Source organism: Xenopus laevis, chromosome 5S (genome assembly GCF_017654675.1).
Source record: "Xenopus laevis strain J_2021 chromosome 5S, Xenopus_laevis_v10.1, whole genome shotgun sequence".
Taxonomy (NCBI): Eukaryota; Metazoa; Chordata; class Amphibia; order Anura; family Pipidae; genus Xenopus; species Xenopus laevis.
Genome location: NC_054380.1, coordinates 133,618,474 through 133,672,818, shown reverse-complemented (window position 1 = coordinate 133,672,818; position 54,345 = coordinate 133,618,474). Strand labels below are relative to the sequence as shown.

General features: G+C 39.6%; 1 protein-coding gene across 2 annotated transcripts; it reads right to left on the bottom strand.

The window, feature by feature from the left end:
• Nucleotides 1-5,099: 5,099 nt before the first annotated feature.
• spats1.S (spermatogenesis associated, serine-rich 1 S homeolog) lies at nucleotides 5,100-31,551 on the bottom strand. Of its 2 annotated transcripts, XM_041565079.1 has the most exons (7): nucleotides 31,435-31,544; nucleotides 26,749-26,887; nucleotides 26,338-26,462; nucleotides 22,760-22,921; nucleotides 20,319-20,436; nucleotides 13,897-13,959; nucleotides 5,100-5,382 (listed from the first exon to the last, which is right to left on the bottom strand). In XM_041565079.1, exons 1-7 carry the CDS (start codon nucleotides 31,454-31,456, stop codon nucleotides 5,241-5,243), a joined length of 771 nt encoding a protein of 256 aa, XP_041421013.1. In that variant the 5' UTR covers nucleotides 31,457-31,544; the 3' UTR covers nucleotides 5,100-5,240. The 2 variants fall into 2 exon arrangements, with proteins under 2 accessions (XP_041421013.1, XP_041421014.1); XM_041565080.1 differs by lacking the exon at nucleotides 13,897-13,959 and having other exon boundaries at nucleotides 31,435-31,551.
• Nucleotides 31,552-54,345: the final 22,794 nt, after the last annotated feature.

Here is a 54,345-nt window from a genome sequence, read left to right as displayed (position 1 = left end):
TGATGAAACTATAAAAAATAAATAACCTTCACAAATATATAACCAGTATATGCTGTGTGTATACGCGTCGAAAGAGCAAGACCTTCCGCAAGGGGAGCAAAAGAGGCTGGCACAAGCCTTGAACCCACAAAGTAGTAAAGCCGGAGTCAGATAGTAAAAGGTTAAAAAAGCTTACATTTTATTTTTCCAAAAATTAAGAACCAAGGCCTGACGCGTTTTGTGTCTACCAAGGACAATTTGCTCAGAATTAGCCATTCTATAACATACTAAAGTTTAACTTAAAGGTGAACCACCATAAGGGGGTATGGAACAGAATAGCTGTGGGCAGGATTATATTTCAATGACTATGTTATACAAAGACTAGAATCCTAGGATAGGCTGGTGCCTTTAAAATGGCTTGAAGGGACCTAGATGACTTGTTGTCCTACAATAACCAATCCATATACAGGTATGGGATCCGTTATCCTAAAACCTGCTATCCAGAAAGCTCCAAATTGCGGAAAGGCTGTCTCCAATGGCCTTTATTTTATCCAAATAATCCATATTTTTAAAAATGATTTCCTTTTTCTCTGTAATAATAAAACAGTCACTTGTACTTGATCCCAACTGAGATGTAATTAATCCTTATTGGAAGCAAAACCAGCCTATTTGGTTTATGTAATGTTTATATAGTTTTCTAGTAGAACTAAGGTATGAAGATCCAAATTCAGGAAAGATCTGTTATCCAGAATACCCCAGGTCTCGAACATTCTGGATAACAGGTCCCATGCCTGTATTGAATTCAAAATAGTAACTGCTCTTGATCCAGAAAACACAAACTACTGTATGGTTGCTATGGGTTCCCGTGTTCCTGACTTTTTTTATTTTCTTAACAATAATCTTTTCTATATTTCTCGTAAAACAGTTATAAAATGATGTATTTGTGCTAAGAAGGAAAAATATGTTATTTCTGCAGGGTCAGATGAAGGGCTCTGGCAAGCATGAAGCTGATATTTACAATGGGTCTATTCCCTGGAACGATTTAAAAGATACAGTAAAATATATAATATAAACAGAGACTCCATAAAGTATTTATGTCTGGAACATTTATAGGCCATACACCATGAATTCTAACAATAAAATTACTAAATGTACACTGTCACCTGCCCTGCTTAAAAGATTTATATTGCATTTTATAAATATATTGCCACATTTATTTTTCTGTCTGCTTAAGGCAAGTTATTTCCTTTCACTTCCCTGTAGTTATAGGATTCTAGCTGTCTCTCTAGTAAAACAGATTTGATGTGGTTTCAGGGTTCTTTACCCATCTAAATAATTACAAAAACTTTCTTTTACATCATTTGTTTTACGTTTTCCTAGTTTTAGCAGTTTTATACTGCCAGTATCAAAGTTTTCTAAAAGTAGGCCACTTTGCTGTTCTGTAAGTCCAGCGTACTGATGCAGGAGGCAACTTCTGATATTTCTCTGCTCATTAGTGATGGGTTGCAAATTTTCCAACCCGTGAATGCCCAAACCAACTCCAGCTCAACTCAGGCCCAACAAGGCAGCCTAAGTGGGCCAAGCCGAAGCCTGAGAATGGACTTTTAATCCTGCAGTGACCTGCTATCTATGCTAATGTTAGAGATGACTTCAGATGTCGGGGGAAGACTGGGCACCACACTATCCCACTAATGAACAGGGATTGGGTAATCAATGTGCATCCCTGGTAATAAAAAAAATGAACCTAATTAGAATTACAGAGCTGCACCCAAAACCTGCCTGACCCTTGAGTCATTACTACTCACTATCTCTCTTTTAATCATGCGTACGCAATAGCACAGGGCTCTTTTAAAAAAAGAATAATTGATATTAGTAGTGCTAAACTGCAAATCTCATGAAAATAATACATTGCAAAGATGCTTTGTTCAAAATATCCAGTGGATTCCGGATTTTCTCTTCCACCTTTTTATGTGGAAAGAATTTACAAGACTGCGGTGATGTCATCATATTGGTTTCAGAATTCAGGGCAGGCTTTCCCAATGCCAGTAATAGAAGCACAGGCAAGATATCTAGTGAATTTATACTCCCCTGGCCGAGGGAAAGAGAGAATGAGCAGCACCAGCCCCAGGGAAGCAGCTTCCACTTTGCTGAAGAATAAATGTAACGGGCTGAATTAAAATCATTAATCTCCTGTATAGAAATGTATGTTATGTGACTGCATTTGCAGCAATTATTTATTGGCCTGGAACATGTGCCGAGGCTTTCCCTCATTGGATAGGACATGACAGCTCTGATTAAATGGAAGATGTATTTCCCTGCTGGTACCCAGTAGTAATGAAGTAGTAATGTCACAGTAATCAGGAGTATCAGTCGGGTCCAGAAGTACATGGACTTACACATAGCGACAAATGATCCACAGGGGGAAAACTGTTAATAATGGTAAAACAATATCTCCCCAAAAGTTCTTCATCTCTCCCTTATATCATAGGGATTGAGTGGTAATATGGGAAATATAGGGTTTAATCCAGTAACGGCCATGATTAGCACTGGCTATTTACTTTCATGATACCGGGTCTGCAATGGATTGTACGATCAGGAAAACACCAGGCTTGATTCTCTATTTATCAAAGGTCGAATTTTAGGGTAATGTGAATTTTTTCGAACTCTAATAAATTCAATTCGAATGGTATGTTATTTATGAAAACATTTTCCGAAAAAAAAGACTTGACTGCTGCACGAATCGAATCGAGTTTGAAAAACTCTAATCAAATATGATTCGAATTTGATTCGAGTTTGCGGGACGATCCTATTCACCCGACTTTGAAAAATTTTATTTTTTTCGAGTTCATGGGAGTTTAAAAAAACTCCCATGAACTCGAAATGTGACCCTTGATAAATCTGCCCCTTTAAGTCTATACATTGAAACATACATCGAAATTAATTTTTTTTAAAACGGGTGAATAGGATCGAGCTGCAAACTCAAATCAAATTAGATTCGAGTTTTTTCACCAAAAAAAAATTCTTTTTTTATTTTTTATTTCAAAAGTCCACCAAATTGATTGTAGGAGGCCCCCCATAGGCTTAAACACCAATTCGGCAGGTTTATATGGCGAATAGTCGAATTTGAATTCTTACAGGGATAGTACATGATAAATTTAGAAATTCGAATTTTGATTTGTTTTTTTATTCAAATTGAATTTGGACTATTCCCTGGTCAAATTACACTGAAAAACTCAAATATAAAAATTCTAATTTTCAATTCGACCCTTGATAAATCTGCCCCTAAATATGGCTGAAATGTGCCCCCCCACGGCACCACATAACTTACTTTCTCCTTGCAGACCTGATTGTGGCCCACCAGATTTTTTCCTGATTTCCCGCAACCCCAGTCCAACCCTGATGGCAGAAGGCCTATATTAAAGCCCTGTTACTTATGGAATAGGTTGATAGTTGTAGCAATAAAGGTTGAGTTTAGATAAAGTCACTGGTGCTATAAAATGAGTCCATAGTGATGATCGAATCTGACCCATTTCGCTTCGCCAAAAATATGTGAAAAGGTGAAAAATTTGCCAAATGCATTGACGTCTATTGCCATCTTTTTCGTGGCAAAACATGGTGAAAAATTACACTCATCACTAACCCTCCATAAATAGAATGTCCATAAGTAGGTTTCTATTCTCTTCCTTATGCATCATGATCAGATGTGGAAAAGAAGGAATTTCATCTGACCAACCATTTTCTACTCATTATACAGATGAAGCCATTAGGATTTCATATTTTGTCACACTGGGGGTCATTTATCAACATTGTGCAAATTTGCCCATGGGCAGTTACCCATGGCAACCAATCAAATTGCTGCTTTCATTGTTCTACTTGCAGCTGGCATTAAAAAGCTAATCACTGATTGGTTGCTACAGGTAACTGCCCATGGGCAAATTTGCCCAGTGTTGATAAATGAGCACCACTGTATACGGAACGCATTTTAGGACATCGTCAGGGGAAACTATTGTCCTGCATGCACTGTCCTAAGCAAAAGAAATGCGACATGGCATGCTTTTTTACTCACCCATCCTCTGCGGCTGATGTCACACCTCGCTCCTCACTCCTCAGCCGTTAGCTCTTGCTCCTCACTCCTCCCTCGTCAGCCATCCATCCTGGGTCCTCCCTTCTCTCTCCTCCATCATCAGCCATGCATCCTGGGTCCTTGTTCCTCACTCCTCCCTCCTCAGCGATCCATCCTGGGTCCTAGCTTCTCCCTCCTCAATCGTCAGCTCTTGCTCCTCCTCCTCAGGGTGAGCATATTCAGCCCTGCTCCCTGATTATAGTTACTTGTTCTTGCCATTTGTTTTAGCCAATAGGCGTTTTAGGTTTTTTAATTGTAGCAGTCAAATTCGAGCTACAGCTAACGGCTGAGGAGGGAGAAGCTAGGACCCAGGACAGATGGCTGAGGTGTCAGGAGCAAGGACCCAGGTCGGATCGCTGAGCAGGGAGGAGTGAGGAGCGAGGACCCAGGTCGGATGGCTGAGGAGCGAGGAGTGAGGAGCAAGGACCCAGGTCGGATGGCTGAGGAGGGAGGAGTGAGGAGCAGGACCTGAGAAGGGAGGAGCGAGGTGTGACGTCTGCTTTGAGGAGGGTTGAGTGGAAAAGCAGGAGACTTTGCATTCCTCTAGTATAGGAGATCACATACAGGAGATGGATTTCCCCTGACGATGTCCTAATATGAGTTCCGGAACTGTGTCCAGACACTATTTTTTAGTGCTAAGTCCTGCCTCTAGATTGTGCTAGAGGGCAATGACCGTAGTCCATCAGAAGCAATATACTGAAAGAATTGCACTCTAGCACCATCTAGAGGCAGGACTAAAAATCGTGTCTGGACATCGCGTGGCAAAATTGTGAAATCCCGATGGCTTCATCTGTAAGTAAAGTGAAACGTTTTGAAATTTTACATCAGTTTTCCCTCAATTTATACTGGTGTTTTGAGCTCCCTGTAATATATATAATGCATACCGCATTTCCCTGATTTTACATCTTCCTAGATATTACACCATTTTTTTTCTGGTCCCCTGAAAAAAGTAAAAAAGGTTCTAAAGTAAAAAAAAAAAAGGCAGGTCTAGTCAATGTGAAAAGCAAAATCCCAACAGTACTTTATTCTCAATGTAACCAAGCTGCAGAAAAAAACACATACAAAAGGACATCGCTTGCCTGCCCTGAAATGTGAAGCATTTCCCCCAAATGTAACCCCCCTCCAATCCTCGCCATTGTTATTCTCCATTTTTTTGCTGCCCATTGACAGGTAATTCAAGTGTGAAGCTCCGCTGGGAAGGTTTCCATGTGTTCAGCTCCTTCACTTCTTGCTTTGATTCCTCCCAGTTCTGCTTGGCCTCCTTCTCTCTGTATGGGACCCTAGTGATAAAAGGACAGCAAAAAGCACTTGTCATCACGAGGCTCAAACGTCTTCTCTAATGATTCTTTATAAATCTTGCCATTTAGGAAGGCAGGTTGAACAATGTTATGTTAGAGACTTTAGAAGTGGACTGCATATAGGAGGATTGGAAAAGCTCAAAGTGAGTGAAAAGACCCACAGTTAATAAATGCAGTAGCAAAATAATGGTACAATTTAAAAAGTATTTATTAGGACATGTATACCTAAAGGGTTTTGTGCCCATTTAGCATGAAACAAGGTTACTCTAGTTACCCCACTGGGGCTGTCCCTGCTTAATACAGATCTATACCTAAACTAGTATAGCTTGCATAATATTTCTTTGAACTAGGGATGCACCGAATCCAGGATTCGGTTCGGGATTCGGCCAGGATTCAGCCTTTTTCAGCAGGATTTTTTCATGCAAATTAGGGTTCGGATTCGTTTCGGTATTCGGCCGAATCTCTCGCAAAGGATTCGGGGGTTCGGCCGAATCCAAAATAGTGGATTCGGTGCATCCCCACTTTGAACAGGTTATAAAGACAGCTAAGGGGCTGTTCCTGCTGAATAATGGCTGTTACCTGGAGGAATAACGTGCTGGCATAGTATTTTCATATCTCTATAGCTCAGAACATTTCAGCCCCAGTTATATTAGTTCATAGACCCTTGGTGGGCAGCCCATACCCCATTATCTTCTTGTAAAAGGGAATTATAACACAAAAGGAAGGCTATTGGAGGTGATACCAAAGTCTGTACTCAACAAGCCTAAAACAATGGAAAGCAAGTTTAAAGTAGTTCACCTTTAACTTTCAGTATATTATAAATTTGCAACTTTTCAGTTGATCTTCATTTTTATTTCTTATAGTTTTTTTAAAAAACTTTTTGTCTTCTTCCTCTGACTCTTTCCAGTTTTCAAAATGGGGTCACTGACCCCAGCAGCCAAAAACGATTGCTCCGTGAGGCTAAAATTTTATTTATTTATTTATTAATTATTTTATTACTTCTCTTTATATTTGGACCCTTCCCTATTAATATCCCATCTCTCATTTGAACCACTGCCTGGTTTCTAGTTTAATTTAGACCCTAGCAACAAGATATCTACTGAAATTCCAAACTGGAGAACTTCTGAAAAAAAAAAAGAGACCAATTGCAAATATCTTAGAATATCAATCTCTCTACATCATACTAAAAATTAATTTGAAGGTGGACAACCCCATTAAACAACATGCTGAACATGCATGACATGGAAACTGGGGGAAACAAACAAACAAAAAATAATATATATTTATCACTATTGATGAGCTAATCTGTCCAAAAAAACATGAACATTTGCAAAACGCATTGAAGTCAATAGGTGTCGATTTTTTTACACGCAAAATTGTTTACATGCGCAACAATTTTTTTCTCACTTCAAATGCATTAAATTCGATGCACAAAAGGATTCAGTGGGTCTCCTGTTTGTGAAACAGGCTTTGTTGCTGTGCCTGCCATTTGGTATTTGGGCAGGTAGTGCTACCTGGGGAAAGTAATGCTCTTTGGGGAAAAGGGACTGAGACTCTTTATCAGCCAGGAGTGGAGTGTGGGACTTTGTCTGGCAGGGAGGTGCCAGGATGGGACTGCAACAGGTTCCCCAGAGTAGTGGGTCATTATTATGCAAATTCATATTTACTTCTGCACTGTCTGTTTATTATAAAGTTGATGTTTGTTATACAGCACTGTGGGTGTTTGAATGTTTTCCTAATGGAGCCATCCGCAGGTCTATTCCAGGATCCCATTAGGTGGAGGCACTGCCATGAGAGTTAATTCCCTTTTACTTAGCAAAGGGGACTCAGGTCCTGGTATATGGTAAGAATGTACAACCTTGGTCCAAGGGGGAGTCCAAGAGGGTGTTACAGAACTGTAGCACCTATTTGGCTGTACTTAGACAAATACCCACTAGTATGATAGAGCATTGGCTACATGCGACTTACAAAAAAGGGTCAGGGGCTTCGTCAAGTGGAAGCTATCTCTTTAAAGGACAAGGAAAGTCTAAAATAGAATAAGGCTAGAAATGCTGTATTTTGTATACTAAACATAAGCATGAACTTACTGCACCACAAAGCCTAATCAAACAAATGATTTATGCTTTCAAAGTTGGCCACTGGGGGCCACCATCTTGTAACTTTGTTATACATCTTGGCCTGACCCTGACCCTGCACATGCTCAGTGTGGTCTGGGCTGCTTAGGGATCGTCATAAACAAAGCTGCTTGAATTCTGCATGGCTGGTAAGTAAGGCGGAAGCTCCCCCTGCTGTTCATAAGTATGATTGTTTCCCTGCTCAGCAGTTAGGGACCGTCTGACAATTCCTATCCACAGCAGTAAATGAAGGGAGAATTTCACTGCATACAGTCAGGTTTCTTATAAAAACTGTACACATTTTTTAATTAAAGTATATTGTAGAAAGGTTTATTTTTCATTGAAGAATGTAAAAATGGGATTTTATTGTTTTGCCTTTCCTTGTCCTTTAAGATGTAGTATAACTACAACACACAGGCTACTGCATATAAAAATGGATTGATTGGACGCCAGGAGGTTCTTTGGTGCAACTAAAGTAGATGGTTTATTATAACAAATGCAAATGCAAGTGACCACAGGTTTACTCACGCAGGAGATGATGCAGGTATAGCATATCACAGAGGAGGGAGGATAGCAGAAGATGATACAGCATAATGAAGACTGTCACTCCCATAAGGCATAGTAGTCAAGTGTAAACTCAATAATTTCTCCAAGGCATGGTAGTAGGTAAAAAAATATATTTTATTCACATTAATAGTTAAAAGACATGGATGCCTATGACTAGGCAGATTCTGCCTATGACTAAGTGCTGGGTAAGCATGAAACGCGTTAGGCGTTAGAGGGGATACTATCCATGTCTTTTAACTATTGATGTGAATAAAATATATTTTTTTACCTACTAGCATGCCTTGGAGAAATTATTGAGTTTATGGTTTTACCTCTGTTTGGTCACTAGAGGTCTCCGGCATGCTTACCAGTAATATTTATTGATTCTGCTTCCAATTTGATTCTAATAATAGTAGTCAAGTGTAAATCAATTCCCAGAAGACAGATATACCTCTGTGGGGATCAGGATCACCAGTGGAGTAGTTAGGGAGACGAAGTCTAAAGCCTAACACCCTATTCCCTGCACTAAAGGCAAACAAGAAGCCTTTAGGAAGCTACTCCCTGCTACTATCCTTGATGGAGCACACAGCTGCTCATGCTATATAAAGCTGACTATCTCACTCTCCTAGAGAGTCAGTAAAAAATCTTCCCTATGATAGCTAACCTCGTTCACAGGGTTTCCTGGTCCCTGATTTATTCTCCAACGGTACAGGTCCCTTTGGGGCAAATGGCTTTACTGGGGCCTTGGTGATACCAGGCTCAATGGGAAACACATAGCAGCACAGACACCAGGAGCCAAAGAGGAAGAGGCCACTCCCTACACAACACTATATAGCAGTGTGGCAGGAAATGGTATTACACCCTTTGACCAATAACTAATGGTGTACTAAATGACAAGTTACAAAGGCTTATGCCCAATAACAATAGATATAAGAAAAAGGGTAGGGATTTAACTCTATAGGGCATAGCAGATCCTATAGGTCCCTACAGAACCTTACTCAGAAATGATTAACAACAATTAATGCTTGGAGCAAAGAAATGAACCAAATGCAAAGAGTCGGTCATTGAGCAGAGAAAAGTTTCTGACATTGATTCCATGGAGCCATAAAATTAATCATGGGAAGCCAATGGAAACAAGGATCTCATTACCTTTTATAAAGCTGGCGATACGTGAAGTCAATTAGCAGGTATGAACAGTGCTACCCAAGCAGAATGTAAATGGCCTCACAAAGTAATGAATAGGCAGGCTGTTTTGTTTATTCTCTCATTTAAAGGAAGATACATTCTCATTATCAAGAAGGAATTTTGTCTGCAGTTTCATTTCCATGGCATTATCAAGCTATGAAGACGGACTTTATTGTTCTTTCATACTTGTTCCTTTCCCACTAGATCATAAGACGGTTACATATAAAAGACATTATTCATTAATTCTGTTACAGTTCCAGAAGGCACCAGGACATCGCATAGATTTGTCTATAACAACTCACATAACCAAATATTCCATGGTTATGTAGGAAAGCTAATCAGCATTAACAATATCATTCCAACTCTTTGTTTTTTTTTAACCTTTTCTGTTAATAGGGTTGCCACCTTTCCGGGAGCTCCGGGCAGGCCAATGACATCACAGGGCAGGACGATGACATTATGAGTGGGACGGTGACGTCGCACGGCCGGGTCGGTGGGCGGAGCTATAATGTGGCGGTTGCTGATTGGCCAATCACCGCTTCAACTTAAGGGAATCCTGTCAGTTTTCCAAATTAGGAAAACCTGGCACGCAGTTTTGATCTAGACAGCCCTCCCAAAAACCGGGCTGTCCGGGTCAAATCTGGACAGGTCACAACCATAGTTGGAAAGCCGCTTTGAGGTTCTACATCTGGTCAAGACCCCCATTGGATAATAATTGTTGGGAAGTACAACATCCTTGCACTTATCCCTCTGCAGCAGTTCCATGTAATGGAGCTGGCACAAAGCCTGTGTCTGTCTGCTGTAAGCCGTTACCTAGCAACCAGTTACACAGTGATCTCAGTGCTGCAGGAAGTGACACAGCAGCTAGTGAGTGGCTGGCAGGAAGAGGAAGTAGCAGAGCCTGGCAGAGAGCAGCCTGGCAGAGAGAACCACATGGTGGACAGAGAGAGAGTAAGAGGAACTGATGGTGGGCCCAGAGAGCTGGAAGGCACCACCAAAAGCAGACCTTCAGATTAGGCTGGCACAGAGACACCAGATACTGTCCCTAGAGGGACAGAGAGTATGAAAGGAATCCAGACTGGAAGAGAAACCAGCATCAGCAGGGGATTTCCATCTGAATATCCAAAGGGGCTGGTAGTCGCACTGCAGAGCTGCAAGTGTTGGACATGCCTGAAGGATCTGTGTGAATCATCCAAAGAGACTTTTAGAGTGAGTATCCTGTTTAAAGGGACAGTACCCTAGAAGCTCTTGAAGATACAGAGACAGTTTTTGGAAAGACATTAAAGGACTTCTTTTTATTTGGCAGATAGTTAGAGCAAGCGAGTTAGATACTGAGGCCCTATTGCTACTTGGTAGGAGTGCTGTTTGTACTAGCTGCCCTTTACATTTATTTTAGATAAACAATTATTCAGTTTAACAAATATTGTGTCTGTTTTATTGCTATGTGCCTAGTGGGGCTACCCGTAGGTACATTCCTGGATCCCACTAGGTGGATGCACTGCGCTATTAAGTACCAGGTACCCAGTCTCTCCCAATGCCACTGTGGAGTGGCTCAGGTTTGTCCCGTGTCATCAGGTAAGTGCCACACCGACAAAGGGGTGTCAAAAGGGTTACACAATCTTACAGATATGTGAAAAAAATGCTGGATCAGTCATAGTTCCAAGAATATCCAGGACAGCAAATAAGTGTAAACTTCAAATCTCGCTCTAACAGACCTTCAAGCTTGATTTCCAGAGGTTTCTAGGAGAGACTAGACTCCCTTCACCAAATTTCACCCTAACTGGCCTTCATACTTGGACCCCCAGCCATGCTCCAGAGACCGTAGCATTGGTGAAACTCTACTTATCGGTTGCCACTATCTATACATAAAAGGTAAGGCTTACACAAACATTGTCTGGGTGTAATTGGGCATTGTAAGTGCAGCTTGTGGTGGGTAAGGAATGTTGTTACTCATACTTCAAAGCCTCTATACAAAAAAGCTATATGGACACCTCTATCTCATTCTGTAAGGAAAGATATTAATATGAAGTTGGTCCTTTGCTGCTATGACTGTGAGCTACTTCTCTTCTGGGAAGGATTTCCACTTATTTTTGGGAAATTGTTAGTGGGATCTGCTTTTCAGCCACAGAACCATTAGTGAGGTTTGGTGCTGACCCGGTTCACAGTCATAGAGGGGTTTGTTGGGTTGAGATCAGGACTCTGTGTGGAACAGTCAAGTTTCTACACCTCAAACTCAACTAACTAATTCTATATGTACCTTATTTTGTCCATGGGAAGAATATCAGGCTGAAACAGGAAAGGGCCTTCCTAACCCCATTGAGTTATAGTAGGATGCATAGATTTTTCTAGAATGTTATTGTACACTGTACTACAGGTTTTCTGTAAATTGAACCAGGGAACTCAGCCCTAACCAGGAAAAACATCATAATTTCCCCTCCACAAATTATAACCATTGACATTACCCATCAGGTAGTGCTCTCCTGGCATCTAATAAACATAGAATTTAAGATCAATCTGCCAGATGAGGAAATGCCATTTATCGTTCTGGAGGACACTTTCCACTGTTCCACAGTCCAATGGTGGTGACCTTTTCTTCACTCCAGACAAAGTTTTACATTGCTCATGGTGATGTTAAGTTTCTTCATGATCATCATGTACATTACAAAATCATGCTCCCTAAAAATAGATCTTTTATTGGTTCTACGTCATTGGTTCCATTCACAACTTGGAACTCAGTGAGGGTGCCCCTGAGCACATGTTATTTTAGATACTTGAATACTTTCTCAAAAAATGCATCTGGACACTTTTAGCCATATAGTACAATATCAGTGGCGATATAATGCAATACTTGGATCCAAATAAAAGTTTCACGGCCTTATCGTCATGGAACTCCTTGACACCTAGGTGCAGATTTATTAAGGGTCAAATAGTAAATTCGAATTTTCATTTACAAGTCAATGGCAGAGGTCCATTGAACAATTTGAATATGTTAATTGCCTTTCTGACATTCAAGTTTTTTCCAAAGGGAAAACTCGATTTGAACTCAATTCAAATGTGATTTGAGTTAGGACTATATGATCAAATATTAGACGTTCTATTTTTTTCCTAAATAACCTCATATTCGATTTGTGAGTCTGAATTTATTAGAGTAAAAAAAGTTCACAGAAATTCGAAATTCGACCTTTGATAAATCTGGCCACTAATGTCTCCACATATTGAAGAGGCTACATTCCCTATATTTATCTATTCTCAGGGCTGTCATTTGATATAAGAAGGGCCACCACCATGTGACTAACCCACATTGACCCTGCAATCTAACCCTTTAAATATATAATTGGGTATGGGTCTGGGGGAAGAAACCCATTTTGAGTCTTTCCTGGACCCCCATCTATGTAATTTGCTTAAACCATAGTATTTTGTCTTACCAGTGGGGATCAGCACCCAATGCTTCTACCTTCAGACATGCCATTAGGGTTCTAGGTCATAGGATATAGTTCTCAGCTTCTATAGCAGATAATTACCAACTATAGAACGGGTTATCTTCTACAGAAGCTGGTATGTTGGTTTCGGGCTGGCTCACCCATCACTACTACCAACAGTTTCTCACTATGTAGAACTGGTTATGGGTGACAAAGTCTAAAGTTAGGACAGGCCAAATCGTGGCAGTATAAAGAGGAATAAGGACATAAATCCTTGAAATCTACAAATGTGCACTAGGCAACCCAGCTGGGAACCTCGCTCGGGCCTGAGTGGGGAGGGGAGGCGGCAGAGGGGTGGGCCGGAGTGGGGAAGGGAAGCAGCAGACAGAAGAGGAAAGCGATTACGTAGGAAGAACAGGTACCTGCATAGCCCCCCCTATAGTTGTGCCCTAGGACAGTGTAGGGTGGCCAGGTTGGTGATTTTCCAGCCAAATTGGGGTACTAATTTAAAGCCCATGCGGCTTTTGATAGTACAAACTAGCCACGGTACGGATTTGGGCTACTTTTTGGGCCTTTGGTTGGTTTTTACTTTGGAAACCAGCCAATGTTTTTTTTTCTTGCCAAGCCTGTGTTTCTCAATGTATGTTGGGTAACGTAGGTGTTGTTTAACAACAAGTTTGCATTAAACAAGTTTAATGTAAGACTACAATACCCAGCATGCAATGGGAATGAGGTGTAGAAGTCGGGAGTTACCAGATTTTGGGTTCCCGTCTCTCATCTCCCATCTCTCCTAAGCATTTTCCGTTGACTTTCCTCAATTTCAGATAATTTCGGGGCAAAGATCTTCTGGCCACCAATATGTCTATAGGTTGACCTGTTTTACCAATATTTATTGAAATCGTATATGTATTAGGGCCTTGTGTGGCCCCTATACCTCCTATACCCTATACCCCTGCTGATGGATAAATCTGTCCCAATTTGCGAAACCGTGAGAATTTTCACCACGCATATTGTGCTATTTTTTGGTTTTGTAGCTGACTTGGCTGTTTTTCAAAATTAGACCTGGCAACCCTGGGCCGGTGCCTCTTCTGCCTACCCCTAGTTCCGGCCCTGCGTAGGGGGGGCAGCAACATTTTTCTTGATTTTTCTTTTGGCAATTGGATAATTTCTCCCTTTAATAGATCCCACTGTAGTCAAAATTAAGGTGGCGATATTGCATATTGAGTACATACCGAGGTTTGGGGGGCGGTTTCTGCAGCGGAATGAATGTATCTGCCCTCACTCTATACGAGTCCCTGAAAGACAAGAGAAATAGACTGTAATTTACTGTTAGGGATTGATTGCTCATCTATAGTGAGAAGCATTCATCTGAGCAATTAGGCTTTAGAGAGAGAAGCCTGTGCAACCAAAGAGCCGCTCATTAGTAAAGTAACCAGATTGTTTTGCGCATAAAACTTCTGCACCGTCGGCACTTCCATAATCTACCGATCCGTGCGGCACCCGATAAAACCTCCAATGCTGCAAAAATGTGACTTTAATGCTGATACAGATAAATAACTGTCTGCAAACTTTATGAATATTAATTCACATCCACTGGGTCAGCCTTGTGCTAACAAGGGGGAGGTTGTTTTAGTTCCACTGGAGCTGCCAAATTCTCCTTTAAATATAATTTAGTATTTTATAGATGGACCTATTCTAAACAACGTTTCAGCTTTATTATATATTTAGTATGTGTTTTGAATGATTCCTATTTTACCTGTAATGCTATCTGGCTATTGGGGGTCACTGACCTTGGCTTCCAAAAAGCAGATCAACTGTGAAGGTTAATCCTTATTGTCATCCTCACAATTTTTATTTTATTTTCATACCCTCTACTATTCCATTGTGACTTCTAAACTGTCGTTTTGTGACCAGGGTAATTAAGCCCTAGCAACCAGATTGCAGTTGAAACCTTTAAAGGGGTTGTTCACCTTTAAATGAAATGTTAGTTTAATGTAGAGATTGACATTCTGAGACAATTTGCAATTGGTTTTCATTTTTTATTATTTGTGGTCTGTGAATTATTTAGATTTTTATTCAGCAGCTCTCCAGTTTGTAATTTCAACAATGTGGTTGCTAGGATCCAAATTGCCATAGCAACCATGTACTGATATGAATAAGAGACTGGAATATGACTAGTAGAGGGACTGAATAGAAAGAGAAGTAATACAAAGTCACAATACCTATACATTTATAGCCTTACAGGGCATTTGTTTTAGATGGGGTCAGTGACCCTTATTTGAATGCTGGAAAGAGTCAGAAGAAGAAGCCAAATAGTTCAAGAACTATTGAATATAAATAACGAAGACAAAGTTGCTTAAAATACTAAAAGTTAACTTAAAGGTGAACCAGCCCTTTAAAGTAAGTATTGTCTGAGGAAGGACATTGCAATGAAATGGTACGTGAATGGTTTCAACTGAAGGTCTGGTGTTGTACTGTCTGGTAAAATAAGGAGTCTAAACGGATTATTTACCAAAATCTGAAAATTTCGGAATAATTTTCTGTAAAATAGTCTGACAAAATCCACACTGATTTTCCCCTTATTTATTAATACATTTTTCTGTGTGGGTAAAACGTCGTAAAATTGTGAAAAAATTCGAATAGTACGAATTTTTCAGATCTGACGTCTGAAAACTCTGAAATCTTTGGATGATCGCACGAAACCCAGCGCAGATCAGGATATCTTCAGGACTTCTCCCATTTACTTCAACATGAACGCTGCAGGTCTGAGTTGGACAGGGCCAGAACTAGGGGTAGGCAGAAGAGGCAGCTGCCTAGGGCTCAACGAAAGGGGGGCAGTGGGAAGGTACCTGTCTTCTGCCTACCCCTAGTCCATGTTCGCTGTTTTACCCTGCTTCCCTCCCCTCCAATATCCTGTTATCTCTCCCCTCCTGCTCTCCCTCCCCTCCCCTTTGGTGCTCTCTCGCTCCCCTCCCGAGCTCCCTCCCCTCCAGTGCTCTCTCCTTCCCCTCCCGCCGCTCCCTCCTCTCCTGCTATCCCTCCCCTCCAGTGCTCTCTCCCCTTCCTTCTGACGCTCTCTCCCCTCCCCTCCTGCTCTCTTTCCCCTCCAGAACTATCTGCCTCCCCTCCGACGCTCACTCCCCTTCTGCTCTCTCTCCCTTCCAGTGCTCCCTCCCCTGCCGCATTCTGCGAATGCGTGTGCAGTCAGTCGAGGGGGGGCACGGTGGGCGGCCGAGTCGCTCTTCAAAGGCATTCATTTTTTTCTCTTTTTCTTGTTTTTAAATTATTTGCTTTCTTTTTCTGTTGCTTTCCAGCTTTCAAATGAGGGTCACTGACCATCCAAATAACAAATGCTCTTTAAGGCTACAAATGTATTGTTATTGCTACTTTTTATTACTCATCTTTCTATTCAGGCCTCTCCTATTTATACTTCAGTCTCTTATTCAAATCAGTGCATAGTTGCTAGGGTAATTTTGACCCTAGCAACCGGATTGCTGACATTGCAAACTGGAGAGCTACTGAATAAAAAGCTAAATAACTCAAAAACCAAAAGTAATAAAAAATAAAGCCAATTGCAAATTGTCTCAGAATATCCCTCCCTACATCAAACTAACAGTTAATTTAAAGTTGACAACCCCTTTCAGGGTATTGGCACTAGGGTTGCCACCTTTCCACCCGACGAACTCCGGGGGGAGGACCATGACACAGCGGGGGTGGGACATGGTGTAGCGGGCGGGCTGTGATGTGGGGGAGGCGGGACTGTGAAGTCAGGGGCGGGGCTATGACGCGGTGATTGGCGATTTGACAATCGCCGCATCAATCTCAGGAAACCCCGTCTGGTTTTCCTAATTTGGAAAACCAGGCGTCCAGTTTTGACCTGGGCAGGTGATCCAGACAGGTGGCAACCCTAATTGACAAATGATTCTGACGTTTTGCGACCCAATGGCCAGGGAAACTATTGCAATCGACCCCAACTCATCACCGGGTCTCATGAGTATAAAAACCATGGTTACTGACCGTTTATTGAGTGATCATCACTTAACCTGTTAGTCCACTGGGAGTCTAGCAGATTGCCATTGACTGGCTAATAATGCCAAGTATTTGGTCACTGACCTGATAATCAAACATCACTCCGTGATCTCATTCTTCTTGCCTTGCATTTGGCTTACTCAGGGTCACAAGACTCAATGTTTTATTCAGTGAAACCTGGGCGGCCAAGGCAGTTGTACTATAATTACACTCAAGTTTTGCTGAATTATTGATATTTGTTTGTAAAATAAGCGACTGTAAATGCCACTGACTTGTAACGCAGAGTCGCAGTGCCGGGAATCCCAAACAGATATTGTGTTTTATTCCAGAAACGCCGGCGTCCATTTTTTTTTGACGCCACCGAATTTTCGCAGCTGTTTCGCAAATGTATTCGCCAGCGGCGAATCACGCAAATTCGCTGTGAATTTGCGCCTGCCAAATAATTTTGCCCATCACTACTAGGGATACATATATGGGATATATCCGGCTATATCTCTCAGCTACATGTACTGCTGACAACAACAAAACTAGGCTATAGAATGGGCAAAGAAACACTGAATAAATATTCACCTGTATAGATGAATATTACACATCAGCATACAGGTATGGGACCTGTTATCCAGAATGCTCGGGACCTGGGAGTTTCCAGATAAGGGATCTTTCTGTAATTTGGATCTCCATTAGAAAATCATGTAAACATTAAATAAACCCAATAGGCTGGTTTTGCTTCAAATAAAGATTGATTATATCTTAGTTGGGATCAAGTACAAACTACTGTTTTATTTTTACAGGGAAAAAGGAAATAATCTTTAAAAATTTGTATTATTTGATTATAACGGAGTCTATGGGAGACAGGCTTGCCATAATTCGGAGCTTTATTGATAACGAGTTTCCCGGCAACGGATCCCATACCTGTATACAATGCTGATTCCTAACAGATTTCTCTCTGGTGTTTTTTTTTGCAAGCGCTCATTCTGGCAAAGCAGTTAATCGCGTTATACAGGTCTGGGATCTGTTATCGGGAAACCCGTTATCCAGAAAGATAGACTTCATTATAATCAAATAATTCACATCTCTAAATGTATTTCCTTTTTTCTGTGTAATAATAAAACAGTAGCTTGTACTTGATCCCAACTAAGATATAATTAATCCTTATTGGAAGCAAAACCAGCCTATTGGGTTTATTTAATGTTTATATGATTTTCTAGTAGACCTAAAGTATGAAGATCCAAATTACAGAAAAGATCCATTATCCAGAAAACCCCAGGTCTTGAGCATTGTGTAGTAGGAATATTAACAGGTGGTGCCCATAAGCACTGCTCAGGCACAATGCCCATCTCTGATTTCGAATAAAAGGGCAGCATATGTTCCGGCATACACATGTAACCCCTTCTCTTTGTATCCATTGTCTTTTACTGTATATTGGAAGCAATTGAAAATCTGGCAACAAACCTATAATATGGCAGATACAGGCTGTGAGTTTGCCGTACTTATGATCCTCTCACAGTTTGGAGAGTAGCACAGCTAATTCCGTTGGCCTTCTCCTGCTTCTGTGTTTGACTTGTTGGGGGTCAATCAGCAACACTGCATACCTCCCAACATTCTGCAAAAACAATTGGCCACGGCCCTTTTTGTGGCCACATCCCCTAATTACCATACTCATTTTACTAAATTTGCCAGATTATGAAAGTTTGAACACATTTCTGTAGTTTTTTTTTTTTTGTTTTATTACAGTTTTACTAATGAATTGCCCTTTAAGCTGTGAGTCTCAGTTCTCCTAAGGGACAAAACTGTTACACATGTATCTATTCTGGGCTCTTTGCCAAGAGCCAATTAAGTTAGAAACATTGTATCTTTTTTGACTGTTCAGTGCAGAGAAATCGGGACTTTTCAGTCCAAACGCAGGACTGCGAGTTGAGCTGTCAAAAGAGGGACTGTCCTGCTCAAAACTGGAAAGTTGGTAGGTATGACACTGGGGAAATCTGCCCTTGGCAGTAGCCCATGGCAACCAAACAAATTATTAAATTCATTGTTCTAGCTGCAGCTTGCTGAAAAAAAAAGCCAATCATGGATTGGTTGCTATGGGTAACTGCCCACAGGGCAAATTTGCCCACTGTCGGTCTTGGCTTCCCATTGCTTGGCTGTATATTTAAGTCCATTGTTGTGTCTACATGAATGTTCTCCTACAGCGATTAGGGGATTTATTAACTTTAACTGAAATATATTGGTGCAATAAGGCAGGTTTCTACCCACAATGCATCACAGCATTCCAGCATTATTGCCTCTGCTGTAAGTCACTGCTAAATTCTACCACTGTGTGCTATGCTATGGGCACAAACTGCGCCCAAACGTGTGAATCTCACCCAAGTTCCACTTGCAACATATTGAGCATCACATAAGTGTTTATAGTTACGGGTGCAATGCATAAAGAGGGCCCTATATTTAATGCCAGGGCTCAGTTACTGTCCCCTTTGTAACATTATTAAAGGTTTGGTTCACCTTTTAACTTTAAAGGGATACTGTCATGGGAAAAAATTTTTTTTTCAAAATGAATCAGTTAATAGTGCTACTCCAGCAGAATTGTGCACTGAAATCAATGTCTCAAAAGAGCAAACAGATTTTTTTATATTCAATTTTAAAATCTGACATGGGGCTAGACATTTTGTCAATTTCCCAGCTGCCCCAAGTCATGTGACTTGTGCCTGCACTTTTGGAGAGAAATGCTTTCTGGCAGGCTGCTGTTTTTCCTTCTCAATGTAACTGAATGTGTCTCAGTGGGACCTGGATTTTACTATTGAGTGCTGTTCTTAGATCTACCAGACAGCTGTTATCTTGTGTTAGGGAGCTGTTATCTGGTTACCTTCCCATTGTTCTGTTGTTTGGCTGCTGGGGGGAAAAAGGGAGGGGTGATATCACTCCAACTTGCAGTACAGCAGTAAAGAGTGATTGAAGTTTATCACTGGGAAAGTGACAATATGTCTAGCCCCATGTCAGATTTCAAAATGGATTTCAGTGCAGAATTCTGCTGGAGCAGCACTATTAACTGGTTCATTTTGAAAAAAAATTTTTTTCCCCATGACAGTGTCCCTTTAAGTATGTTATAGAATGGTTAATTTTAAGCGACTGGCCTTCATTATTTTTTTTTTTTTTATAGTTTTTTAATCATTTGCCTTCTTCTTCCGACTCTTTCCAACTTTCAAATGATGGTAATTTTCCCCATCCAAAAAAAAAACAAATGCTTTGCAAGTCTGTGCAGTTATTATTATTGCTGCTTTTTATTACTCATCTTTCTATTTAGACCCTCTCCTATTCATATTCCAGTCTTTTATTCAAATCAATGCCTGGTTGCTAGGGGAATTTGGATTGCTGAAATTGCAAACTGGAGAGCTGCTGAATAAAAAGCTAAATGACTCAAGAACCACAAATGAAAAAAAAAAACAAAACCAATTGCAAATTATCTCAGAATATCCCTCTCTACGTCATACTAAAAGTTATCTCAAATGTGAAAAACCCCTTTACCGTTGGCCAGATAACAGTAAAGGAGGCCGATAACTTTTGGGGGGATTTTAGGTCCCTTCTTTCCCTCCCTGCTATGACACAATACAGACCAAAAAAAAATACGCACCTTAAATTGACAAGTGGCCTTGTAGATCCGAATTTGTGGAAGCTGGGGCTGTACTCGGGGCTAATGAAAGGCTTGTCTCCGGGGTTGGATAAAGGGATTCCATTCCTGGGGTCACAGACTGTAAGGTAAGCACAAAGCTGCTGTCGATGGCACCAATCCTATTCTACACATGGAATGAGTTATGGGACCCAGAGGGAACGTATCGCCGCACCGAGACTCAAACCATCGAGTTAATTCATTGCCGGGCCCAGCAGTGAAGTTGGCTACATTAATAATTGATTGTGACACACATACCCAGCTCTTCTTTATGGGAAACATTAAACTCTCCTTTATGTTTCCTGGTGGGCAATAAAGGCCCAAGGACGCCGACGTCCACTGAATAATTATCAGATCATTAATCCAGGCGGCAAACAGAAATGGCACTTAGTGGTCTGCAGGTTTTCTCTCTCGCAGCAGGGTCATAAAAACTCGCAGTGTGTTAGTGGCTTAGAGGAGAGTGTTTCAGGCAGAAGGGGCCCCTGGGGCCAATGTAGGGTTTTAATATACTGCCGCGCATAAAGGGAATGTATAATATATTGTATATACAGAACAAACACACATAAATGCAACTTGCAAAGCAAAGGCTTAAAGGAGAAGGAAAGCTACCAAGCAGTTTATTACCAATAGATTAGCCACAATAGTGCAAGCTATAACACTATTTATTCTGTAGAATGCTTTACCATACCTGAGTAACCAGCTCTAGAAACTCTCTCTGTTTGTTTAGGATAGAAGCTGCCATATTAGCTTGGTGTGACATCACTTCCTGTCTGAGTCTCTCCCTGCTCACTCATAGCTCTGGGCTCAGATTACAGCAGAGAAGGGAGGGAGAGAGGAGCAAACTGAGCATGCTCAAGCCCTAGCCCTGGAGGTTTAAGCTGAAAACAGGAAGTCTGATACAGAAGCCCATGAGTACACAATAGAAGGAAAGAAATGTGCTGTTTCTTTTGACAGAGGACTCAGAGCAGCATTACTTTGAGGGTTTACTGGTGTATTTATATAGACCTTTCTGATAAAGCTTACTTAGTTTTAACCTTTCCTGCTCCTTTAAGGACATACAAGCTCTTATTCATGGAGCAGTAGTGTTAACCCTTACAACATTTCCCCTATATATTAGGTACCTATCTAATGCTGTCAGTCTCTGTTTCTGTATAGGAACTGAATTCAGAGCAGGCAGTAACCCTTCCAACCCTTCCTCTTGTCTCTGTCCCTATATACAGAATATTAGGCACATCTATGGACAGATTTATTAAAGGTCAATTTTGATTGTATGTGAATTTTTTTTAAAATTTGAATTAGGGATGCACCAAATCCACTATTTTGGATTCTGCCGAACCCCCAAATCCTTCACGAAAGATTCGGCCGAATACCGAATCGTAATCCTAATTGGCATATGCAAATTAGGGATGGGAAGGGGAAAACATTTTTTATTTCCCTCCCGACCCTAATTTGCATATGCAAATTAGGATTTGGATTCAGTTCAGCCAGGCAGAAGGATTCTGCTCAAAAAGGCCGAATCCCGAACAGAATCCTGGATTCGGTGCATCCCTAGTTTGAATGTACTCACAATTTGACTGGGAGGTTATGAAAAAATGTGATTGTCTAAAATTCGATTGAGTGGGAACGACCCGAAAATCGAATATGAATGAAATTCAAATCCAATTTTCCTCCAAAAAAAACTTGAATGTCAGGAAGCCTATTAACATCTTCAAATGGGTCAACGGACCTCTGCAATTTTTAGGTGGCGAATATTCGATATAGAACTGTTTCCATGGTCGAGGTGTAATAAATCTCACATTTGAATTTACATTCGAATTGGGGGATTAAAATTTGAGTGTGTGAATTTTGACGCCAAAAAAAAATCAGAAATTCCAATTCCAAATTGTTACCAACCCCTATTGGTATATAGGAAATGAGATCAGAGCAGGCAGTAACCCTTCCAACAATTTCCCTTGTCTCTGCCCATATATATTAGACGCCTATCTATAATATAATCCCTTTTTCTGATAGGGCAGCAGGAATTTTAAATTCCATTCCCCAAGTCTGAGCAGGTTTCCTCCCAAGCCATATGAGCAGGTTAATTGGCTTCTGATGATGCCCGTGTGGATGATGTAAAACTCAACATAACACATATATATGGATGACAATGCCAATAGAATGGCAATAGCTAGAATGTTAGCTCAGGGTGCCCTCTGCTGTCTATTCCATTACTATGCGATACGGTGGGAGAATGAGAGATTTTAATATTTAATATTGCTGAAAGATATTTGAAGAGCTGAGCAACTGAGAGTGATGGGTAATATTCTACATAATCTTGGGAGGGGCACAAGATGACTATAATTGCTATTGGCACCCTCCTATGCAATAATGGAAGCTGATGAGCAGTATTGCCTACCTTTACTTACCCTTTTTCTTTGTCCCAATGTTCGCCTCCAGCTTCTCTACATCCAACGACGTGCGGTTTCCCAAGTGCGTCCCTTCGAAGCTGCAGCGCTTCCCAGTGTGGTATGTGAAGGGTAACCCAGAATTGGGATAAAAGCTCCACTCTGCCCCCATATGTATGTGCCCTGGTACAGAACAAATATCCACAGTTACTATGATTATTAGGGTGCAGTTGTAAACCCCAGCGTATTGACGTACAACAGAAGGGTGTGTCCACGAAATGTGCAGATACAGGAGAATATCTCCCCTAAATCCATTACTGACCCCCTAAATAAATCCCTCCCCCTGGGATGCTAATTCTTTCATGTGTATATGGGACTATAGGGTCATTTGGTTCAGCAGTTAAAGGGTGTGTTCACCTTTAAACTAACTTTTAGTGTGTTATAAAATGGTCCAACTTTTCAATTGGTCTTCATTATTTATTTTTTATTGTTTTTTTACTTATTTGCCTTCTTCTTCTAAACTTTCAAGCTCTCAAATGGGGGTCACTGACCGCATCTAAAAAGCATAATGCTTTGTAAGGCTTGTGACACATGGGCAGATTCGGGGAGATTTAGTCGCCTGGCGACTAATTAATCGGCTCTTCGCCTGGGCGACAATGAACTGCCTTCGCGTGTCTTCTCGTCCGCTATAATGAAAAGTCGCCTGCGCTAAAGCACACGCGGCACTTCGTTATCCGAAGTCACCCGAAGTTGCCTCACGAGGAAACTTCGGAAAACTAAGTGCTGCGAGTGCTTTAGCGCAGGCGACTTTTGACAAAGAGGCGATTAGTCGCCAGGCGACTAAATCTCCCCGAATCTGCCCGTGTGTCTTAACCCTAAGGCTACACATTTATTGTTATTACTACTTTTTATTACTCATCTTTCTTTTCAGGCCTCTTTTATTCACATTCCAGTCTCTTATTCAAATAAATGCATCGTTGCTAGGGTCATTTGGATCCTAGCAACCTTTGCTGAAATTGCAAACTGGAGAGCTGCTGAATAAAAAGCGAAATAAGCCCAGAAAGGTGTGCATACTTATTAGTAATAGAGCACTAGGGAGAGCACATGCACACCCCTAAGTGCTTATTTGAAAATACTTGTTTTTGGGGTCCGGCTGCACTCTGTACCTAACATCAGACTCAAATCTGGCACAAAGTGCCTGGCGGGTTCAATGCATTGCCCCCTGAGCATCTCAATGACACGCGGGTAAGGGAATGGGTAGGTGGTGGGAAGCAGGGCCGGCCAAGCTCATCTCAGCTGGCCACTTGCCCCGGCACACGTGTACACACACATATGAAACCGATATACAAGAAGAGTGGGCAGCGAACGTGAGACGACAAGGGTCAGGACTAGGGGTAAGAGAAGTTAGAGGTATGTGCCTAGTAGTGATGTGTGGGTAGGGTTGCCACCTGGCCGGTATTTTGCTGGCCTGGCCAGTAAAAATTATGGTTGATCTGGCCCAATACCTGCGGGCAGGGCCGGACTGGAAGAAAAAAACAGCCCTGGCAAAAAAAATCAAAGCAGCCCACTTCAGGTATAGGATTGGTTATCTGGAAAACCAGTATACAGAAAGCTCCAAATTACGGAAAGGCCATCTCCCATAGACTCCATTATAATCAAACATAAATGTTTAAAAATGATTTCCTTTTTCTGTGTAATAATAAAACAGTAACTTGTACTTGATCACAACTAAGATATAATTAATCCTTATTGGAAGCAAAACCAGCCTATTGGGTTTATTTAATGTTTACATGATTTTCTTGTAGACTTAAGGTATGAAGATCCAAATTTTGGAGAGATCCATTATAAGGAAAACCCCAGGTCCGAGCATTCTGGATAACAGGTCCCATACCTGTACACATGTGTGACATTGGCGACCAAGCTCCTCTACCCATACAAGCTAAAAAGAAAACATTGGTGTTCAGCCCCCCCCCCAATAAAATGAGGGGGGAAAAGTGGTCAGGGCCTCCGATAAAAAGTAAAAAAAAAATTGGTGACCAGCTCCCCCATTTAAAAAACAATTGGTGTCTCCCTCCAAGTTCAAACAATATTGGTGGCCAGGGTTCCCCATTAAAATTAAAAAAAATAAATATTGGTGGTCAGGGCTTTCAGTGGAAACTTTTAAAATTTGTCAGTTACAGGTTCCAGAAGTGCTGACACCTGTTGGTTACTTTGAAGAACCACAGAGGATCTGCAGTCATTTGAGAAATAGTGGTGACATCTAGTGGTGATTGTCAGCAACAGCAGCCTAATCAACACTATCGGGACAGAAAGGCGGTGCAGAGAGGATCGTGCGGAGACAGGTCCAACGGGCATTTGCCCGACATTACAGATGGCCAGTCCAGGCCTGCGGGAACCCGACCTCGGCACACCTTTTGCGGATCATAGTAGGTTGCCCCTTATGTCACATTGTTAGCAGGGTGGGGCAGTGCAAGTCTATAAATAGAGGGTAAAACCCGGGTGCATTTCGTGCGGGTTCGGTTAGGATACGGGTCAAGGTTTTCTCATCACACCTTTGCGACCTAGACACTCTATTCTTCTGCTTACCCCTATTACCTGCACTGATGAGAAGGGTGAAACACCTCCATCCTCCCCAACATGTCTGCCTGCATGGGATAGATTTGCTCCACTTCCTTTCACAAATTTTTACTGCTTATGATTATGCAGCTTTACCTGGGGAAGTTCACCTTTACACTCAGATTTTCCAAGCAACATTTTTATTGGTCTCACTTATTTATTTTACCGCTTTTCATTTATAATTTATTTGCTAATTTTCCTCTGCAGGCCCTCTACTTATTCATCATTCATTGCTATTTCAGTATGAATTCCTGGTTACTAGGGTAATTCACCTCTGGTGACCTAAATTCCAAGCCTAAAATTTATGTCATTAAAAAAAATGCAAATTGTCTTAGAATTCTGCTTTCTTCAATCATCTTTTAGTTAAGTTGAAGGTGAACTTATCCTTTAAAACACCAGTTAATACTGAAAAGTGTTGCCAGTATTAGTCCTGTGTATGAATATGGCGGCAAGGGCCGGGGTATGAATAATACAGACAATGATAGGGGGTAGTAAGGATACAGGGACACGCACTGTGGCTTGCTGCCAGCAATTGTGTGTATTGTGACGTCACTCATTAGTATCTTATTACTGTGCATGACATAACTCATTTCTTATTAACCACTGGGGCCATTGTTGGATCTCATTGTTCTCTGTAGTAATATAATAGCTGGGGATGAGCAAAGACTCCAGTCAGTTATTATTATTATTATTATCATGTATTTTTAGAGCGTCAACATATCAGGCAGCACTGTATACAAAGAAATCACATGAGTTACATAGATATACTGTTAGATACAGAGTTACATACATTACCAGAGATTATAAAAGGTGAGGAAGGCCCTGTGCAAAAGAGCTTGCAATCTAAAGGGGGAAGGGAATGAGACACAAGGAAACATATGGTTCTGTTCTGGTCGTTGATCTATTAATATCTATAAAACTATCCGACCCTATCTGCCGGCACAATGGATTCTGAGAGCATTTTCTAACCCCCATCTACTCACTCGGTCCTGGACGCATTAGTCTGATCCTGTCTGGAAACTTCATATCTTTTATATGAGGAAAGGGAGCGTCGGAATATCGAGGCGACGGCAACCAGCGTGCACTGGGCTTCCAATCCAGATCCCAGCTGTCAGGAGAGAGAACATGGAACCATAAAACCTAGAGTTGTTCATATGAGAGACTATCAACACAAAGAACATGTAGCGTGCAGTATGGCAGCTCACACTTCCAACATGAAGCAGCTTGTGCAGCTAATTATGACCCCATTCTCCCAGACTGCTTTCAGGAGTTGGTTCTTTTGTTGCTTCCCCCATTGTGATATCATCACTCTTGTTAGCGGAGCAGCACTGGCAGGAGGAACTGGGATTATTGGGTTAAATCTATGACCCTAAAGAAGAACGAGGCAGACTTACTTGGGATAGGAGGGCACAGGGCAGTTAATAGATGGCAGAGTGACTCCATGTTTTCTCATCGTAGTGCTCGCAAATTCGGCAGGCTGCAATGATGCCGATTCACCAGCAGGGGGATATGGAGCCTTATTGTCTTCTGCAACTGCAATGTAGTAAAAAAAAACAAGTTTTGTCATTGGGGGATGGGTGTTTAATTGTTTTGGCTACCACAGTGCAGTGACTTTTTTTTTCATGGAAAACCAAATGAACTAAAATGAACTTAATTAAAGGAAAACTATACCCCCCAAACAATGTAGGTCTCTATAAAAAGATATTGCATAAAACAGCTCGTGTAAAACCCTGCTTCATGTAAACAAACCATTTTCATAATAATACACTTTCTAGTAGTATGTGCCATTGGATAATCCTAAATAGAAAATTGCCATTTTAAGTAAGTGCCGTCCCCTGGGATTGTAGGATTCACGGTGCACACAAACAAACCATACTTGTTAGGTCACATGAGCCAATTAACAGACAGAGTTGTGTCTTTTGCTTCCTCACTTCTTCCTGTTACAGTTAGAGCTGCAGTATTTCTGGTCAGGTGATCTCTGAGGCAGCACACAGATCATCATGAAATGGTGGCTCAAGGCAAGAGATGTAAAAGGGCAATATTTACTTAAATATATATTCCAGTTTGGTAAGATTCTTTAATATGTCACTTAATATGATATAAACTTTCTGTTGCTTAAGTATTCATTTTGGGAGTATAGTTTTCCTTTAATCATATTAAATTAACTTTTAGTGGCCCATTTATTAACAATCTCGAAAAAAGTGAGGTTTTTCTAAATTTCTAAAAAAGCTCTAACAATTTGGAATGTATTAAGTTAAAAAACCACGAAAGCCTTTAAGATTCTTTAATATGTCACTTAATATGATATAAACTTTCTGTTGCTTAAGTATTCATTTTGGGAGTATAGTTTTCCTTTAATCATATTAAATTAACTTTTAGTGGCCCATTTATTAACAATCTCGAAAAAAGTGAGGTTTTTCTAAATTTCTAAAAAAGCTCTAACAATTTGGAATGTATTAAGTTAAAAAACCACGAAAGCCTGTGGTTCACCAAGTAACAAGGTGCTATAGAATCAGTCAATCAGAGCTGCGCTGATCCTATTGGACCATTTGTAATCTAATCAGAATTATAGAGGATTTCAGTTTTTTTTTTTTTTTTGCTACAAATTGTCAAAGTATAATGAGGTTTTCAAGGTATTCATATTTTTTAGAGGTTTTTATTTCTTCCTACTTTTTATTTTCGGATTTTTTAATCAATTCAATGACAAACGTGGTTTTAGAGTTTAGTCGTGATTTCAAAAACCACTACAATTTAACCAATAAATAAGCTTCCATGCAGAATGCAGACGTTCATATTCTTGGACAATTTGCAGTTGGTTTTCATTGTATATTTTTTGCCAGTTGTTGAGTGATTTAGCTTTTTGTTCTCTCTCTCTCCAGTGTGGAATTTCAGCAGCTACCTGGTTGCTAGTGTGCAATTCATCCTAGCAACCAGTGGATTGAATAAATGTGAATGTGAATAAGAGAGGCCTCATTAGAAAGATATTTAACAAGAATAACTGAAGCCTCACAAAGCAATAGTTTTTCTGGATGTCAGGATCAATGACCCCCATTTAACAGCTGGAAAGGGTCGTAAAATATATTTTTTTAAAAACTATAAAAAAAAAAAAAACAATTTACAAAGTTGCTAACAATAGCCCCTTATACATAATATAATAAAAAGTGGCCTACCCCTTTAAAGAAATAGCGGAACAAATGCCCTTTTAATAAAATAGTTGAAAATGGAAATAGTAAAAAAAAAAATATGTTAGTATTAATTAAATTATTAATTTGTATTTAATTATTATTTTTGTATTATTTATTAACAAAAACAGATTTCTTTTTTTCTTGTGACTGTTAATACATGGGAAAGGTACAAATGGTATAAATGGAAAAATATAAATTAGGGGGCAAAACCTTTTATTGGAAATTTGCAAAGGTTTTAAAATTAAAAAGAGAAATAATCAGACTTTTCACTTAGGGGCAGATTTATCAAAGGTCGAGGTGAATTTTCGAATGAAAAAAATTCAAATTTCAAGCTATTTTTTGTGTACTTCGACTAGGGAATAGTCCAAATTCAATTTGAATTTGAAAAAAATTTGAAAATCCGAATATCGAAACTTATAATGTGCTGTCTCTTTAAAAATTCGACTTTGACCATTCGTTCTCTAAAACCTGCCGTATTTCTATTTTAGCCTATGGGCGGCCTCCTAGAACCTATTTGGAGTCAATTGGGGGACTTTGAAAAATCCAAGGTTTTTTTTTGGGAAAAACTTTGATTCGAATTCGATCTAATGTGCTATTATTTCAATTCGTACGATTTGAATTCGGCCGAATACAGACTTATTCAATCAAAAACTGACCTATTCGGCCAAAAAAAAACTTTGACTTAATTGCGGTTGGTCTTTTTGAATTCGAATTTCAAAGTTTTTCAAATTCGAAATTCGACCCTTGATAAATATGCCCCTAAGTGACTGATTTATTGATTTTGACAGTTATGTCTTGCTAAAAATTTTATCGATGGGGGGAAAAAAATTGTGTTTTTTCCCTCACCCTGAAAATGTGTGTGTTCGTTTTTCAGGTGTCATTTTTGGTGATTTCTAAAACCCGTGTGTCAGCAGGTTGCAGTTGGTGAATTGTTTATTATTTCTCTACAAAAGAATCTACAATCGAAAAACAATGCAATAATGGGGGGTATAAGATTGTAGCCAAAAATTGGGGTTGTGGGCGAAAGAGAAATCTATTTTATGTTACAAGTTACTTGATTTGGATCAAAATGCAACTTGGAGAATTAATGTATCAGTCAATCTGTAGCAGATTGGACTTTTTATTTAATTCAATAATAATCATTACAATATTTTTTTAAATATTACAGGCATATGATCTATTATACAGAATGCTCAGATAAGGGGTCTTTCTGTAATTTGGGTCTCCTGTTAGAAAACATTAAAACAGTAAATAAACCCAATGGGCTGGTTTTGCTTCCAATAAGGATTAATTATATCTTGGGTGGGATCAAATACAAGGTACAGGTATGGGACCTGTTATCCAGAATGCTCAGGACCTGGGAGTATTCCAGATAGCAGATGTTTCTGTATTGGGGATCTTCATTCTTTAAGTCTACTAGAAAATCATGTAAACATTAAATAAACCCAATAGGCTGGTTTTGCTTCCAATAAGGATTAATCATATCTTAGTTGGGATCAAGTACAGGTATAGGATCCATCATACAGAAACCTGTTATCCAGAAAGCTCCGAATTACTGAAAGGCCGTCTCCCATAGACTCTATTTTATCCAAATAATCCAAATTTTTAAAATTGGAATCCCTTTTCACTGTAGTATTAAAATAGTACATTAAACATGATCCAAACCAATATATTATGAATTTATTTAATTTATTTAAAGTTTACATCATTTTCTGGTTGACTTAAGGTATGAAGATCCAAATTATGGTGAGATCCATTATCTGGAAATCCTCAGGTACCAAACATTCTGGATAACAGGTCACATACCTGTACAAGGTAATGTTTTACTATTAGAGAAAAAGGGAATCATTTTTAAAAAAAAATGTGAGTTATTTGGGAGATGGCATTTCTGTAATTCTGATGTTTCTGGATAACAGGTTACCTGTACTGTTTTATTATTACAGAGAAAAGGGAAATACATTTTAAAAATGTGAATTATTTGATTGTCTATGGGAGACGGACTTCAATAATTCTAAGCTTTCTGGATAATGGATTTCTGAGTGAGGGATCCCATATCTGTATTTGTTTAGAAAAAAAAGATGAATGTAGCAATGTAAAAAAAAATTCATTATTTAATGTAACCATACTTTGGAATGAAATTTGTAACATTTTATCAGCTTTGATAAGAGACGACAGTTCATTGAAAATTGTCCCCGCCAGTCGGGAGGATGATGAGAAATAGAGACAACTGCCAGGGACCTTCTGTATTTGCGAGTTTGGTTTAAAATAACTCTGTGCTTTAGTTTGAAAATAAATATAATTTAGGGGGAATTTGAAATAAAATAAAATGTAGGGTGAATTTGAAATAAAATAAAATGTAGTCGGAATTTGTAATAAAATAAAATGTAGGGGGAATTTGAAATAAAATGTAGGGGGAATTTGAAATAACATAAAATGTAGGGAGAATTTGAAATAAAATGTAGGGGGAATTTGAAATAAAATGTAGGGGGAATTTGAAATAAAATGTAGGGGGAATTTGAAATAAAATGAAATGTAGGGGGGATTTGAAATAAAATAAAATGTAGGGGGAATTTGAAATAAAATTAAATGTAGGGGGGATTTGAAATAAAATGTAGGGTAATTTGAAATAAATTGAAATGTAGGGGGGATTTGAAATAAAATAAAATGCAGGGGAATTTGAAATAAAATGAAATGTAGGGAGAATTTGAAATAAAATGAAAAGTAGGGGGGATTTGAAATAAAATAAAATATAGGGGGAATTTGAAATAAAATAAAATGTAGGGGGGATTTGAAATGAAATAAAATGTAGGGGGGATTTGAAATAAAATAAATGTAGGGGGAATTTGAAATAAAATAATATGTAGGGGAAATTTGAAATGGAAATGTGTACGTTACCTTTCTGTGCCAGTTTTGTCATGGTGGTGGCAGCAGCTTTGCACTTGCAGGGAGTTAGGAATCAGCTTCTCGAGGGTGTCGGGCAGACTTGTGTGCAACGTGTTCATGTAAACAGAGCTGCTACTAACAACCAGCCTGCCTGCGAGACAATGCAAGGGACTCTCCTTGGAAACCACAAACTGCACCAAAGACAATGGCTGAAATGCTGATAGCCGGGAGTCTGAAACTGCACAGTAATGTGATAGGGCCACACACTTCAGGAGCCCGACTGATGCGCAGATACTAATACAAAAGCCCGCAGGACAGTATGGGGGCCTTATACAGGTATGGGACCCGTTATCAAGAAACCCATTATCTAGAAAGCTCAGAATTACAGAAAGGCCGTCTCCCATAGACTCTATTTTATCCAAATAATCCAAATTTTTAAAATTGGAATCCCTTTTCACTGTAGTATTAAAATAGTACATTAAACATGATCCAAACCAATATATTATGAATTTATTTAATTTATTTAAAGTTTACATCATTTTCTGGTTGACTTAAGGTATGAAGATCCAAATTATGGTGAGATCCATTATCTGGAAATCCTCAGGTACCAAACATTCTGGATAACAGGTCACATACCTGTACAAGGTAATGTTTTACTATTAGAGAAAAAGGGAATCATTTTTAAAAAAAAATGTGAGTTATTTGGGAGATGGCATTTCTGTAATTCTGATGTTTCTGGATAACAGGTTACCTGTACTGTTTTATTATTACAGAGAAAAGGGAAATACATTTTAAAAATGTGAATTATTTGATTGTCTATGGGAGACGGACTTCAATAATTCTAAGCTTTCTGGATAATGGATTTCTGAGTGAGGGATCCCATATCTGTATTTGTTTAGAAAAAAAAGATGAATGTAGCAATGTAAAAAAAAATTCATTATTTAATGTAACCATACTTTGGAATGAAATTTGTAACATTTTATCAGCTTTGATAAGAGACGACAGTTCATTGAAAATTGTCCCCGCCAGTCGGGAGGATGATGAGAAATAGAGACAACTGCCAGGGACCTTCTGTATTTGCGAGTTTGGTTTAAAATAACTCTGTGCTTTAGTTTGAAAATAAATATAATTTAGGGGGAATTTGAAATAAAATAAAATGTAGGGTGAATTTGAAATAAAATAAAATGTAGTCGGAATTTGTAATAAAATAAAATGTAGGGGGAATTTGAAATAAAATGTAGGGGGAATTTGAAATAACATAAAATGTAGGGAGAATTTGAAATAAAATGTAGGGGGAATTTGAAATAAAATGTAGGGGGAATTTGAAATAAAATGTAGGGGGAATTTGAAATAAAATGAAATGTAGGGGGGATTTGAAATAAAATAAAATGTAGGGGGAATTTGAAATAAAATTAAATGTAGGGGGGATTTGAAATAAAATGTAGGGTAATTTGAAATAAATTGAAATGTAGGGGGGATTTGAAATAAAATAAAATGCAGGGGAATTTGAAATAAAATGAAATGTAGGGAGAATTTGAAATAAAATGAAAAGTAGGGGGGATTTGAAATAAAATAAAATATAGGGGGAATTTGAAATAAAATAAAATGTAGGGGGGATTTGAAATGAAATAAAATGTAGGGGGGATTTGAAATAAAATAAATGTAGGGGGAATTTGAAATAAAATAATATGTAGGGGAAATTTGAAATGGAAATGTGTACGTTACCTTTCTGTGCCAGTTTTGTCATGGTGGTGGCAGCAGCTTTGCACTTGCAGGGAGTTAGGAATCAGCTTCTCGAGGGTGTCGGGCAGACTTGTGTGCAACGTGTTCATGTAAACAGAGCTGCTACTAACAACCAGCCTGCCTGCGAGACAATGCAAGGGACTCTCCTTGGAAACCACAAACTGCACCAAAGACAATGGCTGAAATGCTGATAGCCGGGAGTCTGAAACTGCACAGTAATGTGATAGGGCCACACACTTCAGGAGCCCGACTGATGCGCAGATACTAATACAAAAGCCCGCAGGACAGTATGGGGGCCTTATACAGGTATGGGACCCGTTATCAAGAAACCCATTATCTAGAAAGCTCAGAATTACAGAAAGGCCGTCTCCCATAGACTCCATCCAAATAATCCAATTTTTTTAAAAATGATTTCCTTTTTCTGTGTAATAATAAAACAGTAGATTGTACTTGATCCCAACTAAGATATAATTAATCCTTATTGGAAGCAAAACCAGACTATTGGGTTTATTTAATGTTTATATGATTTTCTAGTAGACTTAAGGTATGAAGATCCAAATTACGCACATTCTGGATAACAGGTCACATACCTGTAGTAAAGGGAAACTCAGTGCCAAGTTACTGGAATATGAAATGGAAAAATAATATAGAAATCTTAGGTTACTGATGCCTATTGCATTTCTCTGCCAACATATATATTATATATACAGTGCAGAATGCTTGGGGTTTTCGGATATCGGATCTTTCAGTAATTTTGATCTGCATACCATAAGTCTACTAAAAAATCATTTAAATATTAAAGGAGTGGTTCACCTTTACGCTAACTTGGGCAGGCTCATTTATGAGAGTCCGAATTTATCTCAATATTTTCTGAAAACGGCTCTGACCAAATTCGCACAGGTTTTTTTCTCCTTATTTATCAATACACTTTCCCGAAAATTTTCTTCGCGCGGGAAAAACCCGGAAAAAAACGAATCGTACGAATTTTGCGGATTTTCCACCTGAAAACTTTTTTCAGATTTTTGCTCAAAAACCACAAAATCTTCAGGTTACTGCACAAAACCCAGCGCAGATCACGATATCTTTGGAACTTCTCCCATTGACATATACAACCTTGGCAGGTCTGAGATGACAGATTTTTGGATTTAGACTTTTTCCATCCTTGGGGGGTATTATAAATTCCGAAAAAATTTTGGGGTTTTTTTCTACTAAAAAATCGGATTTTATACTAAAAACACCAAATTTTCAGGTTTTTGGCATTAGTTTAGTATATAACCCTTTTAGTATATTATAAAATAGTCAATTCTAAGCAACTTTTCAAATGGTCTTCATTTTTTCTTTTTTTTAGTTTTTGAATTATTTGCCTTCTTCTTCAGACTCTTTCCAGCTTTCAAATGGGGGTCAGTGACCCCATCTAAAAAACAAATGCTCTGTAAGGCTACAAATGTATTGTTATTGCTACTCTTTATTACTCATCTTTCTATTCAGTCCCTCTCCTATTCATATTCCAGTCTCTTATTCAAATCAATTCATGGTTGCTAGGGGAATTTGGACCATATCAACAAGATTGCTGAAACTGCTAACCGGAGAGCTGCTGAATAAAAAGCTAAATTACTCAAAAAACACAAATAAATGAAAAAATCAAAGCGGATTGCAAATTGTCTCAGAATATCCCTCTCTACATCATAACAATAGTTAACTCAAAGGTGAACAACCCCTTGTTAAACCCAAAATGATTATTTTGCCTTCAATCAAGTTTTATTACTGTTTTATTATTACAGAGAAAAAGGAAATCGTTTTTAAAAAAAATTGAAGTATTTGATTATAACGGAGTCTATGGGAGATGGCCTTTCCATAATTCTGAGCTTTCTGGATAATGGGTTTCCAGATCCTGTACCTGTCTATCTATCTATATTATATTACAATATATATATATATTATGTTACTTTAAATAATGAATTATTTTTCAAAATACATTTTTCTAAATGAATATTTATTTTTTCAACAAATACATATATGGGCTCCATTATCCGAAAACCCATTATCCAGAAAGCTCCGAATTACAGGAAGGCCATCTCTTATAGACTCCATTTCAATCAAATAATTCTAATTTTTCAAATGTATTTCCTTTTCTTTTTAATAATAAAACAGCTGGGGGAGGGACCAGATTTCTGCTGTTCCTCTGACATTGTACAGATTAGTCAGATTTATTGACTGGTCAAAAGCATATTTTGGTATCTACTCCAGCTGAAATACATTGAGCTTTACAGCCGAACTGAACAAGGTAACAAGCGGCAATGCTTTAACCAACTTGGCAAATGAAGTGTTTATTTAATGACAATGCATTTTTAGTATCATGTAAGCACTGGCATTTGAATAGGAGAACATTTTCCTTTAATTTTTCGAGATTTATTATACCCCGAGGATGGAAATCCAAAAATCGGAAATCTCAGACCTGCCGAGTTATGTATATACTGTAAGTCAATGGGAGAAGTTCCTATTCTATTTGGAAGTTTCTGTGGTCTGTGCTGGAATTATCCCTGAAAAAATTTTCAAGAAAAAGCCCAAAAAAAATTAAGCGATTCGGATTTTCACTTGCTTTTTATCAAATTAAATTGTGTTTTTTTAATAATAAATATGGACAAATTGTGGATTCTAGTTTGCTCTGACTTTCTTTAATACAATTATCTGAAATTTTGATAAATAAGGCCCTAGGTGAAAGAGTGTCTTCTTTAAGAAGTCTGCCATCTTTTGCTTCTACTCAAAGAATAGCCCCATACAGTCTGTTGGGTGAGAAAGAACTTGAACTGCACATATTCATGATTTGGGCCGGACAGCTGGACAGAAAGTAAATATGTTAAATACCATTTCTCTAATTATTGGAGCTTTCATCTTGGTTACCTGATCTCAGTTGAAGGCTGACTTTTCTCATAACTGTTGAATGTTGAAATGTTTGAGTCTTTGGAACCCAAAGAAAAGCTACGCCTAGGGGCACATTTACTTAGGGTCGAATATCGAGGGTTAATTAACCCTCGATATTCGACTGCCGAATTAAAATCCTTCGACTTCGAATATCGAAGTCGAAGGATTTAGGGCAATTCGTTCGAACGATTCGAAGGATTTTAATCCATCAATCGAAGGATTATCCTTCGATCAGAAAAGTGTTAGCAAGCCTATGGGGACCTTCCCCATAGGCTAACATTGGCCTCGGTTGGTTTTAGGTAGCGAACTAGGGGGTTGAAGAAATTTTTAAAGAGACAGTACTTCGATTATCGAATGGTCGAATATTTGAACGATTTTTAGTTCGATTCGAAGTCGAAGGTCGTAGTCGAAGGTCGAGGTAGCCAAAAAACCATACGCAAATCAATTTTTTTTCCTTCTATTTTCCTCTATTCCTTCACTCGAGCTTAGTGAATGGGCCCCCTAGTGTAACCCCTAGACTTCCGTTATGTTACTTGATGGCAATACTATATCCATCTGTGAAAGTCCTAAAAAAAACTTAGATTATTAAAAAGTACCATTTGGAAGAAAAGGGGACTGTTTTTGAACAAAATATATGGTGGTGCTAAGCAGGTGGAGAAACCAACTAGAGTGGGAGAATTATGAAAAAGGATTCTTTTAGATCAAGAATAATTTTAGATCAAGATAATTTCATTCTCCCTATAGAATACACCCGCTTGAGAAAAGGAATCCAACTTGTTTAATAAGAGGACATCCTGCCCATGTCTAAAAACTGTGTTATTTTGTTCAAACCAATCCTATTGTTTGTGTTGTAAAGTCACACTATTGAATGAAATGGGAATTGTGTATCTGCATAATACAAAACGGGAACCAACCACTTGGTTGGAAGATGAATTTGAAGGTGAATTTGCATTTGCAGCCTGGGCCCCTTTAATTGCTATGATAGAACTGGTCATTGTGAGTCAAAGTAGCAAATAAATGAGATTGTCTGAACAAGCACAACTTTGGCTGTAGATAGGATGGGGTTTTCTCTACTCAACCTGGGATTTTGTTGTCAAAATGCAAGTGACTGTTTCAGAGCAATTACAGAATCCCTTTACCCTATGGGTAATCTTTAACTTTATGCTGCAGCATCTGAAACAAGGGTTGTTGCCCAATCTCAACTGTGATTGTGCCTCCTGCCCCAGTTCCAATAATAGTTTTATTACACCATCCAGTGAGGGTTGCCAGAACTAAGTCTTGTAGTACCTACTCCAATACTTCTGCATTATGGTCATATTCATTGACAGTACACAATAACCAGAAACAAGCCAAAGATAAACATTGGTGCATTAACAAGTCACTAATTTGGGAGGTCACTATTTAACACACACTTGGTTTGTATGTTGCAAGATGGTCCTGGTTATGTGTCAGTGGTATTGTATTCTGTCCTGGTTTATTTTATGCCATAGAATTTCCTAATGGTCCCAATAAAAGTCATTATTCAAACTAGGAATTTCCAGAAAGAACGGGCTTCTCTACAGATCATGGAAATGTAACAACTGATGGAAATCTAAGTGTGTTTATATTGTGTGCTAGAGAATGTTCTATCACAACTCAATCGTGATTTTGAACGTTGCCAACAAGTTCCAAATGTAACCATTTCAGATGATCCATTTGGTTTTGTTCCCACCTGCACCACTCCTTAAACCAGATACAACAGCCAGACCTTTCATGTATCCCGCACAGAGACATCATAAGTAAATACAAATACGTCCATTCTATAATTCTGCGATTTGAACAATTAATTGCCCGTTAATATTCATGTTCCCAAAACTACTTGTTGAAAGATGGCACCAATGTGTTTTATATAGTAGCCAGCTGCCACATTACTTTATTCAAAATGTCTTGCGATCAATTTCAATCAGTAAGTCTGAAGAAGGAGGTGACATTTTGCCAAAACCATTGTGTACGGTGAAAAACAGAATAACCTTGTTTTTTAATTTGCCACTGGGGTCTCTGTCTGAGGTTTAAAGCTGCACATATAGTTCAACAGTGTGGACCAGTCACCAGTGGCAACATCAATACCAAATGGGTCCTTTTTCTATAGTCTTGTGCCCAATAGTCTAGTGTCAAGCTATGGAATAGTTCCTGTAAACTGGACAATGATCAGAGAAAGGGCTAAGACACCATGGATGAACCTGTTTTGATGTTCTTGCACAACTTGACTGGGTAAGGGAGATATTGTGAACAATTACAATGGAGTTGCTTACTTCTACCTGCTGGGTCTTTCTCTGGTAGAGACACCCACTTGTTCTGTGGATCCTTTGTTTCTCTGTTGGCCACACACATACTGACGGAAATGTGAGGGTTCAACCATGTGACTGTACAATCCCCAGAAACATCATGAAGATAATCTGTTACACTTAGGGACCAATTCACCAAGCTCGAGTGAAGGATTCGAAGTAAAAAAACTTCGAATTTTGAGTCGTTTTTTGTGCTCCTCGACTATCGAATTGGCGTAAATTCACCTGAGTAGAATGATTCGAATAGATCGAGCGCAAAAACGCTGCGACTATTCGCCATAGTCGAAGTACTGTCTCTTTTAAAAATACTTCGACTGCCTATTTCGCCACCTAAACCTACCGAATTGCTTTAAAAGCCTATGGGAAAGTCCCATAGGCTTGTATTCCAAAGTTTTTGATCGAATAAAAAGGCATTAGATCGAATGAAAATCCTTCGTGCGAATATTCGATCGAACGCCTATTCGCCTGGCGAATATTCGCCAATTCGACTATTCGCCAGTGCGTAAAATTCGCCCGAATTGTCTATTCGATTCTATTCAATTCTATTCCCCAGTCGAATTTCGAGGGATTTAACCCCTCGAAATTCGACCCTTGATGAATTTACCCCATAAAGTGAAATGACACTGGTTCTGCTGTCGTTATTGTTCAGCCTATGACACTTAAGGGCCGATTCACTAACTTCGAGTGAAGGATTTGAAGTAAAAAACTTCGAATTTCGAAGTGTTTTTTGGGCTACTTCGACCATCGAATGGGCTACTACGACCTTCGACTCCGACTTCGAATTGAAGGAATCGAACTAAAAATCGTTCGACTATTCGACCATTCGATAGTCGAAGTACTGTCTCTTTAAGAAAAAACTTCGACCCCCTAGTTCGCCATCTAAAAGCTACCGAACTCAATGTTAGCCTATGGGGAAGGTCCCCATAGGCTTTCCTAAGTTTTTTTGATCGAAGTTTTGATCGAAGGATATTCCTTTGATCGTTGGATTTAAATCCTTCGAATCGTTCGATTCGAAGGATTTAATCGTTCGTTCGAAGGAATAATCCTTCGATCGTTCGATCGCACTATTGCGCTAAAATCCTTCGACTTCGATATTTGAAGTCAAAGGATTTTAATTCCCAGCTGAATATCGGCCCCTTATTCTAAGTTATCGTGACATCTCCTACTCAGTATATCCCAGGAAGGGTCTGAATACATATCACATTATCAAAACACCTTTTTGTGATAGAGTTTGACATGGAACCCAGACAGTATCTTCCCTTGAGCCCATGCCATGCCGACTTGCAGTCTTTGTCTCAATCCAAAATAAATGTTGGCATCTTGTACAAGAGTAACTGATAGGGGAATGATGAGAGGAGAGTTTATATTTGTGTTTAATACGCAGTAGGGATGGCGAGTAAGAAATAAATTCATTCGCTGTATAACTATCAAAATTAAATCATTAAAACGATAAAGCTGGAAATGGTCTGTGGAGCCTCCTTGGACAGAGTGAGTCACAACAAACCCAGAGGAAAACCTACACAGACAGGGAAGAACATACAAACTCCTTGAAGAAAGTTCTCAGGTTGGAATGAAACTCAGGACCCCACTGGGCACTTTTAGGAAATTTCTATTAAAGTGAATAGAGCTGCAATTTTAAACCCAATGAGCTACAAAACCTCCAGTAGACAAAAAGAGCAAACTTATCGTGTGTGCCATCACCCTTACACCTATAAATATGTCATATGCAAATTATCTGCATTAGGTTTAATGAGCTTGCTCATGGATTTACCAAATACTGATAACAGGTTCCCTTCTCCGGAATGTGGTTATACATTATTTATTCCCCTACAGGAGATGTTTCTTCCACAGCATCAGAGACTTGAGAAGTGATCCCACCCAATCACAAGACCATAAGAACTGCAAATCACTGTTTAAGGGCTGAACTCAACGGTGCTGCTTGGTCCAATCTGATGCGCTGAAAGAAGTCACATGCGACGAGACAGAATGTAATGTAAGTTATAGACATGTCGGACCTTGTAGCTGCGTGCATCTGTCACAACACGACAGTCGGAAGTGAGCGCCGCACGTTGCGTCTTCATCCAACAGTCGTGTCAGGTCGGATGCACGCAGCAATTAGGGCCGACATTTCTATTACTTACATTATATTCGGCGCATCCATCTTGACGCATACGATTCCTCTCAGCGCGTCGGATCGGAACAAGCCGCACCATGGAGTTCAGCCCTACGTTGAGAAATCCTCATCAGTCCCTAAAATTCACTCTGATAAATATGTTTTGCCCTATAGCACACATCTAGCATTTGGGTGCATTAAAAGGAAAAACACCGAAATAATACAGTTAAATATATATACTTTTTTTAACGCTTTTGCAATTATATTCACACAAGCAATATTTAATTACATTTATTAAAATAATAACATAAATAAAAACAAAGTACATTTACAGGATTTATATAACAAATATAGAAAAGATAGCTGTAGTTCAAGTCCTTGGAGTGTAGTTACGCACTAGTCTAGTGTCATTTGTTTTGCTTTTGCTAAAGTTCATCTTTGTCTCTACCAGGGGGAACAACTTCTGTAGTAGGTTCCAGTCCCTGAACCCTAGACTTTGGGTTAGGTTGGACACAAAAGTATCTTCTTGGTTCTCTGCCAAAACCAAAATGGTCCCCATGGATTTCCTTGGAGAAGTGTCAGCATCCACAGTCAGAATCCCATCAACTTCCTCATAACTAGTGATGGGCGAATTTATTCGCCAGGCGCGAATTCGCTGCGAATTTGCGCGATTCGCGGCAGGCGAATAAATTCGCGAAACGCCCGCGAAAATTCACCGAAAAAATTCGCCGGCGTCAAAAAAATTTTTCCCGAAAAAACGGACGCCGGCGTCAAAAACGGGCGCCGGCGTCGGAAAAACGTGCACCGGCGTCAAAAACAGGCGCCGGTGTCAAAAACGAGACGCCGGCGCCGTTTCGCGAATTTTTCGCCGTTTCGCGAATTTCGTGCGAAATTCGCGAATTTTTCGGCGAAGCGAAACGCTGCAAATTCGCCCATTGCTACTCATAAGTGACTGCAGAAGTAACAGAAATGCTCTGCTACACGAGTCCCTCTTTACTTTCCAGTTCCAAGAGTTGACTGTGGGACTCACTTGGGGGCTTGACAGGCAAAAGCAGCATTTTGGGGGAATTCTCACATGGGACATGTTTAGTAAAATGTGGAATTCCTCTTTGCTTGTGTTAATATATCAGGCAGGTTTTACTGCTGCATATTTCTTAAGTATCTAAATATCGTAACTGCCCCTTTCAGAGGGAGATCACATACAATTAGTAACAAGCAAATTTTTTTGCAGGCATGGATTTGTGCCAAAATTCTTCATTTTGTCATTTGCAAATTTTTCGCAAAAATTTGCAGCAAAAAAAAATACGCAGTGACAAAAAAATCACCAAGACAAAATTATTGCAGAGACAAAAAAGTCACCAAAAGAAAAAAACGCCTACTGACTTTAATGCATTTGGAGTGAGAAAAAAATTGTTGCACGTGTTTTGTAAATTTTTCAACATTTCCTGAATTTCCAGATTCACTCATCACCACAGACAATGTGCTGTAGTAGGGGATTCCAGTAGTAGGTGTGTGGATAGGGAAGTCTTTCATTATAACTCTGAACATCATGTTGAACATCTAGTAGTGAATATGGGGAGGGTCTGGAGAGTCTTGTTTCACACTGGGACCAATGACACAGGTGCCACCCCATGGCCACAACTGAAAAGTACAGGTATGGGACCTGTTATCCAGAATGCTCGGGACCTGGGGTTTTCCGGATAATGGATCTTTCTGTAATTTGGGTCTTCATGCCTTAAGTCTACTAGAAAATCCTTTAAACATTTAATAAACCCAATAGGCTGGTTTTGCTTCCAATAAGGATTCAATATATCTTAGTTGGGATCAAGTACAAGCTACTGTTTTATTATTACACAGAAAAAGGAAATCGTTTTTAAAAATTTCGATTATTTGGATAAAATGGAGACTATGGGAGACAGCCATTCTGTAATTCGGAGCTTTCTGGATATAGGGTTTCTGGATAAGGGATCGTATACCTGTATTAGGAAAGGACCATTCTCAAATTCCTGCCAGAGGAATGTGCTGATACAGGGAGAAAAAGAAAACTAGGGATGTGTTTTAATTCAGTAGTAGGTAGAGGAATGGCCTGGCTACATGTGGGAGGAGAAAAGAAAGGGGGAGGAGTAGTGAACTGTAAAAAGGTGTTTTTATTAAAATTAACATCTCTCCATATACACAGAATTAGCACAAACCTCCCAGTAAGTTTGTTCATCGTCTGTACAGTGAGACACCTGTAACTATGTCAGTGTAGGAAGCGATTACTCTATACTAAGCACAGTTCTGCAGGAACAGCCCCATGGATTTGCTCATAGTTGCTATAGAGAGATCTCAAACCATGTCAGTAAGTTATGGGGCAGATTTATCAGAGCTCGAAGTGAATTCGAGGGAATTTTCCAAGTAAAAAAATTGAAATTCGAAGTAATTTTTTGGATACTTCGACCATCGAATAGGATACTACGACTTCGAATTTACTTCGACTTCGATTTGAAGTAAAAATCGTTTGACTATTCGACCACTCGATAATCGAAGTACTGTCTCTTTAAAAAAACTTCGACTTCAATACTTTGCCAGCTTAAACCTGACGAAATGCTATGTTAGTTTGTATGTAGTTTGTATGTCTAAGTTTTTGGGTTTCAAAGGAAAATCGTTCGAATCGTACAATTCTAAGTACGATTGGAGTACGATCGAAATACGATCGTACGATGAATAAAATCCTTCGACTTTGAATGTCGGAGGATTCTATTCGATGGTCAAATTTCAAAGTATTTTCCACTTCGAAATTCGACCCTTGATAAATCTGCCCCTATATGTAGGTATTTCCGCATTCCAAGCACAATTCTATAGGAGACTTTTAGGCTGGGGGTGTTGATTTATATTAAAAAAAGGTAAAAGGAGGCCACTCTTCAAATTTTAGACTATTAAGAAGGGGAATTTTGGGAACTATCCAGGGAACAAACATTTGTATTTGTCATTTATTCTGACCATTAACTGCTAAATTGTGTTAAAATGCACACGGACATATTAGACTTTATTATACATTTGTATGTTAATGTTTTAATGACATACGAAGCAAAAATAGCTTTATATACATTTTATTTAGGCTGAGCTCATACATTTCTTATATGAGGGTATTTGTTAGGCAATAAATAATCCCTGCATTATTCAATGGATTTTTGTACTTAAAAAGCAGAATTATTTACCCGCATGGCTTCTTTACACAAACAAGTTAAAGGGGTTGTTCACCTTCAAAGTAACTTTCAGTATGATGTAGAGACTGATATTCTAAAACAATTTGCAATTGGTTTTCATTTCTCATTATTTGTGGTTTTTGAGTTACAGGGATGGGACCTGTTATACAGAATGCTCGGGACCTGGGATTTTCCAGATAAGTGATTTTCCCATAATTTGGATCTTCATACTTTAAGGGGCAGATTTATCAAAGATCGAAGTAAAAATTTGAAATAAAAAAATTAGAATTTTCGAGCAAATTTTTGTGTACTTCGACTAGGGAATAGTCCAAATTTGATTCTAATTTGGAAAAAAAATCAAAAATTCTAATATCGACATTTATCATGTACTGTCTCTTTAAAAATTTGACTTCGACCATTCGCCATCTAAAACCTGCCGAATCGCTGTTTTAGCCTATGGGGGACCTCCTAAAACCTATTTGAAGTCAACTAGTGGACTTTGAAAAATCTAAGGGCTTTTTTTGGAAAAACTTGGAATAGTGCGATCGAATGCGCAATTGGCTAGCCATGCACTCCCTTGCTTTGCTTCATCCACTCTTGATTTTTCATATGTGTTTTTAAATGAATTAATAAATTTGGATTTTAGTATCATCCTTACCTGCATGGTAATCTCTACCTCTTTCGTGTAATAATCTAAAGAGTTTGTGGTTTTTGGACAAAAATCCAAAAATAATCCTAGTTTTCGGGCGTCAAATCTGAAAAAAATTCGTACAAAACAAATTTTTTCATGATTTTATTGAGTTTTTTCTTGCACAAGAAGTTTCCAGAAAAATGTATTGATAAATAAGGGGAAAAAATCCGTGCAGATTTGCTTGGACTATTTTACCGAAAATTATAGGAAATTTTTGGATTTTGATAAATAATCAATCAAGTGGATAAATGTGTTTTAAAATAAACAAGCTGTAATTTTACTGATCCCCAATAAGTAGTTCTGCCCTGAGATCAAAATTCACACCAGTGACTGACCCTGCTATCGCTGTGCCTGTCTGTGAGGGGAAATTAGATTGTAAACTCTGCTGGGGTAGGGACTTATGTCATAGCTCCCAACTGTCCTGTTCTTAGAGGGACAGTCCCTCTTGTGACAGCGCAACCTGCAGTCCCTCATTTGTACTGGAAAGTCCCGTTTTTCTCTGCACTGAACAGTCAGAAAAAGAAACAAAGTTTCTAACTTAATTGGCTTTTGGCAGAGAGCCCAGAACAGCCAGAGCAGCAGATAAGATACTTTTGTAACAATTTCAGATAAGCAAATAAGTCATTGTAACAATATAAGATAACAGGTCCCTTGGGAAAAGTTAGACTCACAACTTAAAGGGCAATTCACCTTCATTAGCAAAACTGTAATAACTGAAAATAACCACAGAAATGTGTTAAACTTTCATAACCTGCCAAATTTTGTAAAATGAACATGGTAATTAGGGGGTGTGGTCACAAAAATGGGTGTGGTCCAAAAAATTGCCAACTTTGTTGTCCCTCTTTTTATTTCTGAAATGTTGGGAGGTATGTTATGTAACTCATAATCCTGTATATTGTATAGGTGTTGCATAAAGAATAATAATAAATAATAATTATATATATATATATATATATATATATATATATATATATAGTTACCCTGGCAAAGATATTCATGGCAGGCTGTGCTCCTCTGTTTTCTAGACCTTCATCAATCCATCTCAATTGTTTTCTTCCACTGGAAATGAAAAGACTATTTTCACTTACCTTATCTGGTCACTAGAGGCCGCCATTCATTCATATTTTTCACTTGTACTGTTCTATTTTAGCCTGACCCAGAGGCTGGCGTATTTATATTCCACATTCAGAGCCATTGCCTGCCTGAATCACACAGACAAACAAAGGCAGTTGGAAGGTTATAATGTTCTTATGTAGAAATAGGTGTGAGAAATGTCAAATAGACCCAGTGGTTGCTGGGGGGGAGGGTACAGAGAGTCTATTTGGATTCCTGGCTGATTCCTAATTTCCACGTATTGCTAAGAAATAGGACATAGAGTAATAGAGACAATTTTTTTTATTTGTTATTATTATTTGTGTTTTTTGCATTATTTAGCATTTTATTCAGCAGTTCAGTTTGCAATTTCTGCAATCTGGTTGCTAGGGTCCAATTTCCCCTAGCAACCATGCATTGAATAAGAGACTGGAATATGAATAGGAGAGGCTTGAGATGAGTAAAATAAAGTAAAATAAAGTAGCTCTAACAATACATTTGTGGCCTTACAGGGCATTTGTTTTTAGATGGGGTCAGTGAAAGCTGGAAAGAGGCAAATAATTTAAAGGGGGAAAAAAAAGATAAAATGCAGACCAATTGAAAAGTCGCTTACACAACTCAATTGCTTTTGAAGCGGTGTCTGTCTGGCTGTTTATATTCCCTGCATTGCTGGTTCTGACTCCTGAAACGGCTCACCCGGAGGAGACTGGACTTGTGCTGCACTTTGTCAAAAGTCAGAACCAGGGAACAGTAAGGGATAAATAATTACAAATAACTTTGTGTTCCTACGTAGACTTTATTCCCACTCACAGCCATATATAGTGAATAAAGTACCCCCTCTTGTAAAATATAGGGATATTATAAGTTACCGAGGAGTTTCATGACCATATAAATACATGAGGCCGAAGGCCTAATATCCTCATATTTTACAACTGGGGGTACTTTATTTATTATAATACACAAATTTCAATGAATCATGTGACAGAAATTACATCAGAACTCACCGTTTATAACTGATGACATCAGAACTCACCGTTTATAAGGATATAATTTACAGGATATTCATGGCTTTTGTGTATTATATATATATATAGAGAACAGACGGAGAGCCGCACTCACAGGACTTAAAAAATAAAAAATTGATTTATTTAAAATTATTGTATGACCTATATATATATAAATATATTTGTGTACCTGCCTCCCTTATTGAGTAAAGTCCATGTACACTGCTGGCGGACCCGCACCCTATTTATTTTCCCCTATGATCTGAGCTCCGAACCAAATCCGAATCCTAATTTGCATGGTTGGGAAGGGGAAAACATTTTTTACTTCCTTGTTTTGTGACAAAAAGTCACGCAATTTCCCCCCGCCCCTAATTTTTATACGCAAATTAGGATTCTGATTTGGTTCGGCCAGGCAGAAGAATTCGGCTGAATCCGAATCTTGCTGAAAAAGGCCGAATCCTGGCCGAATCCCCAACTGAATCCTGGATTTGGTGCGTCCCTGTTATTGGCACTGTATTCATTCTGTTGTGTTTTCTGGTTTGTTATAAAAAACATTCTACACTGTGTTCTGGGGGATTCTTTATTGAATTGAGACCATGTTTACACTGTGAGAGCCTATTATTTAGAGAATTTTCCCTTTTTTTATGGAACCACATGGAGACAATTGACATGACACTGGTACTGAACCTAGATTCGGGTTATGAAGCAGATTGGCACTGCATTGTATGTACTTGCATGAATTACTGTACAATTTGACTATGAAATGTGTAGTTGAGTTTATAGCTGTAATAAAACATCACCCTCTGCCTGTGTCTGCACTAGAGCTCCCAGTAGAGATGTCGCGAACTGTTCGCCGGCGAACTTGTTCGCGCGAACATCGGGTGTTCGCGCTCGCCGGAAGTTCGCGAACGTCGCGCGACGTTCGCCATTTTGGGTTCGCCATTGTTGGCGCTTTTTTTTGCCCTCTCACCCCAGACCAGCAGGTACATGGCAGCCAATCAGGAAGCTCTCCCCTGGACCACTCCCCTTCCCTATAAAAACCGAAGCCCTGCAGCGTTTTTTCACTCTGCCTGTGTGTGCTGAAGAGATAGTGTAGGGAGAGAGCTGCTGCCTGTTAGTGATTTCAGGGACAGTTGAAAGTTTGCTGGCTAGTAATCGTTTTGATACTGCTCTGTTATTGGAGGGACAGAAGTCTGCAGGGGTTTGAGGGACATTTAAGCTTAGGTAGCTTTGCTGGCTAGTAATCTACCTTCTACTGCAGTGCTCTGTATGTAGCTGCAGTGGGCAGCTGTCCTGCTTCTGATCTCATCTGCTGACTGCTGCAATAACAGTAGTCCTTGTAAGGACTGCTTTTATTTATTTTTTTGTTGTTTTACTACTACTACTACTACTACTACTATAAGAGCCCAGTGCTATTAGTCTAGCAGTGTTGGGGAGTGGGACTGGTGTGCTAATCTGCTGCTCCTAGTAGTTCAGCAGCACCAACTTTAATTTTTTTTTTTTAATATTCATTTTTTTTTTATTTTACTTTTTTTATTTTACTACCGCTGTAGTAGTGTATAAGTTGACCTTTTAGGCATTATTTGCCCTGTAGGCATTATTTGCACACTGTTTTCTTCAACCCGCCATCGAGCTGTGTGACCTTGTTCCCATTCTGTCTAAATATCCATAATATTACCGTCTCCAGAAAAAACACCGGAGTCACTTTTTTCAAGCAGCCATAATATATTTTACGTAATCCGTATCCACCGCTGTAGTAGTGTATACGTTGGCCTTGTAGGCATTATTTGCACACTGTTTTCTTCAACCCGCCATCGAGCTGTGTGACCTTGTTCACATTCTGTCTAAATATCCATAATATTACCGTCTCCAGAAAAAACACCAAACAATGCCTACAAGGTCAACGTATGGCAGTTGTTTAAAGAGAACAGTAGATTACTAGCCAGCAAAGCTACCTAAGCTAAAATGTCCCTCAAATCCCTGCAGACTTCTGTCCCTCCAATACAGAGCAGTATCAAGCAGATTACTAGCCAGCAAACTTACTATCATCTGTCCCTGAAATCACTAACAGCTCTCCCCCTACACTATCTCTTCCAAGCACACACAGGCAGATTTTTCAGATACATTTTTGCCCTTGATCCCCCTCTGGCATGCCACTGTCCAGGTCGTTGCACCCTTTAAACAACTTTAAAATCATTTTTCTGGCCAGAAATGTCTTTTCTAGATGTTAAAGTTCGCCTTCCCATTGAAGTCTATGGGGTTCGCGAACCGTTCGCGAACCGCTCGCGTTTTTGCGCAAGTTCGCGAATATGTTCGCGAACTTTTTTTCCGACGTTCGCTACATCCCTAGCTCCCAGCAGTACTATTGTGTAAATAATCAAATGAATATCTGCTCCAAACAATGCAGGTTATGTGTGTCCATCTCAGGCTAGTGCCACACGTGATGTTTATTTGGATTCAACCCACTTGCTTATGTCTCTGCAATGAGAGGGAACTGTGTCAGCCTGGGTAAAGACACACAGAATAGGTTTCAGCACAAATCTGCTCTGTGTGTGTATTCACCCAGGCCAACACTGTGCCACTGTCAATGAAGAGGCAAAAGTGAGAGGGTTCCAGCAGATCAGTTGTTTCTCACTAGTCTGAGACTGTTAGTGCAAGTGTGTGAGTCAATGCAAGTGTGTAAGTAAGAAAAACTAAGGATACTGACAGTGGCGTAACTAGATATTACTGGGCCCCACAGCAAATTATTTTTTAGGCCCCCAAAATTTTTAGCAGTTGACTTGTTTTACTAATATTTTTTGAAACTGTATATGAATTAGGGCCTTGTGGGGCCCCTATACCTCCTGGGCCCCCCTGCAGGCGCAGGGTCTGCTTCCTCTATAGTTACACCCCTGGATACTGACTATGCACTGATTCACTTGCTAATATGTGTGAGCCCAATGCATTGATTTGCTTGTATAGTGGATAAAGAAGGCTATATGGGCTCAGAGTTATATAATTTCCTCTGCATCACATTTATTTTCACCATCAGGCTATTTAACCCACAACCATTTCAACTGTCCAATAGTTCTTTCAAGTGCATTAACAATTTCAGCCCTAGATTTGTGTCTTTGCCACAAAAATATTTGTAGACACTTTGCTTGTGATAAATTTACCTACTTGCCCCACCCTGAAAATTTTTCTGTGGATGCCCATTAGTGATGTGCGAGCCGGCCCGATACCCGTGGGTTGGGTTGGTTCGGGCTGACCGTGCACTCTTCTTCGCAGGTGGGGGTTGAGCTCTTCTCCTGCTCTCTCCATCAAATGCCAGCTTTCCGACTTCCAGGTTCGTCCTCTACAGACGATGCGCCTGCTCGGACCTCCCCTTTTGTGACGTCATCGGCGGGTCTATAAAAGCAACTCAGAAGTCGGATGTAGGCTACGATAGGGTGGGTTAGGGTCTGATGCGGGTCGGGAAAATTCCAACACAAACATCACTAATGCCCATGTTGTTGGACCCTTTCTTCTGTGTTTATTCCCACTCAAAGTATTTGGCCAAAAAGCCGTAAGTAATAGTGCCCAGTGTGCTATCAGCCTGCACATTTGGAATAATCTGCTGTAATACTAGCGACCCTTCCATCTTGGCCACAATTATTTGTGGTTCCAGCCAACCTCAGCATCCCAGACATAACAAACCACCAAGCTCCTGTTTTTTTGTTTTTTTTGAGTGGAATATTGTTCTTGACCAGTTTGGCCAGCACTAGGTCTGACGCTGAGGCAGCTGAAGGGAAAGCCACAGGAAATCCAAGCAGTATATATTTACAGAGGATTTGAATCTAAATCTCCTATTCTTCCAGTGCTCAGGCCTGACAGCTTTCCACCAAGGGCCTCCAGAGAAACTCATATTGAGGGCCCACCAACTGGAGCCAATACATGTTTTCTTCCTGTTATCCCTATGTTCAAGAGATTCACTGTTCAGGTGTCATGTATTAATATAGCCAAGGTGCTCTTTTTGAAAACAAATTGCCCATTAGATGCCGGTTCAATGGAGTTTATGGGAAACAATGCTTTTTGGCTCATGTAATGTTTTTTAGTAGGTATGGAGATCCAAATTATGGAAAGACCCCTATCCGGAAAACCCCAGGTCCCAAGCATTCTAGTTCCCATACCTGTACAAGCTGTGGAAGGACCCAGAGCAACACAATGTGGGTACAGGCAAACTGCAGAGGTAGCACTACAGAGTTTAGCACAGACAGACGGGTAGCAGGCTGAACCTTTCTATTCCTGTGCCCAGTTTATATGGTTGTTTTGGGAAATCTATTAGCTCTTCCTGAGAACTCCCTCTGCCAGCTCTATATAATTAACAGTCTTCCCAGATTCTCTAGCTTATCTGTGGCAATAAATTTGGCTTTGGTCATTTCCTTGACCCCATCACAGACTCCTAACTCTCTCCTATCTTTCTCACTGCTGGGAATACATGGAACACAAGCAGAACCTGGAAAAGGTAGAAAAGAGTTTATGTTCTGTGCTCCAGAATGGGAAAAGCCTGGTACCTCTTCAAGCCAGTCAAACACGGAGTTTCCACTTAGTTTTCAAATTATAGGGTTGCTTTGTGTTCAGTGTGAGAATAATATGAGATGGGCTTCAGATTCATGCGCAAAAGATACTGTAGGTGGGATACAGTATATGAGTAATTTGTGATGGGTTTCAGAACCATATGCAAGAGATAGGTGGGATCTGAGAATGATTTGGGATGGGCTTCAGAACCATGTGCAAGATATACTGTAGGTGGGATCTGTGAGTGATTTGGGATGGGTTTCAGAACCATACGCAAGAGATAGGTGGGATCTGAGAATGATTTGGGATGGGCATCAGAACCATACGCAAGAGATACTGTAGGTGGGATCTGAGAATGATTTGGGGTGGGCTTCAGAACCATGCGCAAGAGATAGGTCGAATCTGAGAATGATTTGGGATGGGCTTCTGAACAATGCACAAGCAATACTGTAGGTGGGATCTGAGAATGATTTGGGATGGGCTTCAGAACCATGTGCAAGAGATACTGTAGGTGGGATCTGAGAGTGATTTGGGATGGGCTTCAGAACTGTGTGCAAGAGATACTATAGGTGGGATCTGAGAATGATTTAGGATGGGCTTCAGCACTATGTGCAAGAGATAATATAGGTGGGATCTGATAGTGATATGAGATGGGCTTCAGAACCATTCACAAAAGATAGGTGGGATCTAAGGGTGATTTGGGATTAGGGTTGCCACCTTTTCTGGAAAAAAATACCGACCATCCTATATTTTTATGCATTTTCCCTCTTAATAACATTCTCACCAAGCAACATTTTTGCCGGTCAGGTGGCAACCCTATTTGGAATGGACTTCACAACTATGTGCAAGAGATGCTGTAGGTGGGATCTGAGAGTGGTTTGGGATGGGATTCAGAACCGTGCACAGGAGATACTGTAGGTGGGATCTGAGAATAATTTGGGATAGGCTTCAGAACCATGTGCAAGAGATACTGTAGGTGAGATCTGCAGATGAGACCTGGGAGATCTTATTACTGAGCATGTTGGTATAAGTCTGCTGCACTAATAAGTGTTGGAACAATAATTAAATATCTGTAAAAGAAAATAACATACATGGTGTCCTCTACCACCCACTGTTCCACTGACCCAGAGTTTCTGGGCCTCATTGTAACTGCACTGGTTTCTATTGTTATTATTATTATTATTTAGTATGTATGTACAGGTATGTATATTTTTATTTGTATAGCGCTCCTTGAGGGCAAAGCACTGTACAGCAAAATAATAAATTAGTAGTAACAAACAAGGGGTCATTGGAATAAAAAGTAGCAATAAGTGCATTATTAGAAATACAATTCACATAAATATAAAATATAATTACAATACAGATGAAGTGCTCAGTGTCAAGGAAACAAAAGGCTAGAGGACCCTACCCCGTAGGGCTTACAGTCTAAATGGGAGGGTAACATACAGACACAATTCAGAGGGGTATTAAGATGCTGTGGGTTACAGTTTGTTACACTGTTATATAAGTGCCAGTTCAGGTGTTATCCAGGTGCTCCCAGAGGGAGTCTTTGAGTTTTGTTTTAAAAACATTGAAGGAGGATTCTCTCCTGAGAGATTCAGGAATGGCATTCCAAATATAAGGAGTCGCCAGAGAGAAGGGTTTGATACGGGAAACAGCAGTAGTAGTGGGGGGTACAACCAAGCGGTTGCTCTGAGAGGAGCGGAGGTTTCGGGCAGGAACATATAGAGAAACAAGAGATGAGATGTAGTTAGGTGCAGAGGAATGAAGGGATTTGAAGGTTGTGAGGAGGAGTTTATTCTTTGTTTTATAGGAAGCCATGATAAGGACTTCAGCAGCGGAGCATATATGTAGTCAGACTGCTGAAAGATGCTATGATAATCCAAGAACAACACATGGAGACTTAAATTGCTGTGTCCTGATGAATATATTAAATATGATATGCCCTCTGTACTTTTATAAATACCCTACCCCCGAATTACCAGGGCCTGCACCTTATGAGACCCAATGGGAGGCTAGTTACAGTACTGACAGATGGGTAAATACCTTTCTAACCTACCACCAGCCCTTGGTACATAATACACCTACGTTTCAAATCCAGGTGGTTTGCTTAAAGACACCCAAGGCCCTGCATATGACATTGCCACATCACATTCATAACAAAGGATAACTTATTTTCCATCTTTGAAGTGGTTTGATATAAATTTCTTTGGGCAATATTCTTACTGAGTGTGCCTGGCACATACTGGGAACACCCATGAAATGCAATAGCGTTGCACATACAAAATATAACCACTCTTGCTGATGTCAGCTCTCCCTCGCACATTACTAAGCATGAGTGTGATGCATTGGGAGAATAGAATAAGTCTAGATGCCATTGGCCATGTCAAGGCAAGTATAATCCTCTAAGGACACATAAGTACATTGTTACTAACCCGTGACACATGGATAAAGAATTTAATGTTGTTAGGGCCTGGCCACTGCACAGCGTATGTACTTAGCTGTTAGACAATGGAGAGTTGTATGTCACTGGCACAGTAATGGAGGGCCACGATGGAGGTCTATGTAATAGGCACAATAATAATGGAGGTGTATCTCACTGGCACAAAATTGTAGAAGTAAAGATGGAGGTGTTTATCACTGGCACAGTAATGAAGGAGCCACGATGGAGGTCTATGTCATAGACACAAAAATGGAGTTGTATGTCATTGCACAAATTGGAGAAGCAAAGATGGAGGTGTATGCCACCGGTACAGTTATGTAGGAGCCAACGGAGAGGTGTATGTCACTGGCACAGTAATGGAGGAGCAAAGATGGAGGTGTATGTCACTGGTACAATAATGGAAGAGCAAAGATGGAGGTCTATGGCAATGGAACAGTAATGGAGGAGCAAAGATGGAGTGCTTCAACTTCTGTAATAAAATGTGAGTTGGTGTGCGCTGCTTCCCTATATGAAGCCTGGACAGTAATGGAGGAGCCAATGGAGAGATTTATTGCACTGGTACAGTTATGGAGGAACAAAGATGGAGGTGTATGTCACTGGTACAATTATGGAAGAGCAAAGATGGAGGTCTATGGCATTGGCACGGGATTGGAGGAGCCAAGATAGAAATTGTATGTCAAAGGCACAGTAATGGAGGAGCCAAGATGGAGGTCTATGTCATTGACACAAAAATGGAGAAGCAAAGATGGAGGTGTATGCCACTGGAGAGCCAAGGAACTATCTGAAAGCAATCTGTATGATCTTCTTGTGGTTGTGTGTGGGTTTCTAGTTTCCTCCACCCTCCAAAACATACAAGCAAATTATATG

Bases quoted from the DNA above. Each gene is read 5' to 3' on its own strand.
- spats1.S (XM_041565079.1), bottom strand. From the start codon at position 31,456: ATGACAAAACTGGCACAGAAAG. The intron at 26,888-31,434 runs GTAACGTACACA...ACTACATTGCAG, and splicing joins GACAAAACTGGCACAGAAAG to TTGCAGAAGACAATAAGGCT. The intron at 22,922-26,337 runs GTGAGTAGATGG...GTTCTGTACCAG, and splicing joins ACTAATGCGTCCAGGACCGA to GGCACATACATATGGGGGCA.